At 44.6% G+C, this 63,884-nt stretch overlaps 3 protein-coding genes and 1 pseudogene across 3 annotated transcripts; all 4 read left to right on the top strand.

The window, feature by feature from the left end:
- Positions 1-13,390: 13,390 nt before the first annotated feature.
- Positions 13,391-14,452, top strand: LOC132864765 (olfactory receptor 10A2-like). The gene has a single exon (XM_060898181.1). It carries the CDS (start codon positions 13,406-13,408, stop codon positions 14,450-14,452), a length of 1,047 nt encoding a protein of 348 aa, XP_060754164.1. The 5' UTR covers positions 13,391-13,405.
- Positions 14,453-18,514: 4,062 nt separating this feature from the next.
- LOC132864763 (olfactory receptor 10A2-like) lies at positions 18,515-19,593 on the top strand (annotated as a pseudogene).
- Positions 19,594-39,679: 20,086 nt separating this feature from the next.
- On the top strand, positions 39,680-40,720 carry LOC132864762 (olfactory receptor 10A2-like). The gene has a single exon (XM_060898180.1). It carries the CDS (start codon positions 39,734-39,736, stop codon positions 40,718-40,720), a length of 987 nt encoding a protein of 328 aa, XP_060754163.1. The 5' UTR covers positions 39,680-39,733.
- A 21,288-nt stretch (positions 40,721-62,008) lies between these two features.
- On the top strand, positions 62,009-63,075 carry LOC132864761 (olfactory receptor 1M1-like). Its single transcript, XM_060898179.1, has one exon. It carries the CDS (start codon positions 62,089-62,091, stop codon positions 63,073-63,075), a length of 987 nt encoding a protein of 328 aa, XP_060754162.1. The 5' UTR covers positions 62,009-62,088.
- Positions 63,076-63,884: the final 809 nt, after the last annotated feature.

Below are 63,884 nucleotides of genomic sequence, written 5' to 3'. Positions count from 1 at the left end.
ACTTTTCTATAATCCACACAGAACCGGACCGACCCATCGGCCTTGGGAACCAAGACCACCGGGCTACTCCAGTCACTGTGGGACTCCTCGACAATGCCCATGTCGAGCATGGCCTCAAATTCTTCCCGAACCACTTTTTTCTTGTGTTCAGGCAGCCTGTAAGGGCGGCTGCGCACTACCACCCCTGGGGGCGTCTCAGTGTGGTGTTCTATGAGGCAGGTGCGGCTGGGCAGGGGCGAGAACATGTCAGAAAATTCTGTCTGCAACTGGGCAACCTCCGTGAGTTGGGTCGGGGAGAGGTGGTCTCCACAGGGGACTGGAGTGGTAAGCGATGTCAATGTTCCCTTTTGAACCTCCAGCCCCGGCTCCGCCTTCTCTGGAACCAACAACACCAATGCCACAGGGACCTCCTCATTCCAATGTTTTAGCAGATTGAGGTGGTAAATCTGTAACGCCCTACCCCTGTCCATTTGCCTCACCTCATAGTCGATGTCCCCGACTCGCCGTGTGACCTCAAAGGGTCCTTGCCACTTGGCGATCAATTTGGAGCTCGACGTGGGCAACAGCACGAGTACTTTATCTCCCAGTGCGAACTCCCTAAGGCGTGTGCCCCTGTCGTACAGGCGGATTATGCCGTTCTTGGGCCTGCCGCAAATTCTCATGGGTTAGGTGTGTGTGTGGAGTTTTGTGCACAGGTCAATAACATATTGAATTTCGTTTTTGCTCGTTGAAGGTCTCTCCTCCCAATTTTCCTACAGTACATCTAGGATGCCATGCGGCTTACACCCATATAATAATTCGAATGGGGAGAATCCCGTGGAGGCTTGTGGGACCTCTCGCACTGCGAATAACTGGGGCTCGAGCCATTTATCCCAGTTGCGTGCGGTCTCACGTACAAATATTTAATTATGTTTTTGAGGGTGCGATTAAACCGTTCGACTAAGCCGTCCTTTTGTGGGTGATAAACGCTGGTGTGGATCGGCTTAATTCCCAGTAAGCCATACAGTTCACGCAGTGTACGTGACATAAACGTAGTGCCTTGATCAGTCAGAATCTCTTTGGGGATTCCAACTTGGGAGATGATGTGGAAGAGTGCTTCCGCAATACTACATGCTGAGATATTGCGAAGAGGCACTGCTTCCGGATATCACGTTGCATAGTCCACAAGAACTAAAATAAAGCAATACCCTCATGTTGACCGATCAAATGGCCCGAAGAGATCCATCCCCATTCTTTCGAACAGGGTCTCGATTAATGGCAGAGGGCGCAAAGGCGTTTTTGGAATGGCCGCTGGATTTACTAACTGGCATTCGCGGCACGCCGTACACTACCTATGGACATCACCGCAAATCCCTGGCCAATAGAACCGGGCCATTATTTGGGCTAGTGTCTTGTCCTGCCCCAAGTGTCCAGCCATGGGATTAAAGTGAGCCGCCTGGAATATAAATCCCCTGCAGCTTTTTGGGATCAAAAGCTGTGTGATTGGCTCCTTAGTCTGAATGTCCTCCGTCACTTGGTATAATATATCTTTCATAATGGAAAAATAGGGGAAGGATGGGGTGGCGTTTGGCTGGAGCGTTTGGCCATCGATTACTCTCACATGGTCAAACGCATGCCGCAGAGTCTCATCTCGCAACTGCTCTAACGGGAAATCCGCAAGGGATTCCCCGAGAGAGGGAGCAGCCTACTGCTCCTCACTCTGATGCGGTGATGACATAGACGGCTCTGTGACAGCTGCTCCTGCCAATGCCACACCGGGACCTCCCCCTGCTGAACTATGGCAGGCCCCACTCTTCACTAAATGAGTCATTAATTCCCGAAATCCCGGCCAATCAGTCCCCAAAATTATTGAGTGGGTAAGGCAAGGATTAACTGTCGCCTTTACTCTAAATTTCTCCCCTTGAAATAGAATGTGGACCGACACTAAAGGGTAGTTGTGAACATCCCCATGCACACACAACACCTTCACCAATTGTGCTCTCCCCAATGCCTCATCTTGCACTAGACTTTGGTGGATTGAGGTCTGATTACAGCCAGTGTCCACCAAAGCCTGATACGGGGTGGAGCCGGCCCCCGCCTCTGCGGTGGGGGAATGGGGTGAGGACGAGGAACAGAAGGGGAGAGAGAGAGAGAGAGAGAGAGAGAGAGAGGAGGGGGAGAAGAGGAGACATGCTGTCCTGCTGTCTGAACAGCCACCAAATGGTCCTCCGCCAGCTCGATGGCCTGATCCAGAAATGCTGGGCGATGGGACTGGACCCACTCCACTGTTCCTTCCGGAAGTCGGGCGATGAATTGTTCCAGCGCCACCAGATCGATGATTCCCTCGACATTGTGGTTGTCGGCCCTCAGCCACCGCCAGCAGGCATCCCAGAGTTGCTGGCCAAACGCGAATGACCAGCTGACCTCCTCCAGGCGCAGAGCACGGAAGCACTGCCGTTGTTGCTCTGGGGTGTGCCCCACACGCTGGAGGACGGCCCGGTGGAGGTCGGCCTAGACCAGCCGGCTGTCGGCGGGGAGCTGTAGCGTGGCCAGCTGCGCCTCACCCGTTAGCAGGGCGAGGAGGCACACAGCGCGCTGTTCCACCGGCCAGCCCCAGGCCTCTGCTGCCTGCTCAAAGAGCACGAGGAAGGCCTCGGGGTTGTCGTGTGGGCCCATCTTCATTAGGGTGAGGTGGGGAGTGCCCGCAGAGGTGGAGGTGGTGGACCCTGCCAATGCGAGTAGGTGCCGGTATGCCTGGCGATCTTCCTGCTGCGCCAGCACCAGGGCCTCGAACCTTTGCTCCTGCTCCTTCCGGAGGGCGACCAGTGCCTGGTGCTGGCTCTGTTGGGCCGTGGCGAGGGCATGGATCAGGTCCTTGAAGGGGGAGGACTCCATGGGGCTGTTCTCCTCTGTGCTCCGTCCCAGGTTTCAGCACCACTGTAGGAATCAGAGAGGGTGGGTGGAGCACAGAAGCACGGCAGGCTAGAACTGAGTTCCAAAAACTCTTTTTATTTGTAGCTTTTCAGCTTTTCACACTCTCCCAGGCACACATGCATGCACACACACAAGTCTTCTGGTTGGGGAGAGCGCTCCCTTCCTCTGCTCTCTCTCTCCTTTTATAGGGCGCGGTCACTGGGGAAGACACACAAACACAGGTTAACTAACCTCAGGTGCAGTGATTCTGCCACTTACCTTCCCTGACTCCGTCCTCCGTTCACAGACCGACGCTTGACCACGCCCCCACTGCCATATATAGGTATTGTCCAAAGGGAAGCCTTCTCTGAGGAGATCCAGAGTCCTCAGCACAAGAGAGAGATAACAATGAAGGATAAAGCCAGCAGGCTGTGCAGATTGAATCCTTTCTTGGACCAGCAAGGCATCCTCAGGGTGGGAGGCCGGCTGAAGCATGCTGCCTTACACCCGCATGTCAAACACCCAGCAGTCTTGTCTTGGACTAGCCACGTATCAAAGTTACTGATCCAGCACTATCATCAGCAAGTGCAACACCAAGGACGTGGTATGATGGTGAATAAGCTAAGATTAAATGGCATCTGGATACTGGGATGTAGTCATGCTGTGTCATCCTACATCTACAAGTGTGTCAAGTGTAGGAAGCTCAGAAGATGCACTGAAGAATAAAAAATGGCAGACTTACCACATGAACGCATGGAAACAACAACTCCCTTTATGTATTGTGGGATGGACTGTTTCGGCCCATTCTATGTCAAGGAGGGAAGAAGGGAGCTGAAGCACTATGGTCTGCTATTTACCTGCCTGTGCTCTCGTGCTGTGCACATAGAACTGCTAGAGGACATGATGACTGATGCTTTTCTCAATGCCCTTCGTGGCTTCATTGCCCTGTGAGGAAATGTTCGCCAACTTCAATCTGACTTTATTGGTGCAAGAGGTGAGTTTGTGGAAGCTGTAAAGGAGATGAACCAAGAATGCCTAAAGCAACTAGGCTGTGAGTTTGATATGAACCCTCCATCTGCCAGCCATATGGGCGGAGCCTGGGAAAGGCAAATCCGAACAATAAGAAGTGTATTGACATCCATCCTGGACCAGTCATCTCGAAGACTTGATGGATCCTCTTTGCGAACTTACCTTTATGAAGTCATGGCAATCATAAACAGCAGACCTTTGACAGCACATTTACTCAATGATCTAACTGGACCACAGCCTCTTATGCCAAATCACATCCTAACAATGAAGTCATCCATAATCTTGCCACCACCTGGAGAATTTGTGAAGGAAGATCTCTATCTTCGCAAAGATGGTGGCGAATCCAATATTTAGCCAATGAATTCTGGTCTTGGTGGAAAAAGGAGTACCTGCTGAACCTGCAACAGAGGCAAAAAGGGCACAAGACACAGCAAAATGCAAAGGTCAATGATATAGTGATTGTACAAGATGACACTGCACCACAAAATGAGTGGAAGCTGGCTAAGGTCACGGAGGTGTACCCTAGTCAAGATGTGTGAGGAAGCTGAAATTGCTGATCAGTGACCCAGCACTAGATGACCAAGGAAAGCAACTCACCAAGTCAGCCTACCTAGACAGGCCAATCCACAAGACAGTGACCCTGCTTGAAGCCGAGTAATGCAGTCATGCTGTCTCTAGCTATCTTTACACTAGGTCTTAAATATTTGAGTTAAATTCTACCCTTTTTTAAGTTCATTATGGAAGTCACCAGTGATTTGGTGGGAGTGTAGCTGCCATCAGAGTCAGTTATGCAATTTAAGTTCATTTAATATTTTGAGACAATTAAAAGAATGATTAACATTACTGACGAATAAATACATTCATAATTTAGTTAATAAATAATTGGGAACATAAAGCCTAGTGAATATATTTAAGGTATAAATATAGCAGAACTAATGTTCTTTGTCACTGTGAGGAAGGGGGGTTTTGTTTGTTGCTGCACCCTATGCATGCATGCTCGTCGGAGCATACCTATAACATAAGGTGACCTGTATTAAGTTTATGAAGAGTTGGATTGTGAAGACTTGTCAAGCCTGAAGATTCCTTTTACTCCCCTTGAGTTAACGCAGGGGGCGGCACGGTGGTGTAGTGGTTAGCGCTGTCGCCTCACAGCAAGAAGGTCCTGGGTTCGAGCCCCGGGGCCGGCAAGGGCCTTTCTGTGTAGAGTTTGCATGTTCTCCCCGTGTCCACGTGGGTTTCCTCCGGGTGCTCCGGTTTCCCCCACAGTCCAAAGACATGCAGGTTAGGTTAACTGGTGACTCTAAATTGACTGTAGGTGTGAGTGTGAATGGTTGTCTGTGTCTATGTGTCAGCCCTGTGATGACCTGGCGACTTGTCCAGGGTGTACCCCGCCTTTCGCCCGTAGTCAGCTGGGATAGGCTCCAGCTTGCCTGCGACCCTGTAGAAGGATAAAGCGGCTAGAGATAATGAGATGAGATGAGTTAACGCAGCCAATGAGCTATGCCGTTATTTGTGTTAAATTATGATAATTTTTATGTGAACTTATTCTAATCACAAACGTTAATGCTGTTTACTTGATAACAGAATAACTCATGTTTCGTTATCTGTATATTTAAGTTATATTTCCTTTGTGAGATGTTTATTTTTATCATTATTCTCTATGAGAATATTCTGGAAGGCTGTAGAGTCATTTATGTTTTTGTATTTTATTTTATCTAGTTCTCATGGCGTTTTGACGGCACATTGAAAGCATGGATGTGCAATAAAAGCCCGTAACTCCAAGAACACCTTGTGCTCATGTTTTCAACTGGAGGGGAGCTATAGCCAACATGTTATGGAGAGGGTGGAACACACTGTCCAGGATGACATGAAGTTTCGCCAGCATCCTCATCTCAGACACTGTCTCCAGAGAGTCCAGCTCCATTCCTACATTGTCACTGGCCTTGCAGATCAGTTTATTGAGTCAGTTGGCATCTGCTGCCCTCAGTCTCCTACCCCAGCACACCACAGCATACAGGAGAGCACTGGCCACCACAGACTCATAAAACAGCCTCAGCATAATCCTGCAGGAAGGACCTCAGCCTTCTCAGAAAGTAGAGGCGGCTTTGGCCCTTCTTGTATATGGCCTCTGTATTCTTAGTCCAGTCCAGTCTATTGTCAATATGTACCGTACCCCCAGTTTGCTTGTAGTCCTCAACAATGTTCACACTGACTTCATGGATGGAAACGGGGGTCACCAGTACCTTGTTCCTTCTCATGTCCATGACCAGTTCTTTAGTCTTTGTCATTGATCTGCAGATGGTTCTGCTCATACCATGTAACATAGTTTTCCACCACTGTCTGATACTCAGCCTCATCATCCTTACTGATACGTCCAACTATTGCATAGTCATCAAAGTAGTTCTGAAGATGGCAGGATTCTATCTGATAGTTGAAGTCTGTGGTGTAGAGGGTGAACAGGAAGTGAGAGAGAACTGTCCCCTCTGGTGCCCCAGTATTGCTGATCACCTTATCCGACACACAGTGTTGTAAGTGTACATACTGTGGCCTACCTGTCAGGTAATTGACAACCCAGGACACAAGAGGGGCCTCCACATTCATTGCCATCAGCTTCTCACCAAGAAACACTGGCTTTATGGTGTAGAAAGCACTGGAGAAGTAAAAAAACAAGAACACACACATACTCACACACACATACATATATATGGCGGCATGGTGGTGTAGTGGTTAGCGCTGTCGCCTCACAACAAGAAGGTCCAGGTTCGAGCCCCATGGTCGGCAAGGGCCTTTCTGTGCGGAGTTTGTATGTTCTCCCTGTGTCTGCGTGGGTTTCCTCCGGGTGCTCTGGTTTCTCCCACAGTCCAAAGACATGCAGGTTAGGTTAACTGGTGACTCTAAATTGACCGTAGATGTGAGTGTGAATGGTTGTCTGTGTCTATGTATTAGCCCTGTGATGACCTGGCGACTTGTCCAGGGTGTACCCCACCTTTTGCCCGTAGTCAGCTGGGATAGGCTCCAGCTTGCCTGCGACCCTGTAGAACAGGATAAAGCGGCTAGAGATAATGAGATGATATATATATATATATATATTCACCCTGATTTTAATGTTTAATGTGACTTATGTAAAATAAAACATTATAAAATTCAAAAGGAGAACAACTTTAATCACAAACAGGTGCATACACATATATGAAATTACCTACTTTTTTATGTCCTGACAGTTAAGTGGTTACATTCATAATTAGCAATTTTTAGTGCTTCAGTGCATGTAACAATATGAAAAAATACACTTCCAAACACAGACACACAAGCAGATTATTAATCACATTAATATTATTGCCTGGTTGGGGAAACCACACAACTAAATGAATTGTTGGGCAAAACTGAATGTGGCAGCGGGGGCATGGTCAAGCGTCGGTCTGTGAACGGAGGGCGGAGTCAGGGAAGGTAAGTGGCAGAATCACTACACCTGATGTTAGTTAACCTTTGTTTGTGTGTATTCCCCAGTGACAACGCCCTATAAAAAAGGAGAGAGAGAGCAGAGGAGGGAGACTCTCTCCAGCCAGGAGGCTTGTGTGTGTGTATAGTTTAAAGCTGAAAAGCTATAATAAAGAGTTTGAAAACTCAGTTCTGGCCTGCCGTGCTTCTGTGCTCCACCCACCCTAAACGATTGCAACAGTGGTGCCGAAACCCGGGATGCGGACTACAGAAGAGAACAGCCTCATGGAGTCCTCCCCCTTCAAGGACCTGGTCCATGCCCTCACCATGGCCCAACAGAGCCAGCACCAGGTGCTGGTCACCCTCCGGAAGGAGCAGGAAGAACGGTTTGAAGCCCTGGTGCTGGCGCAGCAGGAAGACCGCCAGGCGTTTCGGCACCTGCTTGCATCGGCGGGGTTCACCATCACCACCGCCACGGACCCTCCCCACCTCACCCCAATGAAGATGGGTCCGCACGATGACCCCGAAGCCTTCCTAGCTCTGTTTGAGCAGGCAGCAGAGGCGTGGGGTTGGCCGGTGGAACAGCGTGCAGCACGCCTCCTTCCCCTGCTAACGGGCGAGGCGCAGCTGGCCGCACTACAGCTCCCCGCCGACCGATGGCTGGCCTACACGGACCTCCGCAGGGCCGTCCTCCAACACGTTGGGTGCACCCCGGAGCAGCAACGGCAGCGCTTCCGCACGCTGCGCCTGAAGGAGGTCGGCCGGCCATTCGTGTTTGGCCAGGAACTCTGGGACGCCTGCCGGCGGTGGCTGAGGGCCGACAACTGCGACGCCGAGGGAATCCTCGACCTGGTGGTGCTGGAACAGTTCATCGCCCGACTTCCAGAAGGAGCAGCAGAGTGGGTCCAGTGCCATCGCCCGGCGTCACTGGATCAGGCCATCGAGCTGGCGGAGGACCATATGGCGGCTGTTCCAATGGCAGGACAGTGTGTCTCCTCTTCTCCCCTCTCTTCTCTCTCTTTCCCCCCTTCTGTTTCTCGTCCTCACCCCATTCCCCCACCCCGGAGGTGGGAGCCGGCTCCACCCCAGCCGGCCCGCTGCACCCACGGTGCCCTACCATTTCTTGCTTCCATGTCTGTGTCTCCCCCCCCCCTCAGGTGAGTGAGCTCCGAAACACCGGTGCAGAGAGAGAGCCTGGGCCGGTTTGCTGGCGCTGAGGGGAGCCGGGGCACCTCCAGCATCAGTGCTCGACAATGGAGGTGGGCGCGGTGGTCCAGATCCCCGATGCGCCAGGGACCGCCCTCGATCGGGCCGGAGTGTATCGCATACCGGTGAGTATCCAAGGGGATATGTATCAGGCTTTGGTGGACTCCGGCTGTAATCAGACCTCAATCCACCAAAGCCTGGTGCAAGACGAGGCATTGGGGAGAGCACAATTAGTGAAGCTGTTGTGTGTGCACAGGGATGTTCACAACTACCCTTTAGTGTCAGTCCAGATTCTATTTCGAGGGGAGAAATTTAGAGTAACGGCGGTGGTTAATCCTCGCCTTACCCACTCAATAATTTTGAGGACTGATTGGCCGGGATTTCGGGAGCTAATGACTCATTTAGTGAAGAGTGGGTCCTGCCGTAGTTTAGCGGGGGGAGTTCCTGGTGTGGCATTGGCGGGAGCAGCTGTCACAGAGCCGTCTATGTCATCACCGCGTCAGAGCGAGGAGCCACCGGCTCCTCCTCCCTCTCTCGGGGAATCCCTTGCGGATTTTCCATTAGAGCAGTCGCGAGACAAGTCTCTGCGGCATGTGTTTGACCAAGTGAGAGTAATCGATGGTCAAACGCTCCAGCCAAATGCCGCCCTGTCCTTCCCCTATTTCTCCATTATGAGGGATAGATTATACTGAGTGATGCAGGACACTCAGACTAAGGAGCCGATAACACAACTTTTGATCCCAAAGAGCTGCCGGGAATTGGTATTCCAGGCGGCTCACTTTAATCCCATGGCTGGACACTTAGGGCAGGATAAGACACTAGCCCGAATAATGGCCCGGTTCTATTGGCCAGGGATTCGCGGCGATGTCTGTAGGTGGTGTACGGCCTGCCGCGAATGCCAGTTAGTAAATCCAGTGGCCATTCCAAAAGCGCCTTTGTGCCCTCTACCATTAATCAAGCCCCATTCAAAAGAATTGGGATGGATCTCGTCCGGCCATTAGATCGGTCAACACGAAGGTATCGCTTTATTTTAGTTCTGGTGGACTATGCAATGCGATATCCAGAAGCAGTGCTACTTCGCAATATCTCCGCACGTAGTATTGCGGAAGTGCTCTTCCGCGTCATCTCCCGAGTCAGAATCCCCAAAGAGATTCTGACTGATCAAGGCACTACGCTTATGTCACGCACACTGCGCGAACTGTATGGGTTACTGGGAATCAAGCCGATCTGCACCAGCGTTTATCACCCACAAACAGACGGCTTAGTCGAACGGTTTAATCGCCCCCTCAAAAACATAATTAAAAAAATTTGTAAGCGAGGACGCACGTAACTGGGATAAATGGCTCGAGCCCCTGCTTTTCACAGTGTGAGAGGTCCCACAAGCCTCCATGAGGTTCTCCCTGTTTGAATTATTATATGGGCATAAGCCGTGTGGCATCCTACATGTACTGTGGGAAAATTGGGAGGAGGGACCTTCACCGAGCAAAAATGAAATTCAGTACGTTATTGATCTGCACGCAAAACTCTACACACTCACGAACCTAACCCAGGAGAATTTGCGGCAGGCTCAAGAATGGCAAATCTGCCTGTATGACAGGGGCATGCGCCTTAGGGAGTTCGCACCGGGAGATAAAGTGCTCGTGCTGTTGCACATGTCGAGCTCCAAATTGATCGCCAAGTGGCAAGGACCCTTTGAGGGCACACGTCGAGTCGGGGACGTCGACTATGAGGTGCGACGAACAGACAGGGGTGGGGCGTTACAGATTTACCACCTCAATCTCTTAAAACTTTGGAACGAGGAGGTCCCCGTGACGTTAGTGTCGGTGGTTCCAGAGAAGGCGGAGCTGGGGCCGGAGGTTCAAAAAGTAAAATTGACATCGACCACCGCTCCGGTCCCCTGTGGAGACCACCTCTCTCCGACCCAACTCACGGATGTTGCTCAGTTGCAGGCAGAATTTTCTGATGTACTCTCACCCCTTGCCAGCCGCACCCACCTCATAGAACACCAAATTGAGATGCCCCCAGGGGTGGTAGTGCGCAGCCCCGCTTACAGACTGCCCGAACACAAAAAAAGTGGTTCGGGAAGAACTCGAGGTCATGCTCGACATGGGCATCGTCGAGGAGTCCCACAGTGACTGGAGCAGCCCGGTGGTCTTGGTTCTCAAGGCCGACGGGTTGGTCTGGTTCTGTGCGGACTACAGAAAAGTCAATGCAGTCTCTAAATTCGATGTGTACCCAATGCCTCATATTGACGAGTTGCTTGATTGACTAGGCACGGCTCGTTTTTATTCAACACTGGATTTGACAAAGGGATATTGGCAGATCCCCTTGACTCCATTATCCCGAGAGAAAATGGCCTTTTCCACACCGTTTGGCTTATACCAGTTTGTCACACTTCCTTTTGGGCTGTTTGGGGTGCCCGCTACGTTCCAGCGGCTTATGGAAAGGGTCCTCCGCCCCCATGCCACCTACGCGGCCACATACCTCGACAACATTATTATGTATAGTAATGACTGGCCGCGGCATTTACAACACCTGAGGGCCGTCCTTAGGTCGCTGAGGCGAGCAGGTCTCACAGCCAACCCAAAGAAGTGTGCAATTGGGTGGGTGGAAGTACGGTATCTGGGCTTCCACTTGGGCAATGGGCAGGTGCGTCCCCAAATTAATAAGACAGCAGTGATTGCGGCCTGCCCAAGGCCCAAGACCAAAAAGGGGGTGAGACAGTTCCTGGGGCTGGCTGGCTACTATCGTAGGTTTATACCTAATTATTTGGACGTCACCAGCTCACTGACTGATCTCACTAAAAAGGGGGCACCAGATCCGGTCCAGTGGACAGAGCAATGCCAGCGGGCTTTCTCTGAGGTAAAGGCTGCACTGTATGAGGGGCCACTATTACACTCCCCGGACTTCACTCTCTCCTTTGTTTTGCAGATGGATGCATCGGACAGGGGGCTGGGGGCCGTTCTGTCCCAGCAGGTGGAGGGGGAGGACCACCCAGTGCTGTACATCAGCAGGAAGCTGTCGGTGTGTGAAGGCTGCTACAGCACTATAGAGAAGGATTGCCTGGCCATCAAGTGGGCAGTCCTTGCCCTCCACTACTACCTACTGGGACACCCTTTCACCCTCTGTTCGGACCATGCGCCCCTCCAGTGGCTCCACCACATGAAGGATGCCAATGCGCATATCACCCGTTGGTATCTGGCATGCCAGCCGTTTAAGTTAAAGGTGATCCACAGACCGGCAGCACAGATGGTCGTGGCGGATTTCCTCTCCCGTCAAGGGGGGCGGGGGGGAGTTGGCTGCAGGCCGGACGGCTCCCCGGCCTGAGTTGGGCAGTGGGGGTATGTGGCAGCGGGGGCGTGGTCAAGCATTGGTCTGTGAACGGAGGGCGGAGTCAGGGAAGGTACATGGCAGAATCACTACACCTGATGTTAGTTAACCTGTGTTTGTGTGTCTTCCCCAGTGACCACGCCCTATAAAAAAGGAGAGAGAGAGCAGAGGAGGGAGACTCTCTCCAGCCAGGAGGCTTGTGTGTGTGTGTGTGTATTGTTTAAAGCTGAAAAGCTATAATAAAGAGTTTGACAACTCAGTTCTGTCCTGCTGTGCTTCTGTGCTCCACCCACCCTAATCGATTGCAACACTGAACAAACAATTTAACACATGAATGGATTCACAAGACTCAAAAATATAATGTTTATTTTTGAAAAAAGAAGGAATCCAAGGCACTCTTTATATCCAACTATATAAAAAGCCTTTATTTTACATGGCTATTTCATACAGAAAACATGAGCTGAGCAGCAATGTACGTGTGTATATGTATATATACAGCTCATGTTTTCTGTATGAAATAGCCATGTAAAATAAAGGCTTTTTATATAGTTGGATACAAAGCGTGCCTTGGATACCTTCTTTCTTCAAAGGTTTTTGCATTCCCTATACAAAAGTGTACCTTCAATTTTTTAATTTTTATTTTTTCTTTCTTTTTTCATCAATTCCTGAGCACTTTGGATTTTTTCTCATCATATAATGTTTATTGTGGGTGTCCTTGTACCACTCCCCACCCACTGCCCATCTTCAAAAAACTGCTATCGGGCCTCAACATCAACATCTCCAGAAACACTTATAATTATTTAATTAACATTCATGAAGAACATGGCATCCACATGCAGGCTTAATCCTTCTTAATTCTTTTGGGAATGGATCTTAATTAACCAATCAAGTTGGCTAAAAAATAATGAATATCCAAAAACACTGATCACAAAAAAAGCATATGTTTTGTGAAGCTCTGAATTGCCACTACAATAAAATTTCACAACAATTGGCTAGTGGAGCCACTATTCATGTTTTCAAAAATGAAAACAAGTATATCTCAGACAAATCTTGTGAGCATATTATATAATTGTTCCCAGATGATTTCTTTATTTATTAGAGTGTTTTCCTTTTCCTGATGCTCCCAACATTTCACGAGTCCTTATGTATTTGTCCTTTCCCTTGTAAACAATGAAATGGGGCTATAAAACCAGACAGTACAAGCAGGTAGGCTATACATTACTTTCTGATCCATCACATGAGAAAGTATGATTCGACATCTCTCCATATCATGCATGCACACAAGTAGACCCAATAGGACAACAAGGTATAAGGTCGGGCAAACAAAAGAGCAAGAGTAAATTTAATTATTTCAATAATCTACATCCAGTTTTCACTGTAACATCTTCACTTTTAAAACTGAGGTAAGCATAAATGGTCCTTTCATGCTGTTAGTCCTTAAATTACTGTATCATTTAAATTTAAGCAATTTCTATAATGCTGAATATGTGTGCATTTTTTTTTTAAATTTATGTCATTATGTCTGTCATTTCAAGTTGGGAAGGACGTGAACAACATTGAAATCTACATCATCATGAGTGATTTGAACTCCAGTTTACTACAAAATGCATCATTTGTGCGTCCAGAGTACTTTTTCATCAGTGGATTTTCTGGAATACCTTTCAGTCAATACTACTTTATTTTTTTAATCTTTGTCTATATTGTCTCACTGTGTGGGAACTCACTCGTCCTTTTCATGATATTAGTTGACCGAACTCTGCATATTCCTAAATACATGGGGATCTTTAATTTAGCTCTGTCAGACTTTGGTGAAGCAAATGCACTGATTCCTAACCTTGTGAAGACTTTTCTTTTTCAGTCACAGTACATATCCTATGATGCTTGCTTGGCGAACATGTTTTTTACTTTTTTCTTTTCTGGTGGACAGTCTTTGACTCTTGTTGTCATGGCATATGATCGTTTTATTGCTATTTGCTTTCCTCTGAGATACCATGCGATTGTAAATCACTCCTTCATGTTTGTAACTTTAACAGCAATATGGCCATTTAATATTATGATAGTAGGCACCATGGTGGTTTTGATTACACGACTTTCATTCTGTAAAACCAATGAGGTAAAAAGCTTTTTTTGTGACCATGGACCAATTTTTAAAATTGCATGTAATGACAATCGCTTAAATCAGATCATGGCAAACATTGGTATTGTAATATACCTCTATGTACCCTTGACTGGAATAGTTGTATCTTACTTAGGCATTCTGTTGGCCCTAATTCAAATTACAACATGGGAGGGTCGTCTTAAAGCATTCAAAACATGTATCTCTCATCTATTGGTTGTAGGAATATATTTTCTTCCTATAACAAGTACATACATTGCAGCTGCACTATCATCTCTCCATCCTAATGCTCGGATAATTAATACTTCACTATCATTAACAATTCCACCTATGTTAAATCCCATTATTTATGCCTTGAGCACAAAGGAATTCAGAAACTTCATAGTGAAAATTATTAAAAAGAAAACTACAATTTCTCAGGTGCAGGCTTTGTCAAAGTGAGAACAGCCATTTTCATTCTTTCAGGGGTCTTCAAGCATGTCTGCAAGGGGCCAGTTTGTCTGCAGATCATTCCATTAAATGAGGGGCCACAAATGAAACAACTCATAGGTGTTTGTTAGATTTGGTTGGAATAAACCTACACCCATACAAACCATTTTCACATGAGATTGGAGAACTCAGATTTCTTGGTTGTCTTCTTTAAACACAAACATTCATACAATCAATGCACATTTCACAGCACACAACCATGACATCATTGGAAATAACTCATTCACCTGTTTCTGGAGTTAATGATGGCACATCTCAAAGGATTCCTGATCATAACAATATGGAGCTAAAAACCTTTCAATATTCCAATTATAATTTACTGGATATAGAAAATGATATAGATCTGGACAACAACTTCTTTTTCAATATTAATGACAACTGCTATCATTATACAAACAAACAATACAATCAGACTGTTAGAACTGACAACAAATTATCCATAATCCATTTCAACAGCAGAAGCATTTATGCAAACTTTAATAACATTAAGGACTACTTAAGTCAGTTTACAAAACCGTTCAAAATTATTGCAAGATCAGAAATTTGGATCAATGCTGATAAGGGGATGGATTTTGAGATGGATAGATATGAATTCAACTATGTAAACAGGAAGAGCATAGGCAGAGGAGGTGTGGCTGTATATGTGGACAAAAATTTAAATTATAGGATATTGGAAAATATTTCAACTGCAATTGACAATCTGTTAGAATGTATAACTATTGAAATCTGTACAGAAAAAAACAAAAATGTAATAATCAGCTGTGTATATATAGAATACCAGGTTCTAGGATGGACTTATTCAAGGACTGGATCGAGGCATCCTTTTTGAGGATGAATCAGAAAGTTATTTTCATCTGTGGTGATCTTAATATTGACCTTTTAAATCCTAAGAAGCATAAAATGACTGACGAATTCATTAATACAATGTATAGTATGAGTCTTTATCCAAAAATCACCAAACCTAGCAGAATCACATCATACAGTTCCACATTAATCGATAACATATTCACTAATGACATTGAAAACAATACTGTGAGCGGATTACTTATCATTGACATAGATGGGATAAGGTTCTTATGCTGGAATGCAGTCTTTTCCTTTCTCCAAACATAACGTTTCTCATTAAACCAAAAAGTTCTATTTTGGTCTCATCCATCCACAAAACATTTTTCCAATAGCCTTCTGGCTTTTCCACGTGATCTTTAGCAAACTGCAGATGAGCAGCAATGCTCTTTTTGGAGAGCAGTGGCTTTCTCCTTGCAACTCTGCCATACACACCCTTTGTTGTTCAGTGTTCTCCTGATGGTGGACTCATGAACATTAACATTAGCCAATGTAAGAGAGGTCTTCAGTTCCTTAGAAGTTACCCTGGGGTCCTTTGTGACCTCGCCGACTATTACAACCCCGATTCCAAAAAAGTTGGGACAAAGTACAAATTGTAAATAAAAACGGAATGCAATAATTTACAATTCTCAAAAACCGATATTGTATTCACAATAGAACATAGACAACATACCAAATGTTGAAAGTGAGACATTTTGAAATTTCATGCCAAATATTGGCTCCTTTGAAATTTCATGACAGCAACACATCTCAAAAAAGTTGGGACAGGGGCAATAAGAGGCTGGAAAAGTTAAAGGTACAAAAAAGGAACAGCTGGAGGACCAAATTGCAACTCATTAGGCCAATTGGCAATAGGTCATTAACATGACTGGGTATAAAAAGAGCATCTTGGAGTGGCAGCGGCACTCAGAAGTAAAGATGGGAAGAGGATCGCCAATCCCCCTAATTCTGTGCCGACAAATAGTGGAGCAATATCGAATGGAGTTCCACAGTGTAAAATTGCAAAGAGTTTGAACATATCATCATCTACAGTGCATAATATCATCAAAAGATTCAGAGAATCTGGAAGAATCTCTGTGCGTTAAGGGTCAAGGCCAGAAAACCATACTGGGTGCCCATGATCTTTGGGCCCTTAGACGGCACTGCATCACATACAGGCATGCTTCTGTATTGGAAATCACAAAATGGGCTCAGGAATATTTCCAGAACACATTATCTGTGAACACAATTCACCGTGCCATCCGCCGTTGCCAGCTAAAACTCTATAGTTCAAAGAAGAAGCCGTATCTAAACATGATCCAGAAGCGCAGACGTCTTCTCTGGGCCAAGGCTCATTTAAAATGGACTGTGGCAAAGTGGAAAACTGTTCTGTGGTCAGACGAATCAAAATTTGAAGTTCTTTATGGAAATCAGGGACGCCGTGTCATTCGGACTAAAGAGGAGAAGGACGACCCAAGTTGTTATCAGCACTCAGTTCAGAAGTCTGCATCTCTGATGGTATGGGGTTGCTTTAGTGGGTGTGGCATGGGCAGCTTACACATCTGGAAAGACCCCATCAATGCTGAAAGGTATATCCAGGTTCTAGAGCAACATATGCTCCCATCCAGACGACGTCTCTTTCGGGGAAGACCTTGCATTTTCCAACATGACAATGCCAAAGCACATACTGCATCAATTACAGCATCATGGCTGCGTAGAAGAAGGGTCCGGGTACTGAACTGGCCAGCCTGCAGTCCAGATCTTTCACCCATAGAAAACATTTGGCGCATCATAAAATGGAAGATACGACAAAAAAGACCTAAGACAGTTGAGCAACTAGAATCCTACATTAGACAAGAATGGGTTAACATTCCTATCCCTAAATTTGAGCAACTTGTCTCCTCAGTCCCCAGACGTTTACAGACTGTTGTAAAGAGAAAAGGGGATGTCTCACAGTGGTAAACATGGCCTTGTCCCAACTTTTTTGAGATATGTTGTTGTCATTAAATTTAAAATCACCTGATTTTTCTCTGTAAATGATACATTTTCTCAGTTTAAACATTTGATATGTCATCTATGTTCTATTCTGAATAAAATATGGAATTTTGAAACTTCCACATCATTGCATTCTGTTTTTATTTACAATTTGTACTTTGTCCCAACTTTTTTGGAATCGGGGTTGTACATGCCTTGCTCTTGGAGTGATCTTTGTTAGTCGACCGCTCCTGGGGAGGGTGACAATGGTCTTGAATTTCCTCCATTTGTACACAATCTGTCTGACTGTGGATTGGTGGAGTCCAAACTCTTTAGAGATGGTTTTGTAACCTTTTCCAGCCTGATGAGCATCAACAATGCTTTTTCTGAGGTCCTCAGAAATCTCCTTTGTTCGTACCATGATACACTTCCACAAACATGTGTTGTGAAGATCAGACCTTGATAGATCCATGTTCTTTAAACAAAACAGGGTGCGCACTCACACCTGATTGTCATCCCATTGACTGAAAATACCTGACTCTATTTTCACCTTCAAATTAACTGCTAATCCTAGACATTCACATGCTTTTGCCACTCACAGATATGTAATATTGGATCATTTTCCTCAAATAAATGACCAAGTATAATATTTTTGTCTCATTTTTTTAACTGGGTTCTCTTTATCTACTTTTAGGACTTGTGTGAAAATCTGATGATGTTTTAGGTCATATTTATGCAGAACTATAGAAAATTCTAAAGGGTTCACAAACTTTCAAGCACCACTGTAATTGTTCCAAGATGGTTACTGTATTTATTAGAGTGTTTTCTTTTTCCTGATAGTCCCCAACATTTCATGTGTCATTATGTTTTTGTCCTTCCCCTTGTTCCCAAAAGAGTACTATCAAAAATAAACAATGAAATGGGGCTATTAAACCAGACAATACAAATTGGGTAGGCTATACATTACTTACTGAGATATCATGTGAGAAAATATGGTTCAACATCTCTCTATATCATGCATGCACACTAGTAGAACTGATAGTACAACAAGGTATAAGGTCGGGCAAACAAAAGAGCAAGAGTAAATTTAATTATTTCAATAGTCTATCCAGTTTTCACTGTAACAGCTTACTTTTCAAACTGAGGTAAGCGTAAATGGTCCTTTCATGCAGTTAGTCCTTAGATTACTGTATCATTTAAATTTAAACAATTTCTATGATGCTGAATATGTGTGCATTTTTTTTTAAATTTATGTCATTATGTCTGTCATTTCAAGTTGGGAAGGACATGAACAGCATTGAAATCTATATCATCATGAGTGATTTGAACTCCAGTTTACTACAAAATGCATCATTTGTGCGTCCAGAGTACTTTTTCATCAGTGGATTTTCTGGAATACCTTTCAGTCAATACTACTTTATTTTTTTAATTTTTATCTATATTGTCTCACTGTGTGGGAACTCAATTGTCCTTTTCATTATATTAGTTGACCAAACTCTGCATATTCCTAAATACATGGGGATCTTTAATTTAGCTCTGTCAGACTTTGGTGAAGCAAATGCACTGATTCCAAACCTTGTGAAGACTTTTCTTTTTCAGTCACAGTACATATCCTATGATGCTTGTTTGGCGAACATGTTTTTTACTTTTTTCTTTTTGCTGGACAGTGTTTAACTCTTGATGTCATGGCATATGATCGTTTTATTGCCATTTGCTTTCCTCTGAGATACCATGCGATTGTAAATAATTCCTTCATGTTTGTGATTTTAACAGCAATATGGATATTTAATGTTGTTGTAATTGGAACAACTGTGGTTTTGATTACACGACTTTCATTCTGTAAAACCAATGAGGTAAAAAGCTTTTTTTGTGACCATGGACCAATTTTTAGAATTGCTTGTAATGACAATAGCATAAATTCCTTCATGGCAAACTTTTGTATTGCAGTATACCTCTATGTACCCTTGACTGGAATAGTTGTATCATACTTAGGCATTTTGTTGGCCTTAATTCAAATTACAACATGGGAGGGCCGTCTTAAAGCGTTCAAAACATGCATCTCTCATCTGTTGGTTGTAGGAATATATTTCCTTCCTATAACAAGTACATACATTGCAGCTGCACTATTCTCTCTCCATCCTAATGCTCGGATAATTAATACTTCACTATCATTCACAATTCCACCTGAGTTAAACCCCATAATTTGTGTCTTGAATACAAAGGAATTCAGAAACTTCATAGTAAAAATGTTTCAGAAGAAAACTACAATTTCTCAAGTGCAGGCTTTAGCAAAGTGAAAACAGCCATTTTAATTTTTTCAGGGGCCTTCAAGTATGTCTGCAAAGGACCAGTGTGTCTGCAGATTTTTCCCTTCAATTCGGGGCCACAAATGAAACAACTCTTTGGTGTTTGTTAGATTTGGTTGAAGTAAACCTACACCTAAACAAACTATTTTTGGATGAGATTGGAGACCTCTGATTTTTGGTTATCTTGTTCAAACATAAACATTCATACAACCCCGATTCCAAAAAAGTTGGGACAAAGAACAAATTGTAAATAAAAATGGAATGCAATGATGGGGAAGTTTCAAAATTCCATATTTTATTCAGAATAGAACATAGATGACATATCAGATGTTTAAACTGAGAAAATGTATCATTTAAAGAGAAAAATTAGGTGATTTTAAATTTCATGACAACAACACATCTCAAAAAAGTTGGGACAAGGCCATTGTAGTGGTTCAGTGTTGGTGGGTGGAGCACAGAGGACGGCAGGACAGAGATCAGGTTCAACAATAGCGTTTATTGCTACACTTTTCAGTCTAACAATCTTTCAAATAGACCCACACACGACTGGCGTCTGGTTCGGGGATGAGCTCCTCTGCTCTCTGCTCTCCCTCTTTAAGTAGGGCGCGGTCACTGAGAAGACACACAAACAGGTTAATTGCTCTCAGGTGTAGTGATTCTGTCACTTACCTTCCCTGACTCCGCCCCCTGTCACAGACCGGCGCTTGACCACGCCCCCGCTGCCACATACCCCCACTGCCCGACTCAGGCCGGGCGGCTGTCCGGCCTGCAGCCGACTCCCCCCCCCCCCCCTCCCTTGACGGGAGAGGAAGTCCGCCACGACCATCTGCGCCCCCGGCCTGTGGACCACCTTGAAATTAAAGGGTTGGAGTGCCAGATACCAACGAGTGATCCGCGCATTGGCATCCTTCATGCGGTGGAGCCACTGGAGGGGCACGTGGTCCGAACAGAGGGTGAAAGGGCACCCCAGCAGGTAGTAACGGAGGGCGAAGACCGCCCACTTGATCGCCAAACACTCTTTCTCTATGGTGCTGTAGCGCCCCTCACGCACCGACAGCTTCCTGCTGATGTATAAGACTGGGCGGTCCTCCCCCTCCACCTCCTGGGACAAAACAGCCCCCAGCCCTCTGTCCAATGCACCGGTCTGCAACATAAAGGGGAGAGAGAAGTCAGGGGAGTGTAAAAGTGGCCCCCCACACAGTGCAGCCTTTACCTCAGAGAAAGCCCGCTGGCATTGCTCCGTCCACTGGACTGGATCTGGTGTCCCCTTTTTAGTCAGATCAGTCAGCGGGCTAGTGACGTCCAAATAATTAGGTATAAACCTACGGTAATAGCGAGCCAGCCCCAGGAACTGTCTCACCCCCTTTTTGGTCTTGGGCCAGTCATTACTATAGACAATGATGTCATCTAGGTAAGCGGCTGCATAAGTGGCGAGGGGGCGGAGGACCCTGTCCATCAGCCGCTGAAACGTAGCGGGCACCCCAAACAGCCCAAACGGAAGTGTGACGAATTGGTGTAATCCGAACAGTGTGGAAAAGGCCGTTTTTTCTCGGGATAGAGGAGTCAAGGGGATCTGCCAGTATCCCTTTGTCAAATCCAGTGTCGAATAAAAGTGAGCCGTGCCTAGTCGATCGAGCAACTCATCAATCCGAGGCATTGGGTACGCGTCAAATTTAGCCACCGCGTTGACTTTTCTATAGTCCACACAGAACCAGACCGACCCGTCGACCTTGGGTACCAAGACCACCGGGCTGCTCCAGTCACTGTGGGACTCCTCGATGATGCCCTTCCCGAACCACCTTTTTTTTGTGTTCGGGTAGCCTGTAAGGGCGGCTATGCACTACCACCCCCGGGGGCGTCTCTATGTGGTGCTCTATGAGGTTAGTGTGGCCAGGTAGGGGCAAGAACACATCTGAAAACTCGGTCTGCAACTGGGCGACCTCCGCGAGTTGGGTTGGGGAGAGGTGGTCTCCACAGGGGACCGGAGGGATACCTGACACCAATGCTCCTTTTGAACCTCCGGCCCCAGCTCCACCTTCTCCGGAACCACCGACACCAACGCCATGGGGACCTCCTCATTCCAGAGTTTAAGCAGATTGAGGTGGTAAATCTGTAGTGCCCCACCCCTGTCCGTTCGCCTCACCTCATAGTCGATGTCCCCGACTCGTCGTGTGACCTCAAAGGGCCCTTGCCACTTGGTGACCAATTTGGAGCTCGATGTGGGCAACAGTACGAGTACTTTATCTCCCAGTGTGAACTCTCTAAGGCGCGTACCCTTGTTGTACAGGCGGGCTTGCCGTTCTTGGGCCTGCCACAAATTCTCCTGGGTTAGGTGGGTGAGGGTGTGGAGTTTTGCGCGCAGGTCCATAACGTATTGAATTTCATTTTTGCTTTGTGAAGGTCCCTCCTCCCAATTTTCCCGCAGCACATCTAGAATGCTGCGCGGCTTACGCCCATATAATAATTAGAACGGGGAGAACCCCGTGGAGGCTTGGGGGACCTTTTGCACTGAAAACAGCAAGGGCTCGAGCCACTTATCCCAATTACGTGCGCCCTCACTTACAAATTTTTTAATTATATTCTTGAGGGTGCGATTGAACCATTCCACTAAACCGTCCGTTTGTGGGTGATACACGCTGGTGCGGATCGGCTTAATCCCCAATAACCCATACAGTTCGCACAGTGTCCGTGACATAAACGTGGTGCGTTGATCAGTCAGAATCTCTTTCGGGATTCCAACTCGGGAGATAACGCGGAAGAGCGCTTCCGCAATACTGCGTGCTGAAATATTGCGCAGAGGCACTGCTTCCGGGTATCGCGTTGCATAGTCCACCAGAACTAATATAAAGTGGTACCCTCATGCTGACCGATCTAATGGCCCGACGAGATCCATCCCAACTTTTTCAAACGGGGTCTCGATTAATGGAAGAGGGCGCAAAGGCGCTTTTGGAATGGCTGCTGGATTCACTAACTGGCATTCGCGGCACGCCATACACCACCTACAGACATCGCCGCGAATCCCCGGCCAATAGAATTGGGCCATTATTCGGGCTAGTGTCTTATCCTGCCCTAGGTGTCCAACCATGGGATTAAAGTGAGCCACCTGGAAAACCAATTCCCGGCGGCTCTTTGGAATTAAAAGCTGCGTGACTCGCTCTTTAGTTTGAGTGTCCTGTGTCACTCGGTATAACCTATCCTTCATAATCGCGAAGTAGGGGAAGGACAGGGTGGCGTTCGGCTGGAGCGTTTGACCATTGATTACGCTCACTTGGTCAAACGCATGTCGCAGAGTCTCATCTCGCGACTGCTCTAATGGGAAATCTGTGAGGGATTCCCCAAAAGAGAGAGCAGGGGCCGGCGGCTCCTCACTCTGACGCGGAGATGACGTAGACGGATCTGTGACAGCTGCTCCCGCCAAAGCGACACCGGGACCCCCCCCCCCCATTAAATGGCAGGACCCACTCTCTACTAAGCATGTCATTAAACCCCAAAATCCTGGCCAATCAGTCCCCAAAATTAAAGAGTGGGTAAGGCGAGGATTAACCGCCGCCTTCACTATAAATTTTTCCCCTCGGAAAAAAATGTGGACTGACACCAAAAGGTAGCTGTGAACGTCCCGTGCACACACAACACCTTCACCCCTGTGCACCCCCCAATGCCTCGTGTTGCACCAGGCTTTGGTGAATTGAGGTCTGATTACAACCAGAATCCACCAACGCCTGATATGTATCCCCTTGGATACTCACCGGTATGCGATACGCTCCAGCCTGATTGAGGGCGGCTTCTGGCGTGTCGGGGATCCGAACCACCGCGCCCACCTCCATTGACGTGCACTGCTGTTGGAGGTGGCCCGGTTCCCTGCAGCGCCAGCAAACCGGCCCGGGCTTCCTCTCTGCACCGGTGTTCTGGGGCTCACTCACCTGAGGGGGGGGGAGACAGACACAGAAGGGACAAACGGGAGGGCACTGTGGGTGCGGCGGGCCAGCTGGGGTGGTGCCGGCCCCCGCCTCCGCGATGGGGGAATGGGGCGAGGACGGGACACAGGAGGAGGGAGAGAGAGAGAGAGAGGAGGAGAGAAGAAAAGAGGCGGTCTGCTGTCCTGCCGCCGGAACAGCCGCCAAATGGTCTTCCACCAGCTCGATGGCCTGGTCCAGTGGCGCCGGGCGGAGGCACTGGACCCACTCCGTGGTTCCTGTTGGCAAGCGCGCGATGAACTGCTCCAGCACCACCTGATCAACGATCTCCTCGGTGTCGCGGTTGTTGGCCCTCAGCCACCGCCAGCAGGCAACCCGGAGTTGCTGGCCAAACGCGAACGGCCAGCCGACTTCCTCCAAGCGCAGAGCGTGGAAGTGCTGAGGCTGATGTTCGGGGGTGCGCCCCACACGCTGGAGGATGGCCCGGCGAAGGTCTGCGTAGGCCAGCCGGCGGTCGGCGGGGAGCTGTAGCGTGGCCAGCTGTGCCTCTCCCGTTAGCAGGGGGAGGAGGCGCGCCGCGTGCTGATCCATTGGCCACCCCGAGGTCTCCGCGACTTGCTCAAAGAGAGTGATGAAAGCCTTGGGGTCATCCTGCGGGCCCATCTTTGTCAGGGTGAGGGAGGACGGGCCCGCGGTGGAAGCATCGGTTGTCCCCGTCGACGCGAGGAGGTGCCGGAACGCCTGTCAGTCCTCTTGCTGGGCCAACCCCAGGGCCTCGAAGCGCTGCTCCTGCTCCTTACGGAGCGTGACTAACACCTGGTGCTGGCTTTGCTGGGCGGTGGCGAGGGCGTGGACCAGGTCGGCGAACGGGGAAGACTCCATGGGGCGGTTCGGCGTTGGTGCTCCACGTCCCGGGTTTCGGCACCACTGTAGCGGTTCAGTGTTGGTGGGTGGAGCATAGAGGACGGCAGGACAGAGATCAGGTTCAACAATAGTGTTTATTGCTACACTTTTCAGTCTAACAATCTTTCAAATAGACCCACACACGACTGGCGTCTGGTTCGGGGATGAGCTCCTCTGCTCTCTGCTCTCCCTCTTTAAGTAGGGCGCAGTCACTGGGAAGACACAAAAAAAAAGGTTAATTGCTCTCAGGTGTAGTGATTCTGCCACTTACCTTCCCTGACTCCGCCCCCCGTCACAGACCGGTGCTTGACCACGCCCCCACTGCCACAGCCATGTTTACCACTGTGAGACATCCCCTTTTCTCTTTACAACAGTCTGTAAACGTCTGGGGACTGAGGAGACAAGTTGCTCAAGTTTAGGGATAGGAATGTTAACCCATTCTTGTCTAATGTAGGATTCTAGTTGCTCAACTGTCTTAGGTCTTTTTTGTCATATTTTCTGTTTTATGATGTGCCAAATGTTTTCTATGGGTGAAAGATCTGGACTGCAGGCTGGCCAGTTCAGTACCTGGACCCTTCTTCTATGCAGCCATGATGCTGTAATTGATGCAGTATGTGGTTTGGCATTGTCATGTTGGAAAATGCAAGGTCTTCCCTGAAAGAGACATCGTCTGGATGGGAGCATATGTTGCTCTAGATCCTGGATATACCTTTCAGCATTGATGGGGTCTTTCCAGATGTATAAGCTGCCCATGCCACACACACTAATGGAACCCCATACCATCAGAGATGCAGGCTTCTGAACTGAGTGCTGATAACAACTTGGGTCATCCTTCTCCTCTTTAGTCTGAACAACACGGCATCTCTGTTTTCCATAAAGAACTTCAAATTTTGATTCGTCTGACCACAGAACAGTTTTCCACTTTGCCACAGTCCATTTTAAATGAGCCTTGGCCCAGAGAAGATGTCTGCGCTTCTGGATCATGTTTAGATACGGCTTCTTCTTTGAACTATAGAGTTTTAGCTGGCAACGGCGGATGGCACGGTGAATTGTGTTCACAGATAATGTTCTCTGGAAATATTCCTGAGCCCATTTTGTGATTTCCAATACAGAAGCATGCCTGTATGTGATGCAGTGCCGTCTAAGGGCCCGAAGATCACGGGCACCCAGTATGGTTTTCCGGCCTTGACCCTTCCACACAGAGATTCTTCCAGATTCTCTGAATCTTTTGATGATATTATGCACTGTAGATGATGATATGTTCAAACTCTTTGCAATTTTACACTGTTGAACTCCTTTCTGATATTGCTCCACTATTTGTTGGCGCAGAATTAGGGGGATTGGTGATCCTCTTCCCATCTTTACTTCTGAGAGCCGCTGCCACTCCAAGATGCTCTTTTTATACCCAGTCATGTTAATGACCTATTGCCAATTGACCTGATGAGTTGCAATTTGGTCCTCCAGCTGGTCCTTTTTTGTACCTTTAACTTTTCCAGCCTCTTATTGCCCCTGTCCCAACTTTTTTGAGATGTGTTGCTGTCATGAAATTTCAAATGAGCCAATATTTGGTATGAAATTTCAAAATGTCTCACTTTCGACATTTGATATGTTGTCTGTGTTCTATTGTGAATACAATATCAGTTTTTGAGATTTGTAAATTATTGCATTCCATTTTTATTTACAATTTGTACTTTGTCCCAACTCTTTTGGAATCGGGGTTGTACAATGAAAGATCAAATAAATAGTCAAAGAAATAAATCAGAACAGTAAGAACCCAGAAAGTACCATTTTTTTGTTTGTAAACTGTGTGCTAGAATGAACCTTGAGCATTTCCATTCACTTCATTCATATTCTATAATTCTGAATTGTTTTAATGCCATAGATCAAAAATACTGGCTCCCTGTCATTGGGGATCTTACAGAGAAAGCACAACAATCTGCTCCAAAATTAAGACCAAGAAACCACAGGCAGAACATATAATTTAATTTGCGACTGTGAATAAGTTCTGGCAGAATTGTGATATGTTACATCAAAACAATTTTCTTACTTCAACACATTATATTTTTACAGATGTTACAAATGTACAAATTATTGTTGCACATTTTATACTATACATACATGTAGAAGGTCAGAGCAGGTGGGTGGAGCACAGAAGTATGGCAGGACAGAACTGAGTTCCAAAAACTATTTATTGTGTTACTTTTCAGTCAAACACACACACACTCCCAGTCACCCAGACACACACATACACAAGTTGTCTGGTGCGGGAGAGAGCTCACTTCCTCTGCTCTCTCTCTCCTTATATAGGGTGTGGTTGCTGGGAAGACACACAAACACAGGTTAATTGTTCTCAGGTGAAGTGATTCTGCCACTTACCTTCCCTGACTCCGCCCTCCTGTCACAGACCGGCGCTTGACCACGCCCCCGCTGCCACAATACACTATTTGGCCAAAAATATGTCGACACCTGAAAATTAAACATCCATCCATTATCTGTAGCTGCTTATCCTGTACAGGGTCACAGGCAAGCTGGAGCCTATCCCAGCTGACTATGGGCGAGAGGCTACACCCAGGACAAGTCACCAAGTCATCACAGGGCTGACACATAGAGACAAACAACCATTCACACTCACATTCACACCTACGGTCAATTAAGAGCCACCAATTAGCCTAACCTGCATGTCTTTGGACTGTGGGGGAAACTGGAGCACCCGGAAGAAACCTATGCAGGAACGTAGAGAACATGCAAAATCCACACAGAAAGGCCCCCCATCGGACACTGGGCTTGAACCCAGAACCTTCTTGCTGTGAGGTGACAACAACAATAAAATAAATAGGAATAATTCAAAATGCAAGCTTGAAATTATATCTTTTTAGGTGGGATCCCTAATTCACCCTGTCTGGTACACCAGTCCATGGCAGAGCATTATTCATCCACACTTAGAGAGTAATTTAGTGTAGCCAGTTTGACTACCTTCATGTTTTTGGTCAGTGAGAGGAAACTGAAGAACCCAAAGCAAAGCCACATGGACACTCGGATAATATGCAAAACTGACAATAAACAGACAGTAACCTGCACTCAGGATCAAACCAGGGACTCTGCAGCTGCAATGCTGCCCACAGCATTACACTCAACTCATATATTCAAGCTGTAGAAGCCATTATCAAATATGCTTCCAATTACTAAGCAATCTCTTATTGACAGATGAGTATGTCAGGAATGTAATTTCTGTGACTCTTCAAACCTTGTGCTAACACTCAAAAATCATGGGTTGCTTTAAGCAATTAACTAAGTACCTGAAAATGAAGGCAATTTATTTACAATGCAGAGAAACTTGATAAAAAGACATCAAATTGCTTCCAGTTCACAATCTCCATCCATTAAATTGCCAATATGAAATGGCAGTTAAGGGGAACTGTGGAAGTCAATGGTAGATCTGAAAGACAAAGAAAACTTTTAGATACAACTGCCCATGTCTCATCTCATCTCATTATCTCTAGCCGCTTTATCCTGTTCTACAGGGTCGCAGGCAAGCTGGAGCCTATCCCAGCTGACTACGGGCGAAAGGCAGGGTACACCCTGGACAAGTTGCCAGGTCATCACAGGGCTGACACATAGACACAGACAACCATTCACACTCACATTCACACCCACGGTCAATTTAGAGTCACCAGTTAACCTAACCTGCATGTCTTTGGACTGTGGGGGAAACCGGAGCACCCGGAGGAAACCCATGCGGACACGGGGAGAACATGCAAACTCCGCACAGAAAGGCCCTCGCCGGCCACAGGGCTCGAACCTGGACCTTCTTACTGTGAGGTGACAGCGCTAACCACTACACCACCGTGCCGCCCAACTGCCCATGTATTGGCCAAAAAGCAAAGCAAACCCCCATATGACACGAGGGACTTGCAAGATGCTTCAGCTGACAAGGGTGGTGTTGCACCATTTTATGTTGCACTGTCGCTTTCACAAACATGATGTGCAAAGAAGAGTAGTCAGAACGAAATGTTACCTGTGACCATCATAAAAGAGAATGTCTGGAGAAAAAAAATGAAAAGAAGTATTTTGAAAACAACTGCTGAACTGATGAATTAAAAAGGGAACTTTGTTTCCATAATAATCAAAGACATATTTGAAGAAATAATACAAGCAGGAGTGACTTCTCGCCACCCATAACTGATGCTCGATCATGCCCCTGCTGCCACAAATAATAAGTACTTAATGTTTTGTCACTCCAGCTCATTTTTCTCTACTCATCTCAAATATGCAGTGATTGCTTGAGTTTGGAGCTATCTTGTGCAACTTGTGTCAAGTCAGAGCTAAAGTTTTTTTTTGTCATTCAAGATTATGGGGAGACTCTTTTTTCCCCTCTTAATTTTCTACACTATATCGCCCAAAGTAGCCAGTGCCCAGAATAACCTGACCTTAAGGGGGACAAATTGGTATAAACCGAATTGGGTGGAAAATGCAGTTTTTTCATGGGTTAAGGGAGTCAAGGGGATCTGCCAAAATCCCTGTGTTAAATCCAGTGTTGCGTGAAAACAAATCATGCCAAACTGATCGAGCAACACATCAATGCGAGGCATTGGGTACGTGTTGAATGTAGACATTGTGTTGAGCTTTCCATATTCCACACAGAACCGGACCAACCCGTTGAACCTGGGGACCAAGACCAACGGGCTGCTCCAGTCGCTGTGTAACTCCTTGATTATTTCCATTTTGAGCATGTCCTTGAGTTCATCATGAACTGTTTTGTTGTGTTCAGGTAAGTGGTATGGGTAGCTATGCATGACCACCCTTGTGGTGTCCTGATCTGGTTTTCTATGAGGTGGATGTGACCAGGACGAGGTGAGAACATGTCGGAAAACTTGCAATTTGGCAGCCTGACCGAGTTGGGATGGAGAGAGGTGGTCTCCACAGTGGACCAAGGTGGATCTCGCAGCTACATTCATTTTCACCTCTTTCCCCAGCTCTTCCCTCTTCAGAACTACTGTCACTCAACACCAAGGGGATGCTCTTGTTCCAGAGTTCAAACACATCGAGGTGGTACATCTGCTGTGCCCTGCCTCCATCCGTTCGTTTCACCTCATTTTACATGTCCTCAATTCGCCATGTGACCTCAAAGGGCTCTTGCCACTTAGTGACCAATTTAGAGCCTGATGTGGTTAATAACACGAGTAATTTATCCCCTGGTGTGAATTCTCCAAGGCGCACACCCCTGTTTTACAGCCGGGGCTGATGTTCCTGCATCTGCAAATTCTCCTGGGTTAAGTGACTGAATGTGTGGGGTTTTGTGTGCAGGTCGAGAACATATTGAATTTCGTTTTTCCTATAAGAAGGACCCTCCTCCCAATTTTCCCACATGATATCAAGAACGGCATGAGGCTTGCACCCCTACATTAATTCCAATGGGGAAAACCCTGTGGAGGCTTGTGGGACCCCTCATACTGTGAATAACATGGGCTCAAAGCATGTATCCCAGTTATGTCTGTCTTTGTGCACAAACTTACGAATTAAGTTTTTAAGTTTTTTTTTTAAATCACTTGACCAAGCCGATGGGCTAGACCTACATGGTTGATTCATGTCTCTTCTTCTTTCAGCTATTCCCATTAGGAGTCGCCACAGTGGATAATGTCCTCTCATCTCCTCCTGTCCTCCCTGGCCTTTTCTGGAGCACCAACCGTCCTCATGTCCTCCTTCACCACAGCCATAAATCTCATCTTTGGTCGTCCTCTTTTCTTTTTACCTGGCATTTCCATCTCCAACATTCTTTTCCCAATATGTCCTGGATCTTTCCTCTGTATGTGTCCAAGCTATCTCAATCTTGGCACTCTCACTTTGGCTCCAAGCCATCCTACATGTGCTGTCCCTCAAATATTCTCATTTCTAATCCTGTCCAACTTTGTCACTCCCAATGAAAAGCTCAACATCTTCAACTCTACCACCTCCAGTTCATCCCCCTGTCTTTTTTTGTCATTGTCACTCTCTCCAAACCATACAACATAGCTGGTCTTATTACTGTCTTGTAACCATTCCCTTTCACTATTGCTGGCAACCTTCTGTCAAAAATCACTCCTGACACTCACCTCCATCCATTCCAACTTGCTTGCATTCTTCTCTTCACTTCTCTTCTGCACTCTTCGTTACTTTGTACAGTTGACCTCATATTTGACCTCATCGGCTGTGACCACCTCTATTCCTTGTAGCTATACCATTCCACTGTCCTCACTCTCATTCATGCACATGCACTCTGTCTTGCCCCTACTGACTTTCATTCCCTTCCTCTCTAGTGCATATCTCCATGTCTCTAAGTTTTCTTCCACTTGCTCACTGTTTTCACTACAGATCACAATATCATCTGCAAACACCATTGTCCATGGAACCTCTTGCCTAATGTCGTCTGTCAACCTGTCCATCATCATTGCAAACAGAACAGGGCTTAGGACTGAGCCCTGGTGCAATCCAACATCCACCTTAAATGCCTCTGTCATTCCCCTTGCACATCTCATTGCTGTAACACTGTCCTCATACATATTCTGCAACAATCTCACAATTGCCTTCCATCTCTCTTTCTCCTCCTTTTCATATCAGTTGCATAGTTTCCACTGGTGCCCTTCTGGGAAGCATGTCTCTAATCATGCCTCTAAATCATGACATTATGTGTGAAAATGTTACACAGCACCACTGCTTCCAGGTATCATGTTACATCGTCCACCTGGAGTAAAATAAACAATACCCTCAAGCAGACCAATCTTTACCTTTACCTAGTCCCATCTTCATGCCTGAGGGTCGGAGACTATGGTGGCATCCAGTATCAGCCTCTTCCACTCCCTCCTGTCTCTGGCTCTGTGAGAACACTCTGCAAGTGATGTGCCCATCCAGTCTCGGATGTCGTCACTCCACCTCCTTCGTGGTCTCCCACAGCTCCTCTTACCATTGATGGTCCCTTGTAATATGTGAGTGGTGATGTTACCCGCTCTTGTGACATGACCAAAATATTGGAGTTTCTGCCTTTTAATGATGTTAAATAATGTTCTTCCCACTCCCAGCTCTTCGAGCACAGAGTCATTTGTGCGATGGTCAGTCCAGCTGATACGCAGTATCTTCCTGTAGCATTTAATCTCCAGGGCCTGGATCCTGCGGATGTCACTGTCATGTAGAGTCCATGCCTCACAGCCGTAGGTTACCACAGGCCAGACAAGAGTCCTCAGCACTTTCAGTTTAGTGGCTGTCTTGAGGGCTCTGTCCTTCCAAATTACGTCTAGACTTCGGAGGGCTGCTCAAGCTGTTCCTAGACGTATACTGATCTCATGGCTACAGCTGGCTGTTTGTTCCATTGTGGACCGCAGGTACTTAAAACTAGAGACCTGTTGTAATTGTTCTCCTCTGCAGGTGGCTGTTACTTGGGTAGGATCCTTGGTTACAGCCATCACTTTGGTCTTATTGGTGCTGATTTCCAATTGGTACTCACTAGAGATGCTGTCTGTGGAGTCCAGCAGTTCCTGGAGTCCTTCCAGTGAAGTAGCTATCAGTGCTATGTCATCGGCAAAGCGGAAGTTGTTGATGATCCTGCCACTTACATTGACACCAATCGTGGGCTGTTCCTCCACAGATTCCCTCATTACAGCCTCTGAGTAGAAGTAGAAACACATCGGCGACAACAAGCAGCCTTGCCCAACCCCCTTCCTGACTTCAAACCACTCTGTTAGGTCATCTTCTACTCTCACTGCAGCTTGCTGATCCCTATATAGATTGCGTAGCAGCTTTACCAAGTGCCCTGAGACTCCCATAGTTTCCATCACCTTCCACAGGGTTTGATGTTTAACTGAGTCAAAGGCTTTCTTGTAGTCAATGAAGGCCATAAAGAGCTGCACATTGCTTTCCCTTGCCTTTTCCATCAGTATCCTTAGGTTAAAGATCTGGTCCCTTGTACCCACTCTCTTCCTAAAACCCATCTGCTCCTCAGCAAACTCCTCCTCTGCCACTCTCTCCATACGCCAAAGGAGGATTCGGAGGAGGACCTTACTAACATGGGATATTAGGGCTATAGTGCGGTGTTCAGAACAGTCAATGGTGCCAGGCACCTTGGGGATAGTGATGAAGACAGACTTCACCCAGTCAGATAGCCACTGTCCAGTGCTGACGATCTTGTTGCAGAGTTTACACAGTAGCTTAGCTATTGTTGGGTTACCAGTCTTCAGTAGCTCTGCAGGAACGTCATCTACACCTGCTGCCTTGTTCTTTGGTAGACATTGGATTGCTTCTTCTACCTCTGACTCCAGGATTTCCGAGAAGTTGTCACTCCCATCTTCCTCTGGTGTGCTGTAGTTATCTCCATCATCTGCATTGTCACTGTACAACTTCTCGCAGTACTCCTTCCATCTTTGAAGAATGCTTTGTAGGTTGGTCAGTATGCTGTTATCAACTGCTTTAATGTTCCTTTGTCTAGGTTGAAAACCTCACCACAGCTTCTTGATAGTGGAGTAAGATTTCCTTAAGGTGCTGTTGCGTTGCAGTCCCTGTTCTATATCGGCACACTGTTCTTCTAGCCACTTTGCCTTGTCGTTCCTTGCTTCTCTCTGGATTTCTCGGTCCAGCTCCCTGTAGTGTAGGTCACCGTTTACTGTGGTGCTGCGCTGGGTTTTCAAGTCCCGCCTTCTGTCCATAAGGTCCAGTGTACTTTGTTTAATCCATGGGTGGTTCGCTCTTCTTGGTGCTTTACCAAGGGTCTTTGCTGCTGTGGATTTTATTACTTCATTAAATGCCATACAGAAGTTGTCCGGTGTGCTTTCTTCTTCCAGCAGGTTCAGTGCTTCAAACCTGTTGTTGACTTCAATGTTGTACTTTCCCCGCACTGCAGGTATCTCTAGTGCTGCCAGATTCAGTTGGTTCCTCTTGTTCCTCTGGGCATTTCGTTTGATCCGGAGCCTTAGGGTTGCAATTACAGCGTTGTGGTCAGATCCGCAGTCCGGTCCAGGGTAGGATCGGCTGTTGGTGACACAATTTCTCCATCTTCTATTGATGAGAATGTAGTCTATTTGATTCCTGTACCTTCCCCCGGGTGCCTGCCAAGTGTAGCATCTTCTTACGTGGTGCTTGAAGCCAGTGTTTGTGATGAACAAACCATTATCCTGGCAGAATTCCACTAGGCGCTCTCCACGTTCATTGGCTGTTCCTAGACCAAAAGGACCACACACCTCTTTCTCGTCTCTGTCAGCAGCTACTTTGGCATTAAAGTCCCCTGCTACCATCACCATGTCCTGGCTTGGGCAGTCTTGCAGTATCTGCAGCAACTGGTCATAGAAAGCTTCCACTTCTTCATCCGGGGCATCTGTAGTTGGAGCATACACCTGTACAAAAAATAAGTTGAAGGGTGAGGCCATGATCAGACCAATCTAATGGCCCAATAAGATCCATCACAATTATTTTGAATGGGGTCTCAATTAGGGGAAGAGTGTGAAATGGCACTTTTGGGGTGTTTGCTGGATTCACCAGCTGGCATTTGCAACATGCCGCACAACACCTATGGACATCCCCATGAATCCTTTGCCAGTAGAAGCAGGCCATGAGATGGGTCAGTGTTTTATCCTGCTCTATGTGTCCTGCCATAAGGTTATAATGAGCCACATGGAATATAAGTTCTCTATGGCTCTTTGGAACTAACAACCATGTCATTTTTTTCTCCAATCTGAGTGACTTACTTCATGTGATACAGCCTATCCTTAACTATGGAACAGTACAGGCAGGAGAGTGCAGTGTTCAGCTGGAGGGTTTGACCATTTATGACCCTCACTTGAACAAAAGCATGTCACAGAGTCTCATCTTGTGCCTGCTCCAGAGGGAAATCCTCCAGGGAAATCTCAAGAGAAAAAGGAGGGATGGGATGTTCCCTACTCTCCATGTTGCTATGTGGCAGATCCAACATAGATGGCTCTGGGTCAGCCTCCCCAGATAGCTCTCCATGAGTATCCCCCTTAACACATTACTGCAGGACCCACCCACCACTACTTTTGCCTTTAAATACTTATATCCCAACCAATCTGTTCCCGAAATTACTGGGTGGGTGAGGCACGGATTATCCACTGCCTCCAAGCTGTGATTTATTCCCCGAAATTGGATTTGGACAGACACCATCAGGTGTCATTCATGAACATCTCCATGCACACACTGCACCTCCCTTAAGTCCACTGTACCCAATGCCTCACCTTGCACCAAGGATTCAAACCGATTCAAAAACAGCTTCTTTCCAAAAGCCATAACCGCCCTGAACTCGGATATGCTCTGACTTTATAGTCTATTTATTTTACTATGTGACTCTCTTCGTGCAATAATTCATAATGTGCAGTACTTTATAAGGTGACTCTCTCTGTGCAATACTTTTATAATGTGCAATACCTCACTCCATAATGTGAAACACAACACATTCACCTCACTCACCTCACCTCAGGACTGTGCACCTTACACACAGCACATGCACCTCAGGACTGTGCACCTTACACACAGCACATACACCTCAAGTCTGTGCACCTACCTTACCTTACCTTGCAATACTTCATAAATGTGTAATATTTTACTTTATAATGTGACTCTCTCATGCAATAATTTATAATATGATTCTCTCTGTGCAATACTTTATATGTGCAATGAGCAATACCTCACTCCATAATGTGTAATACAACACATACACCTCAGGACTGTGCACCTTATCCCCCTTACACACACACACACCTTTTTTCCCCTTCCCCTCTCTCTCTCTCTCTCTCTCTCTCCACACTGTTTGCACTGTTATTGGAGATGCTTTAATCTCACTGTACATGTGTATAGTAACAGTAAAGGTATTCTATTCTATTCTATGGAAGTCTGATTACATCCTGAATCCAACAATGCATGATAGCATACCCTCTTGGATACTTACCAATATGGGGTATGCTCCAGATTGATTGGGGCAGTCTTTGGCACATCGGGGATCTAGACCACTGCCCCCACTTCCATCACGGGGCACTTGTCCAGGAAGTGCCAGGACACTGGCCCAGGCCTCACCTCTGCACCAGTGGCTTGTGGATCACTCACTTGAGGAGGAACAGACACAGAAACATAAAGGGAAGAAGTGTGGGGTGGACCACAGGCTTAGCGAGCTGGCTGTGTGGGAGTTGACCCCTGCTGCCATAATGCAGACACAGGGAAAGGATGGGAGGAAAGAGTGGAGAGAGAGCGAGAGCAAGAGAGAGAGAGAGAGAGAAGAGACATCATGATGACCTGCTGCTAGATGCACCGCCAGATGGTCCTCAGCCAGAGTGATCACTTTATCCAGCAATGCCGAGGGATGGCACTAGACCCACTTCACTGTATTTCCCGGCAGCCGCTGGATAAATGGATTGAATTGTTCCAGTGTGATTGTGTTGATGATGCCCTCGGCACCGCAGACTTCCACCATCGTGCCAGTGGTGGCTGTGAGTGGTAGACCATGACATGGAACAATAAATGCATTTCAGAGCTGCTGGCTGAACGTGAATGACCAGCCAGCTGACCTCCTTCAGAGTCAGCATGCAGAAGCACAGATGATATTTTTTGGGGGTGCAGTTGACACATTGCAAGATGGCTCTGTTTTAGCCTGAGTACTCCAGCCTGTTGTCCATGGGTAGATGCTGGGAAGCAAGCTGGGTTTTTCCGGTCAGGGGTGGTAATAGACAAACTGCTCGCTGCTCAACTGGCTACCCCATACCTCCACAACTTGCTCAAACAGCATGAGGAAGGATTCCAAATCATCATGAGGCCCCATCTTTATCAGACTAATGTGGGGGAAGCCAGCAGACACTGAAGCTAGGGCACCCGCCAACGCGAGTAAGTTCCAGAATGCCTGTCAATCCTCCTGCTGGGCCCACAGCAATGCTTTGAAACACTGCTTCTATTCAATGCGCAACGTAACCAGCACCTGGTGCTGGTTCTGTTGGGCAGCAGCATGGATGAGTTCCTTAAGGGGTGAGAACTCCATGTTGGCAGTTCACTTCAGGTTCCCAGGTTTCTGCACCAGTGCAGCACTCCCTTCAGTAAGGTGGGACACTGAAGCACTGGGACAGGCGGGATCCTGTTTAGTTCCTGGGTTCATTTTATTTTCAGATTCTTAGCTTTGTTAAAACGGAGACACTCACACACATACACACAACATTAATCAGACACAGGTGTGATTGTTTCTCCACTCACCTTTTCTGGCCTCACCCTCCATTCACAAACTAGCACTCGGCCATGCCCCCACTGCCACAGCAAGCCACACACAGGTCATCAAAGCATTGCATTGGATTAGTGTCAAGTTTCGAAGAAGAAGAAAGCTTTTATATTTCTTTCACACACACACACACACACACACACACACACACACACACACACACACACACACACACACACATTCAGCAGGGTGCTTTTGGGGAACATTGCATTGTGCTCTCTCTCTCTCTCTCTCTCTCTCTCTCTCTCTCTCTCTCTCTTCTGTCTATCTGCTCAGCATCTGAAGTCACTGAGAGACATCTAGTATAAAGTAGAACAATGTTAATCACATATGGGTGCATACACATATATGAAATTACCTACTCATTACGTCCTGACCATTATGTGGTTACATTAATAATTAGCATTTTTAGTGTTTCAGTGCATGTAACAGTATGAAAAATTATACTTCTTAGCACAGATATACAAGGAGATTATGAAGTCCATGAACATTATTGCTTGGTTGGGAAAACCACACAACTACAACCCCGATTCCAAAAAAGTTGGGACAAAGTACAAATTGTAAATAAAAACGGAATGCAATAATTTACAAATCTCAAAAATTGATATTGTATTCACAATAGAACATAGACAACATATCAAATGTCGAAAGTGAGACATTTTGAAATTTCATGCCAAATATTGGCTCATTTGAAATTTCATGACAGCAACACATCTCAAAAAAGTTGGGACAGGGGCAATAAGAGGCTGGAAAAGTTAAAGGTACAAAAAAGGAACAGCTGGAGGACCAAATTGCAACTCATTAGGTCAATTGGCAATAGGTCATTAACATGACTGGGTATAAAAAGAGCATCTTGGAGTGGCAGCGGCTCTCAGAAGTAAAGATGGGAAGAGGATCACCAATCCCCCTAATTCTGCACCGACAAATAGTGGAGCAATATCAGAAAGGAGTTTGACAGTGTAAAATTGCAAAGAGTTTGAACATATCATCATCTACAGTGCATAATATCATCAAAAGATTCAGAGAATCTGGAAGAATCTCTGTGCCTAAGGGTCAAGGCCGGAAAACCATACCGGGTGCCCGTGATCTTCGGGCCCTTAGACGGCACTGCATCACATACAGGCATGCTTCTGTATTGGAAATCACAAAACAGGCTCAGGAATATTTCCAGAGAACATTATCTGTGAACACAATTCACCGTGCCATCCGCCGTTGCCAGCTAAAACTCTATAGTTCAAAGAAGAAGCCGTAGCTAAACATGATCCAGAAGCTCAGACGTCTTCTCTGGGCCAAGACTCATTTAAAATGGACTGTGGCAAAGTGAAAAACTGTTCTGTGGTCAGACGAATCAAAATTTGAAGTTCTTTATGGAAATCAGGGACGCCGTGTCATTCAGACTAAAGAGGAGAAGGACGACCCAAGTTGTTATCAGCGCTCAGTTCAGAAGCCTGCATCTCTGATGGTATGGGGTTGCATTAGTGCGTGTGGCATGGGCAGCTTACACATCTGGAAAGACACTATCAATGCTGAAAGGTATATCCAGGTTCTAGAGCAACATATGCTCCCATCCAGACGACGTCTCTTTCAGGGAAGACCTTGCATTTTCCAACATGACAATGCCAAAGCACATACTGCATCAATTACAGCATCATGGCTGCATAGAAGAAGGGTCCGGGTACTGAACTGGCCAGCCTGCAGTCCAGATCTTTCACCCATAGAAAACATTTGGCGCATCATAAAACGGAAGATACGACAAAAAAGACCTAAGACAGTTGAGCAACTAGAATCCTACATTAGACAAGAATGGGTTAACATTCCTATCCCTAACCTTGAGCAACTTGTCTCCTCAGTCCCTAGACGTTTACAGACTGTTGTAAAGAGAAAAGGGGATGTTTCACAGTGGTAAACATGGCCTTGTCCCAACTTTTTTGAGATGTGTTGTTGTCATGAAATTTAAAATCACCTAATTTTTCTCTTTAAATGATACATTTTCTCAGTTTAAACATTTGATATGTCATCTATGTTCTATTCTGAATAAAATATGGAATTTTGAAACTTCCACATCATTGCATTCCGTTTTTATTTACAATTTGTACTTTGTCCCAACTTTTTTGGAATCGGGGTTGTAAATGAATTGATGAACAAAACTGAAAAAAACAATTTAACACATGAATGGATTCACAAGACTCAAAAACATAATGTTTATTGTGGATGTCCTTCTACCACTCCCCACCCACTGCCCATCTTCAAAAAACTGCTATCGAGCCTCAACATCAACATCTCCGGAAACACTTATAATTATTTAATTAACATTCATGAAGAACATGGCATCCACATGCAGGTTTAATCCTTCTTAATTCTTTTGGGAATGGATCTTAATTAATCAATCAAGTTGGCTAAAAAATAATGAACATCCAAAAACACTGATCACAAAAAAAAACACGTTTTGTGAAGCTATGAATTGCCATTACAATAAAATTTCACAACAATTGGCTAGTGGAGCCACTATTCATGTTTTCACAAATGAAAGTATATCTCAGATAAATCTTGTGAACATATAATATAATTGTTCCAAGATGGTTACTGTATTTATTAGAGTGTTTTCTTTTTCCTGATGGTCCCCAACATTTCATGTGTCATTATGTTTTTGTCCTTTACCTTGTTCCAAAAAGAGTACTATCAAAACTAAACAATGAAATGGGGCTATAAAACCAGACAATACAAATAGGTAGGCTATACATTACTTTCTGAGATATCATATGAGAAAATATGGTTCAACATCTCTCCATATCATGCATGCACACAAGTAGAACTGATATTACAACAAGGTATAAGGTTGGGCAAACAAAAGAGCAAGAGTAAATTTAATTATTTCAATAGTCTATCCAGTTTTCACTGTAACAGCTTCACTTTTAAAACTGAGTTAAGCGTAAATGGTCCTTTCATGCAGTTAGTCCTTATATTACTGTATCATTTAAATTTAAACTATTTCTACAATGCTGAATATGTGTGCATTTTTAAAAATTTGTCATTATGTCTGTCATTTCAAGTTGGGAAGGACGTGAACAGCATTAAAATCTAGATCATCATGAGTGGTTTGAACTCCAGTTTACTACAAAATGCATCATTTGTGCGTCCAGAGTACTTTTTCATCAGTGGATTTTCTGGAATACCTTTCATTCAATACTACTTAGTTTTTTTTTTTTTTATTTTTGTCTATATTGTCTCACTGTGTGGGAACTCACTTGTCCTTTTCATGATATTAGTTGACCGAACTCTGCATATTCCTAAATACATGGGGATCTTTAATTTAGCTCTGTCAGACTTTGGTGAAGCAAATGCACTGATTCCTAACCTTGTGAAGACTTTTCTTTTTAACTCACAGTACATATCCTATGATGCTTGTTTGGCAAACATGTTTTTTACTTATTTCTTTTCTGCTGGCCAGTGTTTAACTCTTGTTGTCATGGCATATGATCGTTTTATTGCCATTTGCTTTCCTCTGAGATACCATGCGATTGTTAATAATTCCTTCATGTTTGTGACTTTAACAGCAATATGGATATTTAATGTTGTTGTAATTGGAACAACTGTGGTTTTGATTACACGACTTTCATTCTGTAAAACCAATGTGGTACAAAGCTTTTTTTGTGACAATGGACCAATTTTTGGAATTGCTTGTAATGACAAACGCATACATTACTTCTTAGCAAGCTTTTCTGTTGTAATGTACATCTATGTACCATTGACTGGAATAGTTGTATCATACTTTGGCATTCTGTTGGCCTTAATTCAAATTACAACGTGGGAGGGCCGTCTTAAAGCGTTCAAAACATGCATCTCTCATCTGTTGGTTGTAGGAATATATTTCCTTCCTATAACAAGTACATACTTTCTAGCTATAATATTCTCTATCCATCCTCATGCTCGGATAATTAGTACTTCACTATCATTCACAATTCCACCCATGTTAAATCCCATAATTTATACCTTGAGCACAAAGGAATTCAGAAACTTCATAGTGAAAATTATTAAAAAGAAAACTACAATTTCCCAGGTGCAGGCTTTGTCATAGTGAAAACAGCCATTTTAATTCTTTCAGGGGTCTTCAAGCATGTCTGAAAGGGGCCAGGTGTGTCTGGATGTTATTCCAGTCTATTAGGAGCCACCAATTAAACAACCCTTAGGTGTTTGCTAGATTTGTTTGGAATAAACCTACACCCACACAAACCATTTTTGCATGAGATTGGAGACCTCAGATTTCTTGGTTGTGTTTAAACACAAACATTCATACAATCAAAAGTCAAATAAAGAGCCACAGAAATGAATCAGGACAGTGAGGACCCAGAAAGTACCATTTTTGTGTTTGTAAACTGTGTGCTAGAATGGACCTTGAGCATTTCCATTCACTTCATTCATATTCTATAATTCTGAATTGTTTTAATGCCATAGAGCAAAAATACTGGTTCCCTGTCATTGGGGATCTTACACAGAAAGCACAACAATCTGCTATAAAATTAAAACCAGGAAACCATAGGCAGAACATATGATTTCTTTTGCAACTTTGAATAAGTTCTGGCAGAATATAGATATATTCCATCAGCCCAATTTTCTTACTTCAACACATATTTCTACAGATGTTACAAATGTACAAATTGTTGTTGCGCATTTTATACTATACATACACTATTTGGCCAAAAATATGTAGACACCTGACCATTAAACATCTTATTCCAAAACAATGGGCATTAATATGGAACTGGTCCCCCTTTTCTTCTACAAACAGTTACCACTCTTCTAAGAAGGCTTTCCACTAGGTTTTGGAAAATGGTTATGGGGATTTTTGCTCAATCAGTCACAAGAGCACAAGACGCTGGACACTGATGTTTGGCAAGAAGGACTGGCATGAAGTTGGTGTTCCAGTTTATTCCAAAGGTATTCAGTGGGTTTGAGGTCAGGGCTTTGTGCAGGCCACTTGAGTTCTTCAATACCAAACTGGACAAACCATGTCTTTATAGATGTGACTGTACTGGAATAGATTTGAGCTTAACCACTTAGTTTTGGGGAAAATAAATCTAATGACACAGTCTACAAAGATATTCTAGACAATTCTGTTTCCAATTTTGTGGCACCAGTTTGGGTAAGACCTCCATATCAGTGTTATGGTCTGGTATCCACATATTTTTGGCCATATAGTGTACTTTATTATATATTTGTTGAAGTTATATTAACAACAACAAGTACAGCTCTCTTAAGAAGTTGTAATACCATTTATTGAGGTGGAAAATAAAAATAAAATTTTTTAATAATAATTTTAATAATAATAATAATGGTGCAGTGGTGTAGCGGTTAGCACTGTTGCCTCACAGCAAGAAGGCTCTGGGTTCGAGCCCAGTGGCCGGCAGGGGCCTTTCTGTGTGGAGTTTGCATGTTCTCCCCTTGTCTGAGTGAGTTTCCTCTGGGTGCTCCAGTTTTCCCACAGTCCAAAGACATGTGTTTAGGTTAACATGAGGCAGCCATGGCCTGAAAGTTGGGCTGAAGTGCCCTTGAGCAAGGCACCTAACCCCTCAACTGCTCCATGGGTGCCGGAGCTGCCCACTGCTCTGCGTATGTGTGTGTGCTCACTGCTCACTTGTGTGTGCATGTGTGTGTTCACTGCTTCAGATGGGTTAAATGCAGAGGAGGAATTTCAAGTCAAGTCAAGTTTATTTGTATAGCACTTTTAACAATTGCCGCAAAGCAGCTTTACAGAATTTGAAAGACTTAAAATATGAGCTAATTTTATCCCCAATCTATCTCCAACGAGCACGCCTGTGGCGACGGTGGCAAGGAAAAACTCCCTCAGACGACATGAGGAAGAAACCTCGAGAGGAGCCAGACTCAAAAGGGAACCCGTCCCCATCCGGGCAACAACAGACAACATGACTATAACATTAACAGTCCTAACAAAGTCAGCTTCGTTGATGCTATAAACCCCCCACCAATGGAAACCCAAGTCCAAAACCATTCACGACAACCGCAGTCCCAAAGTCAGCAAGTCAACTGCAGTCCTAAAGTCAGCAAGTCAACTGCAGTCCCCAGCCACAAAAACAACACTGCAAGAGTCCAGAGCATCCTCCAGGTGCGACCCCCAACTGTTCACATGGGGCTGCCCTCCACAGGAGCGATGCAATGAGACTCCAATTTCACTGTGCTTCAGTCTGTGCTTTCATGTACATGTGAGGAATAAAGGTTTCTTCTTCTTCTTCTTCTTCTTCTTCTTCTTCTAATAATAATAATAATAATAATAATAATAATATGTTTAACTTATATTGCACCTTTCTCACACCCAAGGTCACTTGACAATTACCAAAAAAAAAAGTCAACCCAAAGAGGTTGGGATGTACAACCCCAAATATTGGCTCATTTGAAATTTCATGACAGCAACACATCTCAAAAAAGTTGGGACAGAGGCAATAAGAGGCTGGAAAAGTTAAAGGTACAAAAAAGGAACATCTGGAGGACCAAATTGCAACTCATTAGGTCAATTGGCAGTAGGGCATTAACATGACTGGGTATAAAAAGAGCATCTTGGAGTGGCAGTGGCTCTCAGAAGTAAAGATGGGAAGAGGATCACCAATCCCCCTAATTCTGCGCCGACAAATAGTGGAGCAATATCAGAAAGGAGTTCAACAGTGTAAAATTGCAAAGAGTTTGAACATATCATCATCTACAGTGCATAATATCATCAAAAGATTCAGAGAATCTGGAAGAATCTCTGTGCGTAAGGGTCAAAGCCAGAAAACCATACTGGGTGCCCGTGATCTTCGGGCCCTTAGACGACACTGCATCACATACAGGCATGCTTCTGTATTGGAAATCACAAAATGGGCTCAGGAATATTTCCAGAGAACATCATCTGTGAACACAATTCACCGTGCCATCTGCCGTTGCCAGCTAAAACTCTATAGTTCAAAGAAGAAGCCGTATCTAAACATGATCCAGAAGCGCAGATGTCTTCTCTGGGCCAAGGCTCATTTAAAATGGACTGTGGCAAAGTGGAAAACTGTTTTGTGGTCAGACGAATCAAAATTTGAAGTTCTTTATGGAAATCAGGGATGCCGTGTCATTCAGACTACAGAGGAGAAGGACAACCCAAGTTGTTATCAGCGCTCAGTTCAGAAGCCTGCATCTCTGATGGTATGGGGTTGTATTAGTGCGTGTGGCATGGGCAGCTTACACATCTGGAAAGAGACCATCAATGCTGAAAGGTATATCCAGGTTCTAGAGCAACATACGGTATGCTCCCATCCAGACGACATCTCTTTCAGGGAAGACCTTGCATTTTCCAACATGACAATGCCAAACCACATACTGCATCAATTACAGCATCACAGCTGCATAGAAGAAGGGTCCAGGTACTGAACTGGCCAGCCTGCAGTCCAGATCTTTCACCTATAGAAAACATTTGGCACATCATAAAACGGAAGATATGACAAAAAAGACCTAAGACAGTTGAACAACTAGAATCCTACATTAGACAAGAATGGGTTAACATTCCTATCCCTAAACTTGAGCAACTTGTCTCCTCAGTCCCCAGATGTTTACAGATTGTTGTAAAGAGAAAAGGGGATGTCTCACAGTGGTAAACATGGCTTTGTCCCAACTTTTTTGAGATGTGTTGTTGTCATGAAATTTAAAATCACCTAATTTTTCTCTTTAAATGATACATTTTCTCAGTTTAAACATTTGATATGTCATCTATGTTCTATTCTGAATAAAATATGGAATTTTGAAACTTCCACATCATTGCATTCCATTTTTATTTACAATTTGTACTTTGTCCCAACTTTTTTGGAATCGGGGTTGTAACTCCAGTGGTGTAGCTGCCCTTAGTCCCACCAAAAGGTGCAGGAAGCTAAATCCTACACCATTTGCAGAGCCGCCATGACACCACCAGGCAACAGTGCTTGGAACACTGCGCCATGGATCCAGAAAGTGAGAGCAGAAGCACCACTGCACAGTGTGCTGGGCAACTCTGATGTTATCTAGAACAACAAACTCACTGAAGTCCACTGTGATCAGAACATGCAACACCCATGGAGTACCAAGGTTTGAGGAAACCAATGCCCAAAACTGGGTCTGGAGCAGTGGCGGCTGGTAGTCTTTCAAACAGGGGAGGCTGGTCAGTTACGATATTTCCAGATTTTAAAAGAAAAAAGAAAAAACACATCAATTTTGCCCATACTCTTGCCTCTGATCTGGCTGATTGTTGGCAGGGTCAGAAACTGTGAAATAACAGGTTCTTTTGGCCAATTAGCCTACTGTCCAATATACATGATGGTGGTGTTGGGGGGGGGGTATATTTTCACATTTTATATTTTAAAATTGTGGCATGTGGCATGTTGTTTAAAAATTGATCATTATTGAAAGCAGCTCTTTGTCAGGAACCTCAGCAGTAACAGCAGAGTGTTCTGGAATAGGCACAAGCACTGACCTTGGGCTTTTTCTGCTCCTCCTACTCAAGCGAGTAGGACGCTTCTTTGCTTTGCTCCTGCTTTCTTGATCTTTATTTCTATACTTTACTTTCTCATTGAATTTCCACTATTTTTTTCTCATTTTATTTTTCATCTTTATAAGCTTTTAATTTAATTTTAATTTAATTTCCACTATTTTTTTTTTTTTTACAAAATGCCAGGGAGCAAAAAATCCTGCAGAAAATGCATGGAACTAGAACAGAGGATTTCTATTCTGGAATCAAAGATTAATGCTCTGCCAAAGACGGACGAATTAAAAGCGATATCTCAGGAAAGGAGTACAGAAACAGTGGCTGGGAATGCAGAGATTGCACTCGGACAGACCGAGGACATTGCAGATCAAGTGGAAGAATTCATCAATCAAGCTGGGCAAAATGTGAGTACAGAAAACTGGCAAATGATGGGTGGTAAGCCCAAAAATAAAAACAGAAGAGTAATTACTTCAACACCAGCTCGTTCTACAAATTACAATAGGATCTACAATCCTATGGAAAATCCACAGCCCATAAGGCTACAGAACAAATTTGAATGCCTCAGGGATATGGAAGAGGATTTTTCAAGTGGACAAACACATAGTAAAAAGAGATCGCACCAAGATCGAAGAGCTGTGAGAAGAGGCAAAAAGCAGCTCGTAACACCACCTGATCCCACAACCCTTGTTCTTGGTGATTCCACTGTAAGACAATTAAAAGGTTATGAGATGATTATTTGTTGTCTTCCAAATGCATCCATCTCTGACATCAAAGACAGCATTTTGAAACTCATGTCCGAGCATAAAACTATTAAACGTATTGTTGTGCATGTGGGAGCAAATGATGTTTTCAGAGAACAGCTGTTTGTCTAAGATGATTTCAGAAAACTTTTTTTTCTGAGCTCTATAAGACTGGAATTCAATCTTTTATCAGTGGCCCACTCCCAGCGAGAGGAAGTTTTGCTTTTTCTCGACTCTTCAGTCTTAACACCTGGCTTGGAAAAACTTGTTTTTCATTTGGTATGAACTTCATAGACAATTTTAACCTTTTCTGGAATCGTAGAGAATTTTACAAGCCAAATAGCACTGAACTCAGCTGGATTGGAGCCAAAGTCTTAGTAGACCATTACAGACTTGCAATCTTTTCTCAGCCAGCATCGAGGAAAACAGTTGATAAGATGTCGCAGACTGACATAGTTACAAAGCCTAAACAATCATCTTTGCAAGTCGTCATCAAGGACACACAGACATCTGACTTGCAAGACTCCCAACATTCAAAGACAGATGACTCCACTTCTCCTCGGATGGATTTCCCAAATAGCATGAAAAAATTGCTCCCAATGGCTACACTCTCTTTTTCCAGCCCAAATCTGTCGCGACAAGCAGTGTACCCAGTTCATCAAAATTGTGTTCGTCCAGGACTTTCAGCTGGCTACAAATCTTTTTCACCATCCAAAAGATACATGTCAGCTCCAATCCTTTCACCCTCAAACCAAATGGAACATTTAGAAAGTCTTGTTTGATGTACTCTGGGTCCCTGCAAATGGGTGTAGTGTTGAAAACCAGCTGGGACCCAATGTGCCTATGCCATTCACTATTCCTGTGTTGATAAGAAACAGAAAACATAGAGCACATTTAACCCTGGGGGTGAACCAATCTAATCTCCTTCCTGTTTTAAAACAGCATCAGAGTGCACAAGCAGATATTACTTCTAGACTTTCTGTAAAGCTAGCTCTTCTGAACATTAGATCACTTTTAAACAAGTCATTTTTAATTAATTATCTTATTTGCAAACACAATCTTGATTTTTTGCTTCTAACTGAAACCTGGCTGGATCAAGCAAATAGTGCTACCACCCTTATTGAAGCAGCTCCCCCAAATTTTAATTTTTTGAATGTTACCCGACAAGGGAAAGGTGGAGGGATCGCAAATATATTCAAAGTCTCTTTTCAATGTAAACAATCCTCACTTGGTGATTTTATGTCCTTTGAACACTTATGTGCACTTGTTACATGCTCTCCTAACATATTATTATTAACTATTTATAGGCCTCCGAGACATTCAGCCAAAGTCTTTCTTGAAGAGTTTGGTGAACTTTTATCAGTCATTTGCTTAGAGTTTGATTGTCTTATTATATCTGGGGATTTTAACTTGCATGTAGATAATACTGATAACATTTATGCCAAAGAACTACTTGCAATTATTGACAACTTCAACCTAGTACAACATGTACAGGGGCCGACCCACTCTCGTGGTCATACTCTTGACCTCGTCATCACAAAGGGTCTTACTGTTTCTAATACTGTTGTTGACCTGGCCTTATCTGATCATTTCTGTGTTTTCTTTGATGTTTCTATGTCTCCTCACATTCAGAACAGCTCAACGACTATAGGTAGGAGAGTCATAAAAGACAACACATGTGCTCTCTTTGAGCAAGCTCTCTCTCAGAACTCAACCAAAATGTCAGACTCTGTAGATGATCTACTGGAATTTTTTAATTTAAATATGACCCAAATTATGGATGATATTGCTCCATTCAAAATCAAAAGACTCAATGATAAGCAGAAAGCACCATGGAAGCAGTACCCGGCTGTCAAACTGCTAAAGAGAGAATGTAGAAAGACTGAAAGAAAATGGCGCAAATCTAAACTTCACATCCATTATCAAATCCATAAAGAGATGCTTTGTAATTATAATTATGAAATTCGTAAAGCAAGACAGTCTTTCTTCTCCAACATCATCAGCAGGAATATGAACAATGCCCGTGTGCTATTTTCAACAGTAGAGAAGCTAACTAATCCCCCACCACAATTAGCACCTGAACTTCTCTCAGTTAATAAATGCAATGAGTCTGCATCCTTTTTCAAAGGTAAAATTGATAAAATACGGCAGAATATTTCTCATAATATATCTCAGTTGCAAAAAATTGAAAAACTGCAATCACCAATGACACAGATAGATAACTTCAACACAATGTCAGAATTTTGTTTAATTGATTATGAGACTCTTGAAAAAACTGTACAAAATCTCAGTTCCTCAACATCTGAACTGGACATTCTGCCCACCAACTTTTTTAAGTCTGTTCTTCATCTTATAATTACAGATGTGCTTCAAATTATAAATACATCCCTGGAGACTGGCGTTGTTCCTGTGTCCCTAAAAAAGCCATTGTAAAGCCCCTTCTTAAAAAAAAATAATCTGGATCCTTCAGTGTTAAATAACTACAGGCCAATATCAAATTTACCATTCATCGGGAAAATCCTGGAAAAAATTGTCTTCAATCAATTAACTGCCTTCTTGATATCAAACAGCCGTTTTGATAATTTTCAGTCAGGATTTCGTGCCAATCATAGCACTGAAACAGCGCTGATTAAAGTTATAAATGACATACGTCTTAATACTGATGCAGGCAAAACATCGGTCCTGGTATTACTGGACCTCAGTGCAGCTTTTGATACTGTTGATCACAACATACTGCTATATCAACTTGAACACTGGGTTGGATTGACTGGTAAAGTTATCAATTGGTTAAATTCATACTTAAAAGATAGAAGCTTCTTTGTTACCCTGGGAAATTGTTCCTCAACGTCAATGTCCTTGGCCTGTGGTGTCCCCCAGGGGTCGATTCTTGGACCATTACTTTTCAACCTTTATATGCTCCCACTTGGGCAAATTATCAATAAAAATTCAATTTTGTATCACTGCTATGCAGATGACACCCAAATTTATTTTGCTCTATCACCTAATGATTATGCCCCCCTTGAATGTCTCTACCAGTGTATCGATCAAATCAATAGCTGGATGTCACAAAATTTTCTTCAGCTGAACACAGATAAAACAGAAGTAATTCTATTTGGAAAAAAGATGAAAGACTCAGGATTACCACTATTCTTGACACAAAAGGGATTAAAACTAAAGAAATGGTTAAAAATCTTGGTGTTTTCATTGACAGCGAGCTAAACTTTGACAGTCACATGAAAGCAATAACTAAAACGGCATTTTATCACCTAAAAAACATTTCCAAACTAAGAGGACTTATGTCAAAAAATCATCTGGAAAAACTAATACATGACTTCATCTCTAGTAGGGTTGATTATTGCAATGGCCTTTTCACAGGCCTGCCAAAAAAGACCATCAAACAACTTCAGCTGGTTCAAAATGCAGCGGCTAGGGTTCTCACACGAACAAAAAGAACAGAGCACATTACTCCAATTCTAAGGTCCCTTCACTGCCTTCCAGTAAGCTACAGAATTGACTTTAAAGTATTGCTGCTGGTATACAAATCTCAAAATGGTACAGGGCCCAATTACCTCTCTGATATGTTGCAGCGGCCTAACCCAATCAGATCTACCAGATCAAAACAGAAAAATTTACTATTAAAACCAGTTGTTAAAACAAAGTATGGTGAAGCAGCTTTTAGCTACTATGCAGTACAGCTATGGAACCAACTGCCAGAGGACATTAAAAATGCTCCTGCTGTTGGCAGCTTCAAATCTAGGTTAAAGACCAAGCTGTTTTCAGATGCTTTCTGTTAAATAATTAATATTGTCTTCTTTACATTTTTTATAATCTTTACTTTCTCTGCATGTTTTAAATTTACTTTAACTTTATTCTATTCTGCTGGTTTTTTTTCTCATCCTATTTGAACTACTACTTCATTTTATTATTTTATTTTTACTATTGTTTAATTCTTATTATTTTCTTTTAATTCTTTTAATTCTTTTAATTAATTGTTTTAGAATAAAAAAAATATTTTATGTAATTTTATTTCTCTATTGTTTACTGTTTTTGTTTTTACTTCTGTAAAGCACATTGAACTGCCATTGTGTATGAAATGTGCTATATAAATAAACTTGCCTTGCCTTGCCTTGGGGAGCCAAACATAGAGCTGGGTGCCACACATTTCATTCAATGACACTTTCCCTATATTTTACTTATTTTGACTGAGAAATGTTTTATTGACAATTTTGATAACCCTTCACTTTTAATCCAGGTCTGTAGTGTGAAATGTTCTCGGCTGTGTTTTTGTTTAAAATTTTTTTCCAAATTGTAGCTGTGTTTAATTAATATCCAGAGAAATATATATTCCAATATAATATACTAAGCATAAACATTTTAAATAGATTCTATATTTTTGGTCCATCCATGACATATTACTAAAGTAGCCTATTTACTGTTGTTGATGTGGGTCACTTGCTGTTAGCCAATTCACTTTCTCATACCAAGAGAGCTGAAATGAACGAATATTATTCCCTACCTTTTTCACCAAGTCAATTTGAGGCGTTGGTCTACCCTGCTCTTTAATTTTAATTTTTTCCTCGAAAGGAAGACTGGCAAATGGCTTCGCCAAAATTAAATCAACAATGCTTGGCATCCATGCGCAGCTTTCTTGCTAGCTGACTAGCCCCCTCAAGTTCAAGTTCAGTCATTCAAATAAACGAAATTTCTGGATCTAAGATAGCAAACTTGACAACACTATATTTACACTTTATTTACAATGAAAATATATACAAACTAAAAAAGCTGGTAGAAACCGTATGTAATGAATGAAATCGAAATGTAAGCTGATCTCTTACAATACACCACAGCACTTGCAAATCCGCATGGGACTGAACTGAAATTCACCGCTGCCTGTCTATATTTGAAACGAGCTGTCAATCAAAGAAAATATCCATCTGCTTTCACCAATCACCAGTTTCCTTGCGGAAAGCTTTGCCATGTCCCTCCCACTGTGAGGCTGGGAGTCCATGGGAGTCCGTGGGCGGGCGTTTTCACAGTATTTGTCCAATAATCGTCTTGCATTTTGATATTGAAAAGCGCATAGCTCCCAAATGCCATTGAAGTCCACTGAGGCTGGGCTGCATCGCGTTGTCACGAGGGGGAAAAACTCACATATTAGGCGAACTGGGGAAAGTTATAACAGAATGATTTCGCACTGTAGTTGGGTTGAGCACATATATTTCTATGATTCTGGATCTGAAATAGCAATGTTATAAGGTCGACTATAACATAAGCCTAGCACAATTCATCCTACACGATGTTCGTCATTTTTAGACGAGGCTGAGCCTCCCTCGTTGTCTTAGAGCAATCGCACGTGGTCTGGAGCTATGCCACAACTAGCAGACAAAATATTCAAACAAAAACAAACTTCAAACCATACAAACACAGAAAGAAAGAAAGAAAGAAAGAAAGAAAGAAAGAAAGACGGCAAAAAAACGGCAGCCAAAACATGCACAGCATACTCTCAACTGGAAACAGAATTCATTCTTCAAGTGGAAACGGAAGTCATCTATGAAATTAATTAGTTATAACAGACTATTGTGAAACAATTGTTGTTTTCTTACCTTGTGATGGCAATCTTCTTTGATTATGTAGTGTTTATCAGCTATTTTCTCAAAAACATCCATTTCTCACGCAAAGAGACTTTTTTTAAGCATTCAAAGGAACTACAAATTCTTAATTTTACACACTGGTTCATAGATCCTGAAACTTAAGCATAAAAATTAGTAGATATATTGCTTTCCATGATTATTGGCAACCCTTGAAAAGATCAGTAAAAAAGGGTGAAAAAAAATCCACCTTTTTGGTAAAGTTGCTTCATCTCATACTGAAAAAAAGAGAAATAATCCACCCTTTAATTCAGATAAATTTATTCAGAGAAAAAACACATCCTCACCAAGAAGTAATTATTTTCAATAAAAACAACGTGCCACTATTATTGGCACCCCTGCGTTTAATCCAGGGTCCTCGGTCCTCTCTTATGCACTCAATGGGGTTCTGGTCAGAGGACCATGGCAGAAGCTTGATTCTGTGCTCAGCTAACAATTTCTGTGTTGATTTGGACACATGCTTCAGATCATTGTCTTGCTGGAAGATCCAATGACAACCCAGTTTTAGTTTCCTGGCAGAGGCAGGCAGCTTTTGATTTAAAATGTCCTTGTAGTTCATGGAGTCCATGATGCCATGTACCTTAACAAGGTTTCCAGAGCCTTTGGAGGAAAAACAACCCCAAAACATCACAGAACTTCCACCATATTTTACAGTTGGGATTGGGTTCTTTTCATTATTGCCATCCTTCTTTTTACACTAAACCCACCTTGAGTGTTTATTGGCAAAAAGCTCCATTTTTGTTCCATCAGACCATAGAATGTGGTCCCAGTCAAAGTTGTTGTAGCATTTTGCAAACTTCAGGTGCTTATGTTTGTGGTTCACTGACAGAAAAGGCTTTTCTTTCTGGCATACCTTCCAAATAATCCACTGGCATGGAGGTGGAGTCTGATGGTGCCTTTTTATACTCCCCTGGCTCCTCAAGGAGGGTGAATTAATACACGGACTGTGCCACTCCAGCCATGTGCGATCAGTGGGCCCCACCCTGTAGCCACTCTGTCTTGTGCTGTCCAAAGCAATGGTGCTCAAGCATCCCTGTTTCTTCAGCACTGTGGGAGTGGCTGTGCAAGGAGCAACGTGCTGCTTTGGGGGCGGTTGTCCCAAGCTACCAGCAATATATATATATGTGTGGCAGTTTGTAGGAGTGGGAGGAGCACAGAAGATGGCAGGCCAGAACTGAGTTTCGTAACTCTTTATTTTTACACTTTTCAGTGGTCTCTCATATACACACACAGACACGCACAAACACATCAGGTGTCTGGTTGGGGAGAGCTCTCCTCTGCTCTCGCTCTCTCCTTAAATAGAGTGCGGTCACTGGGGAAGACACACAAACACACGTTAATCAACATCAGGTGCAGTGATTCTGCCACTTACCTTCCCTGACTCCGCCCTCTGGTCACAGACCAATGCTTGATCATGCCCCCGCTGCCACATACCCCCTGCAGCCGACTCCCCCCCCCCCCCCCCCCCGGCGGGAGAGGAAGTCTGCCACGACCATCTGCGCCCCCAGCCTGTGGATCACCTTGAAGTTAAAGGGTTGAAGTGCCAGATACCAACGGGTGATCTGCGCTTTGGCATCCTTCATGTGGTGGAGCCACTGGAGGGGCGCATGGTCCGAACAGAGGTTGAAAGGGCGTCCCAGCAGGTAGTAACGTTGGGTGAGGACCACCCACTTGATCACCAGGCACTCTTTTTCAATGGTGCTGTAGCACTCCTTAGGCACCGACAGCTTTCTACTGATGTACAGCACTGGGCGGTCCTCCCCCTTCACCTCCTGGGATGAAACAGCCCCCAGCCCTCTGTCCGACGCATCCGTCTGTAACATAAAGGGGAGAGAAAAGTCAGGGGAGTGTAACAGTGGCCCCCCACACAGTGCAGCCTTCACCTCAGAAAAAGCCCGTTGGCATTACTCCATCCACTGGACTGGATCTGGTGCCCCCTTGTTAGTCAGATCAGTCAGCGGGCTGGTGACATCCGAATAATTAGGTATAAACCTACGATAGTAGCCAGCCAGCCCCAGGAACTGTCTCACCCCCTTTTTGGTCTTGGGCCTCGGGCAGGCCACAATTGCTGCTGTCTTGTTAATTTGGGGATGCACCTGCCCGTTGCCCAAGTGGAAGCCCAGATACCATACTTCCACCTGCCCAATTGCACACTTCTTCGGGTTGGCTGTGCGACCCGCTCGCCTCAGCGACCTAAGGACGGCCCTCAGATGTTGTAGGTGCCACGGCCAGTCATTACAGTAGATAATGATGTCATCTAAGTATGCGGCCGCATTGGTGGCATGGGGGCGGAGGACCCTATCCATCAGCCGCTGGAATGTAGCGGGCGCCCCAAACAGCCCAAAAGGAAGTGTGACAAACTGGTGGAAGCCAAACGGTGTGGAAAAGGCCATTTTTTCTCAGGATAATGGAGTCAAGGGGATCTGCCAATAACCCTTTGTCAAATCCAGTGTCGAGTAAAAGCGAGCCGTGCCTAGTCGATGGAGCAACTCATCAATACAAGGCATTGGGTACGCGTCGAATTTAGACACCGTGTTGACTTTTCTATAGTCTACACAGAACCGGACCGACCCGTCGGCCTTGGGTACCAAGACCACTGGGCTGCTCCAGTCACTGTGGGAATCCTCGACAATGCCCATTTCAAGCATGGCCTCGAGTTCTTCCCGAACCACTTTTTTCTTGTGTTCGGGTAGCCGGTAAGGGCGGCTGCGCACTACCACCCCCGAGGGCATCTCAATGTGGTGCTCTATGAGGTTGGTGTGGCCGGGCAGGGGCGAGAACATGTCTGAAAATTCAGTCTGCAACTGGGCAACCTCCGCGAGTTGGGTCGGGGAGAGGTGGTCTCCACAGGGGACCAGAGAGGTATGCGATGCCAATGTTCCCTTTGGAACCTCCGGCCCCAGCTCCGCCTTCTCCGGAACCACCGACACCAACACCACAGGGACCTCCTCGTTCCAGAGTTTCAGTAGATAGAGGTGGTAAATCTGTAGTGCCCCTCCCCTGTCCGTTCGCCTCACCTCATAGTCGACGTTCCTGACTCGCCGTTTGACCTCAAAGGGTCCTTGCCACTTGGCGATTAATTTGGAGCTTGATGTTGGCAACAGTACGAGTACTTTATCTCCTGGTGCGAACTCCCTAAGATGCGTACCCTTGTCGTACAGGCGGGTTTGCCATTCTTGAGCCTGCTGCAAATTCTCCTGGGTTAGGTGGGTGAGTGTGTGGAGTTTTGCGTGCAGGTCAATAACGTATTGAATCTCATTTTTACTTGGTGAAGGTCCCTCCTCCCAATTTTCTCGCAGCATGTCTAAAATGCCATGTGGCTTACGCCCTGTTAGGTTTATATAAGTATTATTCTTGACCAAGAAGGCAGTAATTTATTAAAATGGTGACAAAATTAAGGATTAACTTCGGTTCAGTTAAAATTACCTTCTGTCTCGGCTGGACATTGTTTGGGAACATTTTGTTTATTTTGATATGAGATGTTTTTCATATAATTGTTTTTGTTTAGGTTTGTTCTTATTTACTTATAACATATCTTTGTTGAAAGATTCCTTATGTACGTAAGCAATGACCTTTAAGATCTGTTTGACCTGCCCCAAGATCAAGCTGCTCACTTGCTCGCAAGTCAAGCACACACACATACATCTGAACATTCCATCAGAACAGTGATGTAATTAAATGTGACCTGCTCACACACACACACACACACACACACACACATAGACACAGATATCAAAATGATGTCACTTACTCACACCCTCCCATAGACACACACACATTCGACAGACACAATAGCCGTTTGGAGAGATTATGATTTGTTATAAAAGGTGTTTGTAATCTTTTATCTTTGGTGAGAATACTGTGATTAAACAGCAGTGAAACCAATCTCTGGTTCTCTGTTTTTTTGCGGTGTTCCGTCCCAGACATCTGGGTGGTACGAGGGCGGGGGTCCCGAGAAATAAGTTGACCGATTGACCGTTTCAGACTGGGTTGAACCCCAACAATTTGGTGGCCCGTACGGGGATCAAACCCGCGACCTTGGCGTTATCAGCACCACATATAACAAATCAAACTGGGAGAACCCCATGGAGGCTTGTGGGACCTCTCGCACTGCAAACAACAAGGTTTTGAGCCATTTATCCCAATTACATGCATCCTCGCTTATGAATGTCTTAATTATATTTTTGGGGGTGCGATTGAATCGTTCGACTATACTGTCCGTTTGTGGGTGATAAATGCTGGTGCGGATCGGCTTAATACCTAATAACCCATACAGTTCGTTCAGTGTTCGTGACATAAACGAGGTGCCTTGATCAGTCAGAATCTCTTTGGGGATTCCAACTCAGGAGATGACGTGGAAGAGCGCTTCCACAATACTGCGTGCTGAGATATTGTGAAGAGGTACTGCTTCTGGGTATCGCATTGCATAGTCCACTAGAACTAATATAAAGCGGTACCCTCGTGTTGACCAATCTAATGGCCCGACGAGATCCATCCCAATCCTTTCGAATGGGGTCTCAATTAATGGGAGAGGGCGCAAAGGCACTTTTGGAATGGCCGCTGGATTTACTAACTGGCATTCGCGGCATGCCGTACACCACTAACGGACATCGCCGCGAATCCCTGGCCAATAGAACCAGGCCATTATTCGGGCTAGTGTCTTATCCTGCCCTAAGTGTCCAGCCATGGGATTAAAGTGAGCTGCCTGGAATACCAATTCCCGGCGGCTTTTTGGAATCAAAAGCTGCGTGATTTGTTCTTTAGTCTGAGTGTCCTGCGTCACTCGGTATAATCTAGCCTTCATAATTGAGAAGTAGGGGAAGGACGGGGTGGTGTTTGGCTGGAGCGTTTGACCATCGATTACTCTCACTTGGTCAAACGCATGCCGCAGAGTCTCGTCTCGTGACTGATCTAATGGAAAATCCACAAGGGATTCCCCAATAGAAGGAGGAGGAGCCTGCGGCTCCTCACTCTGACGCGGAGATGACGTAGACGGCTCTGTGACAGCTGCTCCCGCCAATGCGACACCGGGATCTCCCCCTGCGGAAGTATGGCAGGACCCACTCTTCACTAAATGACTCATTAATTCCCCAAATCCTGGCCAATCAGTCCCCAAAATTATCGAGTGGGTAAGGCGAGGATTAACCGCCGCCTTCACTATAAATTTTTCCCCTCGAAAAAGAATGTGGACCGACACTAAAGGGTAGTTGTGAACATCCCCATGCACACACAACACCTTCACCAATTGTGCTTCCCCCCAATGCCTCATCTTGCACCAGGCTTTGGTGGATTGAGGTCTGATTACAGCCAGAGTCCACCAATGCCTGATATGTATCCCCTTGGACACTCACTGGTATGCGATACACTCCGGCCTGATCGAGGGCGGCTCCTGGCACGTCGGGGATCCGAACTACCGTGCCCACCTCCATTACCGAGCACTGCTGTTGGAGGTGGCCCGGCTCCCCGCAGCGCCAGCAAACCGGCCCGGGCTTCCTCTCTGCACTGGTGCTCTGGGGCTCACTCACCTGAGGGGGGGGAGAGACAGACACAGAAGGGAGAAACGGGAGGGCACCACCGGTGCAGCAGGCTGGCTGGAGTGGTGCTGGCCCCCGCCTCCGCGGTGGGGGAACGGGGCGAGAATGAGTCACAGGAGGAGAGAGAGAGAGAGAGGGAGAGGAGCGGGAAGAAGAGGTTGTCTGCTGTCCTGCCATCGGGACAGCCGCCAAATGGTCCTCCGCCAGCTCGATGGCCTGATCCAGTGACGCCGGGCGGTGGCACTGGACCCACTCTGCGGTTCCTGCTGGTAGGCGAGCGATGAACTGCTCCAGTACCACCTGATCGATGATTCCCTTGGCATCGCGGTTGTCAGCCCTCAACCACCGCCAGCAGGCGTCCCAGAGCTGCTGGCCAAATGCGAACGGCCAGCCGACTTCCTCCAAGCGCAGAGTGCGGAAGCGCTGTCGCTGCTGTTCAGGGGTGTGCCCCACACGCTGGAGCACGGCCCGGCGGAGGTCCGCATAGACCAGCTGGCGGTCGGCAGGGAGCTGTAGCGTGGCCAGTTGCACCTCGCCCGTTAGCAGGGGGAGGAGGCGCGCCACGCGCTGTTCCACCAGCCAGCCCAAGGTCTCTGCTACCTGCTCGAAGAGCGTGAGGAAGGCCTCGGGGTTGTCCTGTGGGCCCATCTTCGTTAGGGTGAGGGGGGAAGGGCCCGCGGCGGTGGAGGTGGTGGACCCCGCTGACTCGAGGAGGTGCCGGAACGCCTGTTGATCTCCCTGCTGTGCCAACACCAGGGCCTCAAACCGTTGCTCTTGCTCCTTCCGGAGGGCGTCTAGCACCTGGTGCTGGCTCTGCTGGGCTGTGGCGAGGGCGTGGACCAGGTCGGTGAAAGGGGAGGACTCCATGGGACTGTTCTTCTTCTGCGCTCCACGTCCCGGGTTTCGGCACCACTGTGGCAGTTTGTAGGAGTGGGAGGAGCACAGAAGACGGCAGGCCAGAACTGAGTTTCGTAACTCTTTATTTTTACACTTTTCAGTGGTCTCTCATATACACACACAGACACGCACACACACATCAGGTGTCTGGTTGGGGAGAGCTCTCCTCTGCTCTCGCTCTCTCCTTAAATAGGGCGCGGTCACTGGAGAAGACACACAAACACACGTTAATCAACATCAGGTGCAGTGATTCTGCCACTTACCTTCCCTGACTCCACCCTCCGGTCACAGTCCGACACTTGACCATGCCCCCACTGCCACAATATACATACATACACAGTGGTATGCAAAAGTTTGGGCACCCCTGGTCAAAATTGCTGTTACTGTGAACAGTTAAGCAAGTTGAAGATGAAATGATCTCCAAAAGGCATAAAGTTAAAGATGACTCATTCTCTTTATATTTTAAGCAAAAACAATTTTTTTTATTTTCATTTTTTACATTTTCAAAATGACAAAAAAGGAAAAGGGCCCGAAGCAAAAGTTTGGGCACCCTGCATGGTTAATACCTAGTCACACCCCCTTTGGCAAGTATCACAGCTTGTAAACACTTTTTGTCGCCAGCTAATAATCTTTCAGTTCATACTTGGGGGATTTTCACACATTCATCCTTGCAAAAGTCTTCCAGTTCTACAAGTTTCTTGGGCTGTCTTGCATACACTGCTCTTTTGAGATCTATCCACAGATTTTCAATGATGTTTAGGTCAGGCGACTGTGAGGGCCAGGGCAAAACCTTCAGCTTGTGCCTCTTGAGGTATTCCATTGTAGATTTTGAGGTGTCTTTTGGATCATCATCTTATTGTAGGGGGCGGCACGGTGGTGTAGTGGTTAGCACTGTTACCTCTCAGCAAGAAGGTCCAGGTTCGAGCCCCGTGGCCAGCAAGGGCCTTTCTGTGCGGAGTTTGCATGTTCTCCCTGTGTCCACGTGGGTTTCCTCCGGGTGCTCTGGTTTCCCCCACAGTCCAAAGACATGCAGGTTAGGTTAACTGGTGACTCTAAATTGACCGTAGGTATGAATGTGAGTGTGAATGGTTGTCTGTGTCTATGTGTCAGCCCTGTGATGACCTGGTGACTTGTCCAGGGTGTACCCTGCCTTTCGCCCGTAGTCAGCTGGGATAGGCTCCAGCTTGCCTGCGACCCTGTAGGACAGGATAAAGTGGCTAGAGATGATGAGATGAGATCTTATTGTGGGACCCATCCTCTTTTTAACTTCAACTTTTTTACAGATGGTGTGATGTTTGCTTCCAGAATTTGCTGGTATTTATTTGAATCCATGCTTCCCTCGACCAATGAAATGTGCCCTGTGCCACTGGCTGCAACACAACTCCAAAGCATGATCGATCCACACCCATGCTTCAGAATTGGAGAGGTGTTCTTTTCCTGGAATTTGGCACCCTTTTTTCTCCAAACATACCTTTGCACATTGTAGCCAAAAAGTTCTATTTTGATTTCATCAGTCCACAGGCCTTGTTTCCAAAATGCATCAGGCTTATTTAGATGTTCATTTGCAAACTTAAGATGCTGAATTTTGTGGCTAGGATGCAGGAACGGTTTTCTTCTGATGACTCTTCCATGAAGGTCATATTTGTTCAGGTGTCACTGCATAGTAGAACAGTGCACCACCACTCCAGGGTCTGCTAAACTTTTCTGAAGGTCTTTTGCAGTCAAACAGGGGTTTTTATTTGCCTTTCTAGCAATCCAATGAGCAATTTTTTCAGAAAGTCTTCTTCATCTTCCAGACCTCACCTTGAGCTCCACTGTTTCTGTTAACTGCCATTTCTTAATAACATTACAATCTGAGGAAACAACTACCTGAAAACACTTTGCCACGTTCTTGTAGCCTTCTCCTGCTTTGAGAGCATCAATTATTTTATTATTCAGAATGCAAGGGAGTTGCTTAGAGGAACCCATGGCTGTTAGCCTGGCAAGCCAGACTAAATGTGAATATTTAGTCTGGCCTCGATCCGTAGACATTTCCGAAGGGGGTGGGAGGAACAAACCGCTGTCTTTCAAACTGTCTCTGTGCGTATAGGCCAACGCTCTGACCAATCAGTGCAACAGTGACTGTGACGTAGTCAGAGCGACAGAAAGCAGTGGGGGAGACCTTGAAATAAATAATTTTTCAAAATGCGTATTAATTAATAAACAGGTTCTAGATATTAAGAAGTTTGGAGATAATGACCACAAGTTTGGAGTCTGTACCACATACACTCATTTTTTTCCAAGTGTTTTTCAAGGGTTTGCTTAAACTGTTTTTGAGAGTTTTTATTTAGTGGTGTTTGGTGAAATAATTTCCCTTGAATTTAAAATAACGGGAAAATAAGAAACAATCAAAAAGTAATGTTTCAAAGCTGTTTATTAATTCTTCATACTATACAAACTAGCCCCATCCTTTTGGCTACGAGCGGAGCTCGCTGGTAGATCAGACTTTTGCCATAGCCGGTCGGCAAAACAGCGAAAACGTCCTTCTTGAAAAGGAATGAGCAGAGAGCCTCTTCCTGCTCATGTTTCAATGAAAACTCCAAGTCTAATTCTTCTAAAACTGATTCCAAAGCGGAGTCAAACGCGTGCTGTTCACTAGCCCGTAGCCATCTTTCCTGCTGTGCTTTCTCCAGCGTCGCGCAGCTTTGTCATCACTCCTGCAAAAGCCCGCCCAAAGAATCCAAACAAAAACCTTGCGTTGTGATTGGCGGGCACGATTTGATGCCCGGGGTGTTTTTGTTTATATGGTGCGAGGCTAGACCCACTCGGTAGGCAAAAATATTTTTGGCCGCTAGGCGGGTGGGTCTAGTTTACTAGGCTACATGGCTGTTGATTTTAGGGACAAGTTTGAGGAGTCAGAGAATTTATACAGCTTTGAAATCTGCATCATCTGACCTTTCCTAATGAAGAATTTGAACAAGCCACAGCTCAATAAGCTAATTAAGGTCTGGAATCTTGGTAAAAGTTACCTGAGAACTAAAATGTATTGGGGTGCCCAAACATTCGCATGGTGTTCCTTTTCTTTTTTCCCTCTCCAATTGTACAAAACAAAAATAATACACAAATTTAGCAGAAAACGCTAAAAAGAAATGTATCATCTTTACCTTTATGCTTTTTAGTGATCAGTTCATCTTCTGCTCACTTAACTATTCACAGTAACATACATTTTCAGTAAGGGTGCCCAAACTTTTGCATGCCACTATATAAGGCCCCTGTTAGTTTTGAGGTTAAAGCCCAGAACATTCTTGCTGTGAGGAGACAGAGCTAACCACCATGCCACCTAAAGTAATACAATGGTAATAATGACTCTTTCCTACCTTTTTTTGAGGGTGTTGCAGGCATTGAATTCTAACTTCATTTATATTTACAAAATATAATTAAGTTGGTCAGTAAAATGATTGAAAATCTTTTCTTTGTACTTTTGTCAGGTAAATAAAGGTTTAAGTGAATGAACAAATAACAGATTTTTGTCTTTTTTATTGCATTTTGGAAAATTCCCAGTGTTTCTGGAAATGGGATTAGTGTGTGTGTGTGTGTGTGTGTGTGTGTGTGTGTGTGTGTGTGTGTGCGCGTGTAGATATATGTAGATGTATACATATACACTTTGCCAATGTGTGATTTTCTTTTTATTATATAGACACATTCACAAACAAAAAGTACCCAAATTTATCAAAACAATTCATTAATGTCCTCATGAGTGACATACTGAAAAACACTTGTGTTTGCAATTCTTGTAATGGAGGAAAGAATTTTGCATGTATTGTATGTGCCCAGGCCCTAGTTCCCAACAGAGAAACAAGAACACTAACAGGTGGGTTGTATTTACCTCAGTATCTGAGCTATCACGTGATAAAATATGGTCCAACATCTCTACATATAATGCATGTGCATTTGTTGAAACTACAGTACAACAAGGTATCAGGTAGAGCAAAATAAAGTAGAATAATTTAAATCATTTAAATCTCTTCACAGATACAGCACCACTAATGTGTTGTAAATGTAAACTTGGCTGTGCTTTATATGTATGATTCTTTTTGTTTTACTTCATTATGTCTCTGATTTTAGGCTGAAAGGACACAAACAAAATCTACTTCATCATGAGTAGTTTGAATTCCAGTTTATTACAAAATGCATCATTTGTGCGTCCGGAGTACTTTTTCATCAGTGGATTTTCTGGAATACCTTTCAGTCAATACTACTTTGTTTTTTTAATTTTTATCTATATTGTCTCACTGTGTGGGAACTCAGTTGTTCTTTTCATGATATTAGTTGACCCAACTCTGCACATTCCTAAATACATTGGGATCTTTAATTTAGCTCTGTCAGACTTTGGTGAAGCAAATGCACTGATTCCTAACCTTGTGAAGACCTTCTTTTTTGATTCACAGTACATATCCTATGATGCTTGTTTGGCAAACATGTTTTTTACTTTTTTCTTTTCTGGTGGACAGTCTTTAACTCTTGCTGCCCTGGCATATGATCGCTTTATTGCAATTTGCTTACCCTTGAGATACCATTCTATTGTAAATAACTCCTTCATGTTTGCAACTTTAACAGCAATATGGATATTTAATGCTGTTGTAATTGGAACAACTGTGGTTTTGATTACACGACTTTCATTCTGTAAAACCAATGAGGTACAAAGCTTTTTTTGTGACCATGGACCAATTTACAGACTTGCTTGTAATGACAATAGCATAAATTCCTTCATGGCAAAATTGTGTACTGCAGTATACCTCTATGCACCATTGACTGCCATAGTCTTATCATACTTAGGCATTCTGTTGGCCTTAACTAAGGTCACAACATGGGAGAGTCGTCTTAAAGCGCTCAAAACATGTATCTCTCATCTGTTGGTGGTAGGAGTATTTTTTCTACCTATAGTGAGTACATACATTGCTGCATTAACTTTCTCTCTCCATCCTAATGCTAGGATAATCAGTACTTCACTATCAAGAACTATTCCACCCATGTTAAATCCCATCATTTATGTCTTGAACACAAAGGACTTCAGAGGCTTCATGGTGAAAATGCTTAAAAAGAAAACCACAATAATTTCCCAGGTGCACACTCTGGCTAAGTGATACAATACAGTTCTTTTTTTTTTCCATTTGTTTAATGATTTGGATTTGATATGTAAATGACTCAGGTGTGTGTTCAATCTGCCTGAAATGAAAACCTTCAGTGAATTCAGAAAATTGCTCTTAGAAAACTCTGTAGTTGAATGAAGTCCAGCACTGCCAACATGACAGGTTCCCTTGCATAGACCTTTCACAGAAAGTACATTAATTTGCTCTAAAATTAAGACCAGTGACCACAGCCAAAAGAAAAAAAAACTACAATATGTTAGAAGATATATTAATTATTTATACAAATGCTTTATTTTTCTAAATGTATCTCAACTCTATGAACTACAACTAGAATGACGTTATTTGTATTTTTTCTACTTTTTAGGTACACTTCAAGACTTGGAGTTTGTAAGATTCTTTTTAATGTCATACAGTATACGTGATGCAATGATTCATATTTTCTGTGTGATTTCTTATTTTTGTGTTGTTGGTGGTAATTGTAGCTGGGTTTTTTTCTGGCCTTTTGATGTATTTAACAGTTTTAACTATAAAAATTGCATAAAAATATGCAAAATATGTACCTGTCATATATCTGAATGTAATTTGTTCATAAATCAAGTTCTATCTTAATTTGTGTTCTTTGACATTGATGCAAATTTGTGTATTCTCATATATTTTATTTTTTATGTATAGCACAAATAGGAGCGGCACGTTGGTGTTGTGGTTAGCACTGTCAGCTCACAGCAAGAAAGTCCTGGGTTCGAGCCCAGCAACCAACCAGGCATATTCTCCGTGTCTGTGTGGATTTCCTCCGGGTTCTCTGG

Source organism: Neoarius graeffei, chromosome 17 (genome assembly GCF_027579695.1).
Source record: "Neoarius graeffei isolate fNeoGra1 chromosome 17, fNeoGra1.pri, whole genome shotgun sequence".
Lineage (NCBI taxonomy): Eukaryota > Metazoa > Chordata > Actinopteri > Siluriformes > Ariidae > Neoarius > Neoarius graeffei.
Note: the sequence above shows the minus strand (reverse complement) of the source record. Positions and strands in the feature narration are given on the sequence as shown.

What these genes read in the sequence shown, in the direction of transcription:
- LOC132864765 (XM_060898181.1), top strand. Translation starts at nt 13,406, where the DNA reads ATGTCATTATGTCTGTCATTTCAAGTTGGGAAGGACGTGAACAACATT.
- LOC132864762 (XM_060898180.1), top strand. Translation starts at nt 39,734, where the DNA reads ATGAGTGGTTTGAACTCCAGTTTACTACAAAATGCATCATTTGTGCGT.
- LOC132864761 (XM_060898179.1), top strand. Translation starts at nt 62,089, where the DNA reads ATGAGTAGTTTGAATTCCAGTTTATTACAAAATGCATCATTTGTGCGT.